Source organism: Anomaloglossus baeobatrachus, chromosome 4, assembly GCF_048569485.1.
Source record: "Anomaloglossus baeobatrachus isolate aAnoBae1 chromosome 4, aAnoBae1.hap1, whole genome shotgun sequence".
In the NCBI taxonomy this organism is placed as follows: Eukaryota; Metazoa; Chordata; class Amphibia; order Anura; family Aromobatidae; genus Anomaloglossus; species Anomaloglossus baeobatrachus.
Window position 1 is genome coordinate 699,982,968 of NC_134356.1, and position 71,547 is coordinate 700,054,514.

Below are 71,547 nucleotides of genomic sequence, written 5' to 3' on the forward strand. Positions count from 1 at the left end.
AGGCCGCTAGTGCTTCGGCGGGATCCATGGCCTGTTCTTACTGTTAGGGCCAGATGGACGGGCAGACCCGGGAGGTGGATCCACTGGGCCGAACTCCCCGAAGAGGGAAAGGAGTCCGGTAGCCGGAGCACTTTAGGTAGCAGGACAGTCCGTGCACTGGAACACAATGGAGAAGTCCCTGGGACCACGAGGTCACTGATGGTGGTCCGGGTGACGGAGCTCAGGTTCGGAAGCCGTGATGATGTCAGGCGGGGTCCGGAACCGTTGGAGCGAGATGACGGGTCACCGCAGGGAACCGAGATGGTACGGACTGTCAGGATGGCAGATGGGCAGCGTTCGGGGTTCGAGATACAGCAGGACCGGATGGCGATGCAGGATCGGCTCTAGAAGACAGAGAGGTAAGTATCTCACAGAACACAAGGAGACCTGACTCCTAGCTTGGGAAAACATGAAGAACAGGCCCCGCTCCCTTGGACATTAACCCCCTTTATACCCTGTACCTGTGTGCATCATTTCCTGTCAGTGGACACTGGCCCTTTAAGAAAGGGTCAGTGACCGCGCGCGCGCCCTAATGCGCATGCGCGCGGCCCGGGTGCCAGAAGCCAGGGCAGGAAGCTGAGAGGAGGACGCAGCAGAGCCGGCCAGGGACTGGGAAGCCGACGGGCGCCGGGAGCGGGGACCAGGAGGCCTGGGAAGCGCGGGCACTGGAGGTTGAAGAGCGGGGAGCGTGGCAGGTGAGCCGGGGAGCGGAGCAGAGGACCCGGGGAGCGGAGCGGAGGACCCGGGGAGCGTGACAGATACCACCGCTGCTGCGTTACCACCTCTCCTTATTTTGGGGATGAGTGCCTGTGGGTTTGTGATGTTGTACCCCTTTAATCCGCCCAAAGTCCAATGGGTGCTTGCTAAAAACCTGCTCGTACTCCCTGACAACCCTGTAGACCCCTTGTTTGTGATGTGGAGGTGTAGAGTCGGTGCCCACATGTAGCTCCTGACACCACTTCTCCACTAGGTCCTGAGGATTAGCCCTGGGGGCCTGGTGGGGCATATCTGGAGAGCCTGTTGCATGGATGTCGTCTGCATTTACTGTAAACAGCTTGGCTATGGTGGCATAGATGGGTAGTGTAACTTCCTCCTCCCCACAGTTGAGTACTCACACGGGCCCTCTCCCCTTCTGGACATCGACTACCCCTCTGGCCGTAAACACGGTAGGCCAATGCTCTGAGGCCAGGGGCTCTACCACTGCCTGGTAATCTTGTCCCCGGGAGCCTAAAGCTGCCCTGCACCAAATTAACATTTCACTCCTTGGGGGTACCACTAGAGGAGCCACATCCATTACCCGTACACCACCTATCTCACCTCCAGAGAGATTTACCTGTTGCAGGAGATCTCACGTTGCAGGACCCTCTGTTGCCCTGCCCCTTCAGTCTCAGACAGCTGTTACAGCAAAAACAACACCTCACCCATGCAATTCTCTATCACATTTGTTCCAAAAATGATCTTCAGGTTCCGATCACTAGGGTCATTTTGGACTACAATAAGGCCTTGTTTGGCTAACTCTACAAGGCCCACTTTAATGGTCACCTCCTTGAACCAAATTTGAGTCACAGGTAACCCGTTGACAGCATAGATAGTCAGGCCATCGTCTGGCGGGGTCAAGTCGTCATCCAACCAGAACTTCTTATATAGTACATAAGGAATGGTTGTTACCTGAGAGCCGGTATCGAGGAGTGCAAAAGTTGGGATCCCATCCAGAGTGATAGAAACAATGGGCCGTCCCCCTACATACCGCTCTCTCCAATCTGCTGGGCCTTGACAATTTATTCCTGGGGATTGGACCTTGGCCCCAGGGGTTGCTCGTTTAAAGGACAGCTTTTTGCGTAGTGGCCGGTCTTGCTGCACTTGTAACAGACAGGTGCGCTGTACCGGTCACTGGTCCGTCCTTTGTATGCTGAGGTCCGCTTCCTCATCCGGGGGACGTCCTCCGGGCAATCGGCCAATTGGATCTCCCTTGACGAGGTGGTCTTGGACTTTAGTTGCATGGCCTCCAGGATCCGGGCGACATGTCTGGTTAGCTGTTGTACTTGGGTAGACAACTCGCTGGTCCCGGCCCCAGACGTTGTTAAAAGGGCTGTTTCAGACAGGGCTAATGCAGGTGTCCTCACTTGTAACGGGGACACATCCACTTGCCGAGCGGGAGTGGGGAGTCAGGAGCCTCTGGGGGCTGCAGGGCCTTAATCGCCCGTTCTTTCAAAGTAGCAAAGTCCAAAGCAGGGTGTTCTAGGGCCCACAGTCGTAGCTGCTTGCGGTCCTCCACTGACTCAAGGCCCTGCAGGAATTGCTCCACTAGCATTCTATTTCCCTGCGGCTCTCCGATGTCGTTGGTCAGTCTCAGTTTCCGCAGCGCTGCCTGTAGCTTTATGGCGTAGTCCCTAATGCTGTCTTGGGGCCGTTGCTTGCAACTGTAAAACCTCATCCGTAGCTCTGCTTCTGTGCGGGTCTCAAACACAGCTCCCAGTCTCTGGAAAATGGCGGTTACTGAGGTCCGATCTGCCTCAGTCCATGTCTCCACTTCTAGCTATGCCGTGCCGGTCAGCTGCCCGAGCACCACCGAGGCCCGCTGCCATCCAATCAGGGCATACATGTCAAGCACATTACAAATCTTCCTCTTAAATCCTTGCAGCGTGTCTGGCCGGCCATCATATTGAGGAAGTCAGGCAGCGCCCGGCACATAGGGCAGAGTTATGGTCATTATGGGCACAACGGCTTCAGGTGCCGGTGCCGCCGCTCTTGCGACCGGTGCGGCATCCGCCGCATCAGCATTACCCTGGTCGGGTGGAGGCAGCGTCGCCACACTCCCGTTATCCGGAGCCGACATCTTCGCACACCCCCTTGGTTTTCTCCCAGCACTCTTTCGCGCGCTGTGGCCCTCTGGGAACTTCCGGTTCCTATTTCAGGCTGAGGACGAAAGGCGGGGCTTCGTCGTTATGCGCTTTCCCGAGGAAGATGGTGAAAAACAGCGGAAAAATGGCGGACGACGCGGGAAAAAGGATTTGGATCCACGGATTTCACTTTTCAAGGCGCACGTCACCCAGGTAAGTGGGTCCTGCTCGCATCCTGTTTGTGACGTCAGGGAATTCGAGGTGTGTCGCCCCCGCGACAGCCGACAGGCTGCTCGGATCTGGATCTGCAGTGGCTCGAGGGGTGTCTGGACCCGAGGCGGGCTCACGTGGCCACTCAATTTGAAAAAAGGGAGGTATTTACAAGGGGTGAACGATATAGTTCGTGACGCCACCCACGGGTAGTGGTAATGTGGGATACCACCGCTGCTGCGTTTGGGGGAGCGCCCAGGAGCGATGGGATGGCAACTTGTGATGTTAACCCCTCCGTGGGCAGGGGTAAGGTATCCCGGGGCTCAGTAGTGGAAGGATGGGGACCCGTCGGGAGGAGAGGGGTACCACGTACTCACACAGTCCAAAAACAACGGTTAAACCAAAGTCCTGAATGTCCTGCAGATGTTGTTGGAGTACGCTGGGTCTGTGCCCTTTTGGCGTTGCTGGTTGGTCTGAAGCCTTGTCCCTTGGTACTGTGTTTACTCTTTGTGGATCCCTTTTGCCTGAAACTACTCGGGTTCCGCTCACCTGCGTGGGTAGCAGGGTGAGCTTGCTCTCAGGGTTCACGCTTGGGATTTTATGGATGGTTTTGGGAAGTCCTATCCCCCTCGTTGCGCTAGTACCCCGATTTTGGAGCGGGTGGAGAACGGCTCGTGAAGACTCCATCCTCGTCGGGTAAATTACTGGGCTGCATGAAGCTACTTCCCAGCCTAGGGTCCGCGTACCCCGTCGTGCCCTGGCCCCTGCCCAGTTGTAGCACAAGGTCGCCGAACTGCCCTCCGTGGCAGTACCGTGCCCCTTGCCACTACCCCCTGCGACCGGGGTTCCAGCTCCTTCCAGGCCAGGCCAACGTCCGGCACCTGGGACGTGTACAGGAGCCCAGCTCCGCAGTGTCACCTTTTACTGTCACTGCTGCACTTGAACTGACTACTGACTGACATTTCTGTCCCTCCTTCTACCATCCCTCCATCTGGGTGGCCCTATTCCCCTCAGGCTGCCCAATGGGTGTCTGGTGGGTGTGGTGCAGAGTGTTCCTCAGGATTTGTGTATACCTGTTCTTAGCAACACCAAAGGGACAGGACCCGTAACAAAGGAGGAGCGGGTACCATGCAAAAGGGCAGGTTGCACAGCACCCTTGTGACGACCTGATAGGCCAGGGCGTCACATGATCTTTAGGGGGCTTTACACGTAACGACATCGCTAACGGGATGTCGTTGAGGCCACGGAATTTGTGACGCACATCTGGCCTCGTTAGCGACGTCGTTGCATGTGACACTGCACGAACGACCGTTAACCATCAAAATTACCTAATCGTTGATCGTTGACACGTCGCTCCTTTCCCGATTATCGTTGCTGTTGCAGGATGCAGGTTGTTCGTCGTTCCTGCGGCAGCACTCATCGCTACGTGTGACACCGCAGGAACGAGGAACCTCACCTTACCTGCGTCCGCCCGCAATGAGGAAGGAAGGAGGTGGGCGGGATGTTCGGCCTGCTCATCTTCCCATCCCCATTATATAGACAGGGGGGCGCCTTTCCAAATCACGTCCTATCAGTGTAATTACACACAGCTGGACCCCAATGAAGGAGGAGAACCATCTCCAGGGGGATCACAAGGAAAGGACAGCATGGGACTTACATATGAGTGTCTGAGCAAAGGGGCTGAATACTTATGACCATGGGATATACTGAGCAAAGGGGCTGAATACTTATCACTGTGTGATATACCGAGCAAAGGGGCTGAATACTTATCACCATGTGATATACTGAGCAAAGGGGTTGAATACTTATCACCATGTGTTATACCGAGCAAAGGGGCTGAATACTTATCACCATGTGATATTTCAGTTTTTCTTGTTTCATAAATTTGCAAAAAATTCTACATTTCTGTTTTTTTCTATCAAGATGGGGGATGGGAAGATGGGGGATGGGAAGATGGGGGATGGGGTGCAGAGTGCACAATAATGAGAAAAAAATGTACCAAATGACTGCAATGAAACAAAGAGTGAAAAATATAAAGGGGTGTGAATACTTTCCATACCCGCTGTATATTATTGACCAATGAGTTGTGATACCCACACATGTCAGATAGCCATCGATTTCGGCTCTCCTATCTGTATGGGCTACCCTGATTCCTCAATGACACATCTGATTGCGCATGTTTGATTTCCACATGCCCGATCTCTCATTCCCACAGGAGATAAGCTGCTGCCATGTAACTGCCGCCATTCTGGGTGATATCGCCATCAGATAGTGTTTAATACCACCCGGAATGTTCTGTTCTCCTCGGAGATTACGCCCTGAACATATTTACTCAATGAGAGAAGACAATACATAATGCTGGAGCGAGAGCAGCTGTGTCCTCCCTTATTACAAGGCTCTGGTGCTTCCGGGCCCCGGTACACCGCCTCCAGGGACGTGGAAGAAACATCAGGACCAGACATTGTATCTGTAAAAGTGGATTTTATTCTTTATTTCGATAACACATTCTTCTTTTTTTTTGCTCTTAACGTTACAGGTAATTTTCCTTCTAGAGAAACAGAAAATCATGATAAAAAAAATCCTGATAAAACTAAACAAAAATATTTCTGTTCAATTTACCAACGGAGAAATTTACCACAGACACAAATATAGATATATTCAGCTAGAAGAATAGAAAAAAGTCAAAAAAACACAAACTTGGGCGAAGACTGAAATATTCAATGGGCGATAAAAATGTAAAAAAAGAAGAAAAAAGATTGAAATTACATTCAGAAGTAACGATTTTCTGCATCGATTCAAGGTGCGTACCAATAAATACATTCATTAAATATAGAGGAAGAAAAACCAGAAAAAAACAAAGTCTCATAACATTAAAGGGAGCAACAAATAAGAAATGTTGTAAATTAAGGAAAAAATGACAATTTCCTCCAATAAACATAGAAAATAAATACAAATACATTGAAATAGCAAAACAATAAATTTGTGAAATAAAGCAAAATAAATAAAAATGGAAATGAACTAAAAAAAGGAAAATAATAAAAAAATTTAATTGAAAATGTTCTACAAAGTAAAAAAAAATAAAATATGGAAGTATTACAAATGCAAATGTGTAAAAAATAAAAATGTGAACTAAATAAAATAAATAAAAATATGAAATATAACAATAAAAATGCAAATATAAAAATAATAAATAAAATTGAATTGAAAATGTTCTACAAAGTAAATAAAAAAATAAAATATGGAAGTATTACAAATGCAAATGTGTAAAAAATAAAAATGTGAAATAAATAAAATAAATAAAAATATGAAATATAATAATAAAAAATGCAAATATAAAAATGCAAAATAAAAATAAATTACATTGGAAATGTTCTACAAAGTAAATAAAAAATAAAACAGAAGTATTACAAATGCAAATGTGTAAAAAATAAATATGTAAAATAAATAAAAATATGAAATATAATAAGAAAAAATGCAAATATAAAAATGCAAAATATAAATAAATTACATTGGAAATGTTCTACAAAGTAAATAAAAACAAAAACAAAAAAAGTAAATAAAAATTAAAACAGAAGTATTACAAATGCAAATGTGTAAAAAATAAAAATGTGTAATAAATAAAAATTAGCTATAAAAATTATTAAATAATAAAAAAAAATGAAAATATAAAATTGCACAATAAAAATAAAATAAAATGGAAATGTTCCAGAAAGTAAATGATAAAAGAAAATATGGAAGTATTGCAAATACAAATGTGTAAAATTAAAATGAAAATGTAGCTGGAAAAAACATATGAAAATAATAAAAAATGCATATGTGTCAAATATAAAAATGCAAAATAAATAAAAACAAATAAAAATGGATATTTCTTACAAAATAAATAAAAAACAAAATATAAAAAATGAAGTGTCAAATGTAAAAAGAAAATTTTGAAATAAAGAAAAACAAATGAAAATTTCACACAAATTAAAAAATGAAAATAATAAAAAATGCAAATATGTCAAAAAGAAAATGAAAAATGTGAAATAAAAAAAATAAATGAAAATAGAACTGAGCAAGAAAAAAACTGAGAATAATAAAAATTACAAATGTGTCAAATATAAAAATGCAAAATAAATATAAAATAAAATGGAAATGTTCTACAAAGTAAATAAAAAATAAAATATGGAAGTAGTACAAATGCAAATATGTATAAAAATAAGTTAAATAAATAGAAATAAATAAAAATTAGCTAGAAAAATTATGAAAATAAATATAAATAATGCAAATGTGTCAAATATAAAAATGCTAAATAAATAAAAAAAAACAGAAAATGAAAAAATGCAAATGTGTCAAATGTAAAAATGCAAACTAAATAAAAACAAACTAAAGTGGAAATTTCCTTTGAAATAAATAAAAAACATAATATATAAATACAAAAAATGAGAATGTGTAAAATCTAAAAAGAAAAAATTGAGATAAACAAATTAAAATGGAAATTTCTTACAAAATAAATAAATGAAGAAAATAAATAAAAATATACAAATGTGTCAAATATAAAAAGAAAAATGTGAAATAAATAAAAACATGAAAATGAATACTTTCATTTTAATACAAAATAAATAAAAAATAAAATATATGAAAATCAAGTTTTAAAAAGTGAAGTAAATAAATGAAACTAAATTAAAATGGGCAATTCTGGTAATTTGTTGCAAATAAAATAAAAAAATAAAGTAATAAATTAACTCTTCTATTAATAAATATATATATAAAAAATAAAAAATAAATTAAAATGGACCTTTTTGCTAATTTCTCAGATAAATTCATTTAAAATATACCATAAATATTCTGTGAAAAATTTGTCTAAAATGTGAAGATCATTCCAATATCAGAACCATGGGCGGTGATAAAATATAAAATAAAAAAAGCTAAAAAAAAATGCCTGAAATTATAAACTTATATGTAGAAATTAATTAGAGGAGGTGATAAAAATACAGAAAAATAAATAGCTCTATAAATAAGTTTATGGCATTTTTTGGGAAAAAATAAAAATAAGTTAAAATAAATAATTTTAGAAATGTAAAACTTATCTCGAAAGAAAATTAAAAAGTCAACGTTTGTTCAAAGAAATGATAAAATCTATCTCAGGGAACAAAAGCAATAAAGCTTGGCACGGACGATAATGCACTTGATTTCCTTTTTTTCAGTGTAAAATGACGTAAACCAAGAAATGGTAAAAATGATGAGAAAAGAAGAGGAGGTGACGAGTGACCACGGGATGACACTGAAGCTACAATCATTACGATCTCTCTGCCTTGCTTTGTCCTCCTATATACAAAAAATGTTTATATACACCAATAAATATCTGAAATTTCATTATTACAGTTCAGAAAAATGACCCTAGAAAGTAAACGCTTCTCATGTGTGGACCGTTGGATTGCCGGCAGAGCCGTCCTAAAAATGGTGGATTTTCTCCGTAAAGATTAACACATATGATTATTATTATTCCCTTCTGGGTTTTTTTGGATTTTTACACTTTTCCCGTTAGTCAGCTGCAGGGGGGGGATAATTGCTCCTACATAAGATCTGTAAACACCCCTATTAGATGAACTTGTGCTCACCCATTTTTTTTAGCTGCCCGTACACAATAGATTCCTTTTGGAAGATCCCATTTTTTTGGGGGGGAGAGGGGGAACCTACCGCTGGATTTCCAGAACTTGACTTTGGTGACATCATGGCACTCTATGACATCACAGAAGCAATGTAACATAATAACCATTGCTTCACCCTGGAGCACATGATATTGTGAGGAAGACCTGGAACGTGAATATGGGAGACTCAGTCGCCGTAAGGAAAAAATTGCCAGACCTGAATAATTTGCGGTTTTGTATAATGAGGGTGGGGAGACTCCATAACCCTGAACGCAGATTATCCCTACCATGATGATCGGAGATAACCGGAGCCAAGCATGTACCCCATCTGTACAGGAAACATTGTGCCAACCGGGCAGGCCGGAGGCCCAAAGAGTAACTCCACCCAAATATGTCATCCCTGTCTGAAGTCAGCCATGTCCAGTGGCGTAGCATGGGTTGCCAGCAACGCTTACAAAGCTAATATTTTGCGCCTCTTAATCCATGGACCTGATATCCTTCCAATATTCAAGTATTGAAATCCTTAACCTCCAAGTATCTGGATTAGGAAATTACTTTTGTCCTCTGACTCTTCATCATTTTCTGTTGAAATTTGACTTTCTATATAAGTAAATAGATGCTCATTGTTATATTTGCAGTTTTTAGACATCTTTGTGTTTCTATACGTAGCTATTATATTACCCAATTCCTAAACCTAATCTAGGCCCTAACCCTACCCTATTTCCAGCCCTAAACCTAACCCTAAATGAAGCTGGCCTCTAACCGTAGCCCTAACAATAAATCAAGCCTGCTCCCTAAATCTAGCCTAAACTTAACTCTAGCCCTAACTCTAGTTCTAGCCCTAGACCTAACTCTAGCTAAACATCTAGCCCTAACTCTAATTCTAGCTCTAACTCAAATTCTAGCTCTAAACCTAATTTTAGCTCTAAACCTAACCCTATCTCCAACTATAAATCTAGCCCTAACCCTAATTCTAGCTCTAAACCTAATTCTAAACCTAATTCTAGCTCTAACCCTAATTCTAACCTGAAACCTAACCCTATCTTTAACTATAAATCTAGCCCTAACTCAAAATCAAGGCTGCCCCTTAACCCTAGCTTGCCCATTAACCCCAGCCTGCCCCTTAACCTCAGCCTGCCCCTTAACCCTAGCCTACCCCTTAACCCTAGCCTGCCCCTTAACCCTAGCTTGCCCATTAACCCCAGCCTGCCCCTTAACCTCAGCCTGCCCATTAACCCTAGCCTGCCCCTTAACCCTAGCCTGCCCCTTAACCCTAGCCTACCCCTTAACCCTAGCCTGCCCCTTAACCCTAGCCTGCCCCTTAACCCTAGCCTGCCCCTTAACTCTAACCCTAACCATAACTCTGACCCTACGTGTACTCCTTCATTTGGCTCTCCCTACAATTTGGCACCCGGGCCACCCACCCATTGGCTGCCCCCACACTACGCCACTGGCTATATAGCTTCAAGATCATGACATCCACCAAGTTCACGTACTGAAATAAGCATATATGATTGGTAACAACCATTCTGAGACGACAGCGTTGTCCCAGCCCTGCCCACATCCATAGCGGTAGATGAATAGATCCTACAGGTTATAGGGCAACCTGTCCCTCGCCCATAGGACGGCAGCTGACTATGGACTTGCCGATTGGATTTGGCTAATTTGCCCTCTGATATGTGTGGGAAGCGGAGCCGTTTCGGCTGGACACGTGGACGGCTCGGCACAGTTCTGCCTGGTTTAGCCCTTGCTGGCGAAATAACTCTACAGCCTGGAGTGACCTTTATGTTCCGGGGAGTGAGGGGACTTCTTCCAACCATTGCCGTGATCGACAAGTACGAGGAGAGGACCCCAGCTCTGGACCATCACTCTCACCACCTTTACTGCCCCCTACTCCCCTCAATCGCTCGTCCAACGTGAAATATTTCTCTGCTCTCATAGGTCCTCTGTCCCACTTTGCTGCAGATGATTGCCCTCTCCATGTCTGCAGACTATCCCTTCCCGCACCCACACACCTCCTCTCCTGCCCACCTGCACCTCAGGGTTTCGGCCAGCGCCCCTGGGTATAGAGAGGGGGTGAGGATTTTCAGATGGCAGTGTCCCACAACACAGCCTGTTGCCGATGGCATGGTGGGGTTCCCCCCTTCCGAACTTCAGACCCCCGCCTCCAGCTGGGCAGGATGGGCAGGCTTTCTTGTTTGCAGAGCCCCCTCTCTGCCCTCGGCTGACGTGACTTGATCTCGTGGCACAGAAATCTCTTCCTCTCGATCACCTCCTGTAATTTCCCGTCACGCTCCCGGCCACCAGAGGGCAGCGTTGGGGTGGGGGACAAAACAGCCTGATGGAAGGAGAGAAAGGAGGTCAGGAGATGTATCCAGAAGCTAAGGGTAATGAGCGGGTATGCATGCGGGAGTGATGCTCTGCAGGACTGTCAGGTCATAGGCATACAGGTGTAATACACTGCAGCATGATTCATTGAAATGCATGCGGAAGGGATGCTCTGCAGGTGGTCATTTGATATGCATGCAGAGGTAATGCTCTGCAGTGTGAAAAACTGATATGCATGCAGTGGTAATGCTCTGCAGTGTGAATAACATATGCATGCAGTGGTAATGATCTGCATGCAGGAGTAATGCTCTGCAGTGTTGCTATGCATGCAGCGGTAATGCTCTGCAGTGTTGCTATGCATGCAGCAGTAATGCTCTGCAGTGTTGATTTGCATGCAGGAGTAATGCTCTGCAGTGTTGCTATGCATGCAGCGGTAATGCTCTGCAGTGTTGCTATGCATGCAGCAGTAATGCTCTGCAGTGTTGATTTGCATGCAGGAATAATGCTCTGCAGTGTTGCTATGCATGCAGCGGTAATGCTCTGCAGTGTTGATTTGCATGCAGGAGTAATGCTCTGCAGGTGGCCATTTGATCTGCATACAGAGGTAATGCTCTGCAGTGTGAATAAATGATCTGCATGCAGGAGTAATGCTCTGCAGTGTGGTCAGCTGATATAAATGCAGGGCAGATTGGTGGGCATGCATGCAGTAATTCCCTGCAGGGATAATAAGAGGGGAGGAGTAATGCTCTGCAGAGTGTTGAGATAATCTGCATGCAGAAATAAAGAGCGGGAGATTGTCCTGAAAGGAAAGAAATGAGTTTAGTGGCGGTGCGAGTGTGGGCATGCTGCGGCCATGCTCTACAGACAGGTGAGATAATCTGCACACATGAGGAAAGGAGAAAACCAGAAAGGAAGAGTAATGCTCTGCAGAAAGGCAGAATGAGTTTTGCTCTGCAGGGAATAAAAGGATCTTAAAGGAAATGAGGTCAGAAAACGGCACAAAGTAATCTGCATGAAGGCGTAGTGCTCTGCGGAGAAAGGAGATGATGCGGTAGTAATGCTCTGCAGAGAGGTGAGTGAGATCCATTTGGAAATAATGTTCTGCAGAGAGAGAGAATGATAAAATGATGTGATGAGTTTTGCACAATGACGAGCTGGGCACATCTGTATGTAGTAGCAATGCTCTGCACAGAGGTGAGCGATCTGCATGCAGGAGTAATGCTCTGATGCGCACAGTACAGCAGCGCTCTGCAGGCCTCAGTGTCTGGCAGAGCATGCGCAGTACCTGATTCTGCCTGTTGGCGGATGTCTGACGAACCCCAGAGGTGGAGGCTGAGCGGCCCAGGCGGTATCCCCCTCCAAAATCTGCAGGAAGGACACAGGAAAACACCATCGTCAGCCTCGCAGTCCTACCACCCACCACTGGGGGCAGCACTGCACAGAAAGGCAATAATTGTCAGATTTATTATGCTAGGGGGCATATGTGACATTATAGAGCTCAGGAAGGACCATAAACAGCCGTGCAATACTATCCGCCCACCACCGGGGGCAGCAGCATCATATGTGACATTACAGAGATCAGGAAGGACCATCAACAGCCATGCAATACTATCCACTCACCACCGGGGGCAGCAGCATCATATGTGACATTACAGAGATCAGGAAGGACCATCAACAGCCGTGCAATACTATCCACCCACCACCGGGGGCAGCAACATCATATGTGACATTATAAAGATCAGGAAGGACCATCAACAGCCGTGCAATACTATCCACCCACCACCGGGGGCAGCAGCATCATATGTGGCATTATAAAGATCAGGAAGGACCATCAACAGCCGTGCAATACTATCCACTCACCACCGGGGGCAGCAGCATCATATGTGACATAACAGAGATCAGGAAGGACCATCAACAGCCGTGCAATACTATCCGCCCACCACCGGGGGCAGCAGCATCATATGTGACATTACAGAGATCAGGAAGGACCATCAACAGCCGTGCAATAATATCCACCCACCACCGGGGGCAGCAGCATAAAATGTGGCATTATAAAGATCAAGAAGGACCATCAACAACCGTGCAATACTATCCACCCACCACCGGGGGCAGCAGCATCATATGTGACATTATAAAGATCAGGAAGGACCATCAACAGCCGTGCAATACTATCCACCCACCACCGGGGGCAGCAACATCATATGTGGCATTATAGAGATCAGGAAGGACCATCAACAGCCGTGCAATACTATCCACCCACCACCAGGGGCAGCAGCATCAAATGTGGCATTATAAAGATCAGAAAGGACCATCAACAACCGTGCAATACTATCCACCCACCACCGGGGGCAGCAGCATCATATGTGACATTATAAAGATCAGGAAGGACCATCAACAGCCGTGCAATACTATCCATCCACCACCGGTGGCAGCAACATCATATGTGGCATTATAGAGATCAGGAAGGACCATCAACAGCCATGCAATACTATCCATCCACCACCGGGGGCAGCAGCATCATATGTGGCATTATAGAGATCAGGAAGGACCATCAACAGCCGTGCAATACTATCCACCCACCACCCGGGGCAGCAGCATCATATGTGGCATTATAGAGATCAGGAAGGACCATCAACAGCCGTGCAATACTATCCACCCACCACCGGGGGCAGCAGCATCATATGTGGCATTATAAAGATCAGGAAGGACCATCAACAGCCGTGCAATACTATCCACCAACCACCGGGGGCAGCAGCATCATATGTGGCATTATAAAGATCAGGAAGGACCATCAACAGCCGTGCAATACTATCCACCCACCACCGGGGGCAGCAGCATCATATGTGACATTATAAAGATCAGGATGGACCATCAACAGCCGTGCAATACTATCCACCCACCACCGGGGGCAGCAGCATCATATGTGGCATTATAGAGATCAGAAAGGACCATCAACAGCCGTGCAATACTATCCACCCACCACCGGGGGCAGCAACATCATATGTGGCATTATAGAGATCAAGAAGGACCATCAACAGCCGTGCAATACTATCCACCCACCTCCGGGGGCAGCAACATCATATGTGGCATTATAGAGATCAGGAAGGACCATCAACAGCCGTGCAATACTATCCACCCACCACCGGGGGCAGCAGCATCATATGTGGCATTATAGAGCTCAGGAAGGACCATCAACAGCCGTGCAATACTATCCACCCACCACCGGGGGCAGCAGCATCATATGTGGCATTATAGCGACCAGAATGTATCATCAACAGCCGTGCAATACTATCCACCCACCACCGGGGGCAGCAACATCATATGTGACATTATAAAGATCAGGAAGGACCATCAACAGCCGTGCAATACTAGCCACCCACCACCGGGGGCAGCAGCATCATATGTGACATTATAAAGATCAGGATGGACCATCAACAGCCGTGCAATACTATCCACCCACCACCGGGGGCAGCAACATCATATGTGGCATTATAGAGATCAGAAAGGACCATCAACAGCCGTGCAATACTATCCACCCACCACCGGGGGCAGCAGCATCATATGTGACATTATAGAGGTCAGGAAGGACCATCAACAGCCATGCAATACTATCCACCCACCACCGGGGGCAGCAACATCATATGTGGCATTATAGAGATCAGGAAGGACCATCAACAGCCGTGCAATACTATCCACCCACCACCGGGGGCAGCAGCATCATATGTGACATTACAGAGATCAGAATGTATCATCAACAGCCATGCAATGCTATCCACCCACCACCGGGGGCAGCAACATCATATGTGGCATTATAGAGATCAAGAAGGACCATCAACAGCCGTGCAATACTATCCACCCACCTCCGGGGGCAGCAACATCATATGTGGCATTATAGAGATCAGGAAGGACCATCAACAGCCGTGCAATACTATCCACCCACCACCGGGGGCAGCAGCATCATATGTGGCATTATAGAGCTCAGGAAGGACCATCAACAGCCGTGCAATACTATCCACCCACCACCGGGGGCAGCAGCATCATATGTGGCATTATAGCGACCAGAATGTATCATCAACAGCCGTGCAATACTATCCACCCACCACCGGGGGCAGCAACATCATATGTGACATTATAAAGATCAGGAAGGACCATCAACAGCCGTGCAATACTATCCACCCACCACCGGGGGCAGCAACATCATATGTGACATTATAGAGCTCAGGAAGGACCATCAATAGCCGTGCAATACTATCCACCCACCACCAGGGGCAGCAACATCATATGTGACATTATAGAGATCAGGAAGGACCATCAACAGCCGTGCAATACTATCCACCCACCACCGGGGGCAGCAACATCATATGTGACATTATAGAGATCAGGAAGGACCATCAACAGCCGTGCAATACTATCCACCCACCACCGGAGGCAGCAGCATCATATGTGACATTATAGAGCTCAGGAAGGACCATCAACAGCCGTGCAATACTATCCACCCACCACCGGGGGCAGCAGCATCATATGTGGCATTATAAAGATCAGGAAGGACTATCAACAGCCATGCAATACTATCCACCCACCACCGGGGGCAGCAGCATCGTATGTGACATTATAGAGATCAGGAAGGACCATCAACAGCCGTGCAATACTAACCACCCACCACCGGGGGCAGCAACATCATATGTGACATTATAGAGATCAGGAAGGACCATCAACAGCAGTGCAATACTATCCACCCACCACCGGGGGCAGCAACATCATATGTGACATTATAGAGATCAGGAAGGACCATCAACAGCAGTGCAATACTATCCACCCACCACCGGGGGCAGCAACATCATATGTGACATTACAGAGATCAGGAAGGACCATCAACAGCCGTGCAATACTATCCAACCACCACCGGGGGCAGCAACATCATATGTGGCATTATAGCGACCAGAATGTATCATCAGCAGCCGTGCAATACTATCCACCCACCACCGGGGGCAGCAGCATCATATGTGACATTATAGAGATCAGGAAGGACCATCAACAGCCATACAATACTATCCACCCACCACCGGGGGCAGCAGCATCATATGTGACATTATAGAGATCAGGAAGAACCATCAACAGCCGTGCAATACTATCCACCCACCACCGGGGGCAGCAGCATCATATGTGGCATTATAGAGATCATGAAGGACCATCAACAGCCGTGCAATACTATCCACCCACCACCGGGGGCAGCAGCATCATATGTGACATTATAGAGATCAGGAAGGACCATCAACAGCCGTGCAATACTATCCACCCACCACCGGGGGCAGCAGCATCATATGTGACATTATAGAGCTCAGGAAGGACCATAAACAGCCGTGCAATACTATCCACCCACCACCGGGGGCAGCAGCATCATATGTGGCATTATAGCGACCAGAATGTATCATCAACAGCCGTGCAATACTATCCACCCACCACCAGGGGTAGCAGCATCATATGTGACATTATAGAGATCAGGAAGGACCATCAACAGCCGTGCAATACTATCCACCCACCACCGGGGGCAGCAGCATCATATGTGACATTATAGAGATCAGGAAGGACCATCAACAGCCGTGCAATACTATCCACCCACCACCGGGGGGCAGCAGCATCATATGTGACATTATAGAGGTCAGGAAGGACCATTAACAGCCGTGCAATACTATCCACCCACCACCGGGGGCAGCAGCATCATATGTGGCATTATAGAGGTCAGGAAGGACCATCAACAGCCGTGCAATACTATCCACCCACCACCGGGGGCAGCAGCATCATATGTGGCATTATAGAGGTCAGGAAGGACCATTAACAGCCGTGCAATACTATCCACCCACCACCGGGGGCAGCAGCATCATATGTGGCATTATAGAGATCAGGAAGGACCATCAACAGCCGTGCAATACTATCCACCCACCACCGGGGGCAGCAGCATCATATGTGACATTATAGAGATCAGGAAGGACCATCAACAGCCGTGCAATACTATCCACCCACCACCGGGGGCAGCAGCATCATATGTGGTATTATAAAGATCAGGAAGGACCATCAACAGCCGTGCAATACTATCCACCCACCACCGGGGGCAGCAGCATCGTATGTGACATTATAGAGCTCAGGAAGGACCATCAACAGCCATGCAATACTATCCACCCACCACCGGGGGCAGCAGCATCATATGTGACATTATAAAGATCAGGAAGGACCATCAACAGCCGTGCAATACTATCCACCCACCACTGGGGGCAGCAGCATCATATGTGGCATTATAGAGCTCAGGAAGGACCATCAACAGCCGTGCAATACTATCCACCCACCACCGGGGGCAGCAACATCATATGTGACATTATAGAGATCAGGAAGGACCATCAACAGCCATGCAATACTATCCACCCACCACCGGGGGCAGCAGCATCATATGTGGCATTATAAAGATCAGGAAGGACCATCAACAGCCATGCAATACTATCCATCCACCACCGGGGGCAGCAGCATCATATGTGGCATTATAGAGATCAGGAAGGACCATCAACAGCCGTGCAATACTATCCACCCACTACCGGGGGCAGCAACATCATATGTGACATTATAGAGCTCAGGAAGGACCATCAACAGCCGTGCAATACTATCCACCCACCACCGGGGGCAGCAACATCATATGTGACATTATAGAGATCAGGAATGACCATCAACAGCCATGCAATACTATCCACCCACCACCGGGGGCAGCAGCATCATATGTGGCATTATAGAGATCAGGAAGGACCATCAACAGCCATGCAATACTATCCACCCACCACCGGGGGCAGCAGCATCATATGTGACATTACAGAGATCAGGAAGGACCATCAACAGCCGTGCAATACTATCCACCCACCACCGGGGTCAGTAGTATCATATGTGGGATTATAGAGATCAGGAATGACCATCAACAGCCGTGCAATACTATCCACCCACCACCGGGGGCAGCAGCATCATATGTGACATTATAGAGATCAGGAATGACCATCAACAGCCATGCAATACTATCCACCCACCACCGGGAGCAGCAGCATCATATGTGGCATTATAGAGCTCAGGAAGGACCATCAACAGCCATGTAATACTATCCACCCACCACCGGGGGCAGCAGCATCATATGTGACATTACAGAGATCAGGAAGGACCATCAACAGCCGTGCAATACTATCCACCCACCACCGGGGGCAGTAGTATCATATGTGGGATTATAGAGATCAGGAAGCACCATCAACAGCCGTGCAATACTATCCACCCACCACCGGGGGCTGCAGCATCATATGTGACATTATAGAGATCAGGAAGGACCATCAACAGCCGTGCAATACTATCCACCCACCACCGGGGGCAGTAGTATCATATGTGGGATTATAGAGATCAGGAAGGACCATCAACAGCCGTGCAATACTATCCACCCACCACCGGGGGCAGCAGCATCAAATGTGGCATTATAGAGACCAGAATGTATCATCAACAGCCGTGCAATACTATTCACCCACCACCGGGGGCAGCAGCATCATATGTGACATTATAGAGCTCAGGAAGGACCATCAACAGCCGTGCAATACTATCCACCCACTACCGGGGGCAGCAGCATCATATGTGACATTATAGAGCTCAGGAAGGACCATCAACAGCCGTGCAATACTATCCACCCACCACCGGGGGCAGCAGCATCATATGTGGCATTATAGAGATCAGGAAGGACCATCAACAGCCGTGCAATACTATCCACCCACCACCGGGGGCAGCAACATCATATGTGGCATTATAGCGATCAGAATGTATCATCAACAGCCGTGCAATACTATCCACCCACCACTGGGGGCAGTAGTATCATATGTGGGATTATAGAGATCAGGAAGCACCATCAACAGCCGTGCAATACTATCCGCCCACCACTGGGGGCAGTAGCATCATATGTGGTATTATAGAGACCAGAATGTATCATCAACAGCCATGCAATACTATCCACCCACCACTGGGGGCAGCAGCATCATATGTGGCATTATAGAGCTCAGGAAGGACCATCAACAGCCGTGCAATACTATCCACCCACCACCGGGGGCATCAGCATCATATGTGACATTATAGAGGTCAGGAAGGACCATCAACAGCCGTGCAATACTATCCACCCACCACCGGGGGCATCAGCATCATATGTGACATTATAGAGGTCAGGAAGGACCATCAACAGCCGTGCAATACTATCCACCCACCACCGGGGGCAGCAGCATCATATGTGGCATTATAGAGATCAGGAAGGACCATCAACAGCCGTGCAATACTATCCACCCACCACGGGGGGCAGCAGCATCATATGTGGCATTATAGAGATCAGGAAGGACCATCAACAGCCGTGCAATACTATCCGCCCACCACCGGGGGCAGCAGCATCATATGTGGCATTATAAAGATCAGGAAGGACCATCAAAAGCCGTGCAATACTATCCACCCACCACCGGGGGCAGCAGCATCATATGTGGCATTATAGCGACCAGAATGTATCATCAACAGCCGTGCAATACTATCCACCCACCACTGGGGGCAGTAGTATCATATGTGGGATTATAGAGATCAGGAAGCACCATCAACAGCCGTGCAATACTATCCGCCCACCACTGGGGGCAGTAGCATCATATGTGGTATTATAGAGACCAGAATGTATCATCAACAGCCATGCAATACTATCCACCCACCACTGGGGGCAGCAGCATCATATGTGGCATTATAGAGCTCAGGAAGGACCATCAACAGCCGTGCAATACTATCCACCCACCACCGGGGGCATCAGCATCATATGTGACATTATAGAGGTCAGGAAGGACCATCAACAGCCGTGCAATACTATCCACCCACCACCGGGGGCATCAACATCATATGTGACATTATAGAGGTCAGGAAGGACCATCAACAGCCGTGCAATACTATCCACCCACCACCGGGGGCAGCAGCATCATATGTGGCATTATAGAGATCAGGAAGGACCATCAACAGCCGTGCAATACTATCCACCCACCACGGGGGGCAGCAGCATCATATGTGGCATTATAGAGATCAGGAAGGACCATCAAGAGCCGTGCAATACTATCCGCCCACCACCGGGGGCAGCAGCATCATATGTGGCATTATAAAGATCAGGAAGGACCATCAACAGCCGTGCAATACTATCCACCCACCACCGGGGGCAGCAGCATCATATGTGGCATTATAGCGACCAGAATGTATCATCAACAGCCGTGCAATACTATCCACCCACCACCAGGGGTAGCAGCATCATATGTGACATTATAGAGGTCAGGAAGGACCATCAACAGCCGTGCAATACTATCCACCCACCACCGGGGGCAGCAGCATCATATGTGGCATTATAGAGATCAGGAAGGACCATCAACAGCCGTGCAATACTATCCACCCTCCACCGGGGGCAGCAGCATCATATGTGACATTATAGAGATCAGGAAGGACCATCAACAGCCGTGCAATACTATCCACCCACCACCGGGGGCAGCAGCATCATATGTGGCATTATAAAGATCAGGAAGGACCATCAACAGCCGTGCAATACTATCCACCCACCACCGGGGGCAGCAGCATCATATGTGACATTATAGAGCTCAGGAAGGACCATCAACAGCCGTGCAATACTATCCACCCACCACCGGGGGCAGCAGCATCATATGTGGCATTATAGCGACCAGAATGTATCATCAACAGCCGTGCAATACTATCCACCCACCACCAGGGGTAGCAGCATCATATGTGACATTATAGAGGTCAGGAAGGACCATCAACAGCCGTGCAATACTATCCACCCACCACCGGGGGCAGCAACATCATATGTGACATTATAGAGATCAGGAAGGACCATCAACAGCCATGCAATACTATCCACCCACCACCGGGGGCAGCAGCATCATATGTGGCATTATAAAGATCAGGAAGGACCATCAACAGCCATGCAATACTATCCACCCACCACCGGGGGCAGCAGCATCATATGTGACATTATAGAGATCAGGAATGACCATCAACAGCCATGCAATACTATCCACCCACCACCGGGGGCAGCAGCATCATATGTGGCATTATAGAGATCAGGAAGGACCATCAACAGCCGTGCAATACTATCCACCCACTACCGGGGGCAGCAACATCATATGTGACATTATAGAGCTCAGGAAGGACCATCAACAGCCGTGCAATACTATCCACCCACCACCGGGGGCAGCAACATCATATGTGACATTATAGAGATCAGGAATGACCATCAACAGCCATGCAATACTATCCACCCACCACCGGGGGCAGCAGCATCATATGTGGCATTATAGAGATCAGGAAGGACCATCAACAGCCATGCAATACTATCCACCCACCACCGGGGGCAGCAGCATCATATGTGACATTACAGAGATCAGGAAGGACCATCAACAGCCGTGCAATACTATCCACCCACCACCGGGGTCAGTAGTATCATATGTGGGATTATAGAGATCAGGAAGGACCATCAACAGCCGTGCAATACTATCCACCCACCACCGGGGGCAGCAGCATCATATGTGACATTATAGAGATCAGGAATGACCATCAACAGCCATGCAATACTATCCACCCACCACCGGGAGCAGCAGCATCATATGTGGCATTATAGAGCTCAGGAAGGACCATCAACAGCCGTGCAATACTATCCACCCACCACCGGGGGCAGTAGTATCATATGTGGGATTATAGAGATCAGGAAGCACCATCAACAGCCGTGCAATACTATCCACCCACCACCGGGGGCTGCAGCATCATATGTGACATTATAGAGATCAGGAAGGACCATCAACAGCCGTGCAATACTATCCACCCACCACCGGGGGCAGTAGTATCATATGTGGGATTATAGAGATCAGGAAGGACCATCAACAGCCGTGCAATACTATCCACCCACCACCGGGGGCAGCAGCATCAAATGTGGCATTATAGAGACCAGAATGTATCATCAACAGCCGTGCAATACTATTCACCCACCACCGGGGGCAGCAGCATCATATGTGACATTATAGAGCTCAGGAAGGACCATCAACAGCCGTGCAATACTATCCACCCACTACCGGGGGCAGCAGCATCATATGTGGCATTATAGAGATCAGGAAGGACCATCAACAGCCGTGCAATACTATCCACCCACCACCGGGGGCAGCAACATCATATGTGGCATTATAGCGATCAGAATGTATCATCAACAGCCGTGCAATACTATCCACCCACCACTGGGGGCAGTAGTATCATATGTGGGATTATAGAGATCAGGAAGCACCATCAACAGCCGTGCAATACTATCCGCCCACCACTGGGGGCAGTAGCATCATATGTGGTATTATAGAGACCAGAATGTATCATCAACAGCCATGCAATACTATCCACCCACCACTGGGGGCAGCAGCATCATATGTGGCATTATAGAGCTCAGGAAGGACCATCAACAGCCGTGCAATACTATCCACCCACCACCGGGGGCATCAGCATCATATGTGACATTATAGAGGTCAGGAAGGACCATCAACAGCCGTGCAATACTATCCACCCACCACCGGGGGCATCAGCATCATATGTGACATTATAGAGGTCAGGAAGGACCATCAACAGCCGTGCAATACTATCCACCCACCACCGGGGGCAGCAGCATCATATGTGGCATTATAGAGATCAGGAAGGACCATCAACAGCCGTGCAATACTATCCACCCACCACGGGGGGCAGCAGCATCATATGTGGCATTATAGAGATCAGGAAGGACCATCAACAGCCGTGCAATACTATCCGCCCACCACCGGGGGCAGCAGCATCATATGTGGCATTATAAAGATCAGGAAGGACCATCAAAAGCCGTGCAATACTATCCACCCACCACCGGGGGCAGCAGCATCATATGTGGCATTATAGCGACCAGAATGTATCATCAACAGCCGTGCAATACTATCCACCCACCACTGGGGGCAGTAGTATCATATGTGGGATTATAGAGATCAGGAAGCACCATCAACAGCCGTGCAATACTATCCGCCCACCACTGGGGGCAGTAGCATCATATGTGGTATTATAGAGACCAGAATGTATCATCAACAGCCATGCAATACTATCCACCCACCACTGGGGGCAGCAGCATCATATGTGGCATTATAGAGCTCAGGAAGGACCATCAACAGCCGTGCAATACTATCCACCCACCACCGGGGGCATCAGCATCATATGTGACATTATAGAGGTCAGGAAGGACCATCAACAGCCGTGCAATACTATCCACCCACCACCGGGGGCATCAGCATCATATGTGACATTATAGAGGTCAGGAAGGACCATCAACAGCCGTGCAATACTATCCACCCACCACCGGGGGCAGCAGCATCATATGTGGCATTATAGAGATCAGGAAGGACCATCAACAGCCGTGCAATACTATCCACCCACCACGGGGGGCAGCAGCATCATATGTGGCATTATAGAGATCAGGAAGGACCATCAAGAGCCGTGCAATACTATCCGCCCACCACCGGGGGCAGCAGCATCATATGTGGCATTATAAAGATCAGGAAGGACCATCAACAGCCGTGCAATACTATCCACCCACCACCGGGGGCAGCAGCATCATATGTGGCATTATAGCGACCAGAATGTATCATCAACAGCCGTGCAATACTATCCACCCACCACCAGGGGTAGCAGCATCATATGTGACATTATAGAGGTCAGGAAGGACCATCAACAGCCGTGCAATACTATCCACCCACCACCGGGGGCAGCAGCATCATATGTGGCATTATAGAGATCAGGAAGGACCATCAACAGCCGTGCAATACTATCCACCCTCCACCGGGGGCAGCAGCATCATATGTGACATTATAGAGATCAGGAAGGACCATCAACAGCCGTGCAATACTATCCACCCACCACCGGGGGCAGCAGCATCATATGTGGCATTATAAAGATCAGGAAGGACCATCAACAGCCGTGCAATACTATCCACCCACCACCGGGGGCAGCAGCATCATATGTGACATTATAGAGCTCAGGAAGGACCATCAACAGCCGTGCAATACTATCCACCCACCACCGGGGGCAGCAGCATCATATGTGGCATTATAGCGACCAGAATGTATCATCAACAGCCGTGCAATACTATCCACCCACCACCAGGGGTAGCAGCATCATATGTGACATTATAGAGGTCAGGAAGGACCATCAACAGCCGTGCAATACTATCCACCCACCACCGGGGGCAGCAGCATCATATGTGGCATTATAGAGGTCAGGAAGGACCATCAACAGCCGTGCAATACTATCCACCCACCACCGGGGGCAGCAGCATCATATGTGGCATTATAGAGATCAGGAAGGACCATCAACAGCCGTGCAATACTATCCACCCACCACCGGGGGCAGCAGCATCATATGTGACATTATAGAGATCAGGAAGGACCATCAACAGCCGTGCAATACTATCCACCCACCACCGGGGGCAGCAGCATCATATGTGGTATTATAAAGATCAGGAAGGACCATCAACAGCCGTGCAATACTATCCACCCACCACCGGGGGCAGCAGCATCATATGTGACATTATAGAGCTCAGGAAGGACCATCAACAGCCGTGCAATACTATCCACCCACCACCGGGGGCAGCAGCATCGTATGTGACATTATAGAGCTCAGGAAGGACCATCAACAGCCATGCAATACTATCCACCCACCACCGGGGGCAGCAGCATCATATGTGTCATTACAAAGATCAGGAAGGACCATCAACAGCCGTGCAATACTATCCACCCACCACTGGAGGCAGCAGCATCATATGTGGCATTATAAAGATCAGGAAGGACCATCAACAGCCATGCAATACTATCCATCCACCACCGGGGGCAGCAGCATCATATGTGGCATTATAGAGATCAGGAAGGACCATCAACAGCCGTGCAATACTATCCACCCACTACCGGGGGCAGCAACATCATATGTGACATTATAGAGCTCAGGAAGGACCATCAACAGCCGTGCAATACTATCCACCCACCACCGGGGGCAGCAGCATCATATGTGGCATTATAGAGATCAGGAAGGACCATCAACAGCCATGCAATACTATCCATCCACCACCGGGGGCAGCAGCATCATATGTGGCATTATAGAGATCAGGAAGGACCATCAACAGCCGTGCAATACTATCCACCCACCACCGGGGTCAGTAGTATCATATGTGGGATTATAGAGATCAGGAAGGACCATCAACAGCCGTGCAATACTATCCACCCACCACCGGGGGCAGCAGCATCATATGTGGCATTATAAAGATCAGGAAGGACCATCAACAGCCATGCAATACTATCCATCCACCACCGGGGGCAGCAGCATCATATGTGGCATTATAGAGATCAGGAAGGACCATCAACAGCCGTGCAATACTATCCACCCACCACCGGGGTCAGTAGTATCATATGTGGGATTATAGAGATCAGGAAGGACCATCAACAGCCGTGCAATACTATCCACCCACCACCGGGGGCAGCAGCATCATATGTGACATTATAGAGATCAGGAATGACCATCAACAGCCATGCAATACTATCCACCCACCACCGGGAGCAGCAGCATCATATGTGGCATTATAGAGCTCAGGAAGGACCATCAACAGCCATGTAATACTATCCACCCACCACCGGGGCCAGCAGCATCATATGTGACATTACAGAGATCAGGAAGGACCATCAACAGCCGTGCAATACTATCCACCCACCACCGGGGGCAGCAGCATCATATGTGACATTATAGAGATCAGGAAGGACCATCAACAGCCGTGCAATACTATCCACCCACCACCGGGGGCTGCAGCATCATATGTGACATTATAGAGATCAGGAAGGACCATCAACAGCCGTGCAATACTATCCACCCACCACCGGGGGCAGTAGTATCATATGTGGGATTATAGAGATCAGGAAGGACCATCAACAGCCGTGCAATACTATCCACCCACCACCGGGGGCAGCAGCATCATATGTGGCATTATAGCGACCAGAATGTATCATCAACAGCCGTGCAATACTATCCACCCACCACCAGGGGTAGCAGCATCATATGTGACATTATAGAGGTCAGGAAGGACCATCAACAGCCGTGCAATACTATCCACCCACCACCGGGGGCAGCAACATCATATGTGACATTATAGAGATCAGGAAGGACCATCAACAGCCATGCAATACTATCCACCCACCACCGGGGGCAGCAGCATCATATGTGGCATTATAAAGATCAGGAAGGACCATCAACAGCCATGCAATACTATCCATCCACCACCGGGGGCAGCAGCATCATATGTGGCATTATAGAGATCAGGAAGGACCATCAACAGCCGTGCAATACTATCCACCCACTACCGGGGGCAGCAACATCATATGTGACATTATAGAGCTCAGGAAGGACCATCAACAGCCGTGCAATACTATCCACCCACCACCGGGGGCAGCAACATCATATGTGACATTATAGAGATCAGGAATGACCATCAACAGCCATGCAATACTATCCACCCACCACCGGGGGCAGCAGCATCATATGTGGCATTATAGAGATCAGGAAGGACCATCAACAGCCATGCAATACTATCCACCCACCACCGGGGGCAGCAGCATCATATGTGACATTACAGAGATCAGGAAGGACCATCAACAGCCGTGCAATACTATCCACCCACCACCGGGGTCAGTAGTATCATATGTGGGATTATAGAGATCAGGAAGGACCATCAACAGCCGTGCAATACTATCCACCCACCACCGGGGGCAGCAGCATCATATGTGACATTATAGAGATCAGGAATGACCATCAACAGCCATGCAATACTATCCACCCACCACCGGGAGCAGCAGCATCATATGTGGCATTATAGAGCTCAGGAAGGACCATCAACAGCCGTGCAATACTATCCACCCACCACCGGGGGCAGTAGTATCATATGTGGGATTATAGAGATCAGGAAGCACCATCAACAGCCGTGCAATACTATCCACCCACCACCGGGGGCTGCAGCATCATATGTGACATTATAGAGATCAGGAAGGACCATCAACAGCCGTGCAATACTATCCACCCACCACCGGGGGCAGTAGTATCATATGTGGGATTATAGAGATCAGGAAGGACCATCAACAGCCGTGCAATACTATCCACCCACCACCGGGGGCAGCAGCATCAAATGTGGCATTATAGAGACCAGAATGTATCATCAACAGCCGTGCAATACTATTCACCCACCACCGGGGGCAGCAGCATCATATGTGACATTATAGAGCTCAGGAAGGACCATCAACAGCCGTGCAATACTATCCACCCACTACCGGGGGCAGCAGCATCATATGTGACATTATAGAGCTCAGGAAGGACCATCAACAGCTGTGCAATACTATCCACCCACCACCGGGGGCAGCAGCATCATATGTGGCATTATAGAGATCAGGAAGGACCATCAACAGCCGTGCAATACTATCCACCCACCACCGGGGGCAGCAACATCATATGTGGCATTATAGCGATCAGAATGTATCATCAACAGCCGTGCAATACTATCCACCCACCACTGGGGGCAGTAGTATCATATGTGGGATTATAGAGATCAGGAAGCACCATCAACAGCCGTGCAATACTATCCGCCCACCACTGGGGGCAGTAGCATCATATGTGGTATTATAGAGACCAGAATGTATCATCAACAGCCATGCAATACTATCCACCCACCACTGGGGGCAGCAGCATCATATGTGGCATTATAGAGCTCAGGAAGGACCATCAACAGCCGTGCAATACTATCCACCCACCACCGGGGGCATCAGCATCATATGTGACATTATAGAGGTCAGGAAGGACCATCAACAGCCGTGCAATACTATCCACCCACCACCGGGGGCATCAGCATCATATGTGACATTATAGAGGTCAGGAAGGACCATCAACAGCCGTGCAATACTATCCACCCACCACCGGGGGCAGCAGCATCATATGTGGCATTATAGAGATCAGGAAGGACCATCAACAGCCGTGCAATACTATCCACCCACCACGGGGGGCAGCAGCATCATATGTGGCATTATAGAGATCAGGAAGGACCATCAACAGCCGTGCAATACTATCCGCCCACCACCGGGGGCAGCAGCATCATATGTGGCATTATAAAGATCAGGAAGGACCATCAAAAGCCGTGCAATACTATCCACCCACCACCGGGGGCAGCAGCATCATATGTGGCATTATAGCGACCAGAATGTATCATCAACAGCCGTGCAATACTATCCACCCACCACTGGGGGCAGTAGTATCATATGTGGGATTATAGAGATCAGGAAGCACCATCAACAGCCGTGCAATACTATCCGCCCACCACTGGGGGCAGTAGCATCATATGTGGTATTATAGAGACCAGAATGTATCATCAACAGCCATGCAATACTATCCACCCACCACTGGGGGCAGCAGCATCATATGTGGCATTATAGAGCTCAGGAAGGACCATCAACAGCCGTGCAATACTATCCACCCACCACCGGGGGCATCAGCATCATATGTGACATTATAGAGGTCAGGAAGGACCATCAACAGCCGTGCAATACTATCCACCCACCACCGGGGGCATCAGCATCATATGTGACATTATAGAGGTCAGGAAGGACCATCAACAGCCGTGCAATACTATCCACCCACCACCGGGGGCAGCAGCATCATATGTGGCATTATAGAGATCAGGAAGGACCATCAACAGCCGTGCAATACTATCCACCCACCACGGGGGGCAGCAGCATCATATGTGGCATTATAGAGATCAGGAAGGACCATCAAGAGCCGTGCAATACTATCCGCCCACCACCGGGGGCAGCAGCATCATATGTGGCATTATAAAGATCAGGAAGGACCATCAACAGCCGTGCAATACTATCCACCCACCACCGGGGGCAGCAGCATCATATGTGGCATTATAGCGACCAGAATGTATCATCAACAGCCGTGCAATACTATCCACCCACCACCAGGGGTAGCAGCATCATATGTGACATTATAGAGGTCAGGAAGGACCATCAACAGCCGTGCAATACTATCCACCCACCACCGGGGGCAGCAGCATCATATGTGGCATTATAGAGATCAGGAAGGACCATCAACAGCCGTGCAATACTATCCACCCTCCACCGGGGGCAGCAGCATCATATGTGACATTATAGAGATCAGGAAGGACCATCAACAGCCGTGCAATACTATCCACCCACCACCGGGGGCAGCAGCATCATATGTGGCATTATAAAGATCAGGAAGGACCATCAACAGCCGTGCAATACTATCCACCCACCACCGGGGGCAGCAGCATCATATGTGACATTATAGAGCTCAGGAAGGACCATCAACAGCCGTGCAATACTATCCACCCACCACCGGGGGCAGCAGCATCATATGTGGCATTATAGCGACCAGAATGTATCATCAACAGCCGTGCAATACTATCCACCCACCACCAGGGGTAGCAGCATCATATGTGACATTATAGAGGTCAGGAAGGACCATCAACAGCCGTGCAATACTATCCACCCACCACCGGGGGCAGCAGCATCATATGTGGCATTATAGAGGTCAGGAAGGACCATCAACAGCCGTGCAATACTATCCACCCACCACCGGGGGCAGCAGCATCATATGTGGCATTATAGAGATCAGGAAGGACCATCAACAGCCGTGCAATACTATCCACCCACCACCGGGGGCAGCAGCATCATATGTGACATTATAGAGATCAGGAAGGACCATCAACAGCCGTGCAATACTATCCACCCACCACCGGGGGCAGCAGCATCATATGTGGTATTATAAAGATCAGGAAGGACCATCAACAGCCGTGCAATACTATCCACCCACCACCGGGGGCAGCAGCATCATATGTGACATTATAGAGCTCAGGAAGGACCATCAACAGCCGTGCAATACTATCCACCCACCACCGGGGGCAGCAGCATCGTATGTGACATTATAGAGCTCAGGAAGGACCATCAACAGCCATGCAATACTATCCACCCACCACCGGGGGCAGCAGCATCATATGTGTCATTACAAAGATCAGGAAGGACCATCAACAGCCGTGCAATACTATCCACCCACCACTGGAGGCAGCAGCATCATATGTGGCATTATAAAGATCAGGAAGGACCATCAACAGCCATGCAATACTATCCATCCACCACCGGGGGCAGCAGCATCATATGTGGCATTATAGAGATCAGGAAGGACCATCAACAGCCGTGCAATACTATCCACCCACTACCGGGGGCAGCAACATCATATGTGACATTATAGAGCTCAGGAAGGACCATCAACAGCCGTGCAATACTATCCACCCACCACCGGGGCCAGCAACATCATATGTGACATTACAGAGATCAGGAATGACCATCAACAGCCATGCAATACTATCCACCCACCACCGGGGGCAGCAGCATCATATGTGGCATTATAGAGATCAGGAAGGACCATCAACAGCCATGCAATACTATCCATCCACCACCGGGGGCAGCAGCATCATATGTGGCATTATAGAGATCAGGAAGGACCATCAACAGCCGTGCAATACTATCCACCCACCACCGGGGTCAGTAGTATCATATGTGGGATTATAGAGATCAGGAAGGACCATCAACAGCCGTGCAATACTATCCACCCACCACCGGGGGCAGCAGCATCATATGTGACATTATAGAGATCAGGAATGACCATCAACAGCCATGCAATACTATCCACCCACCACCGGGAGCAGCAGCATCATATGTGGCATTATAGAGCTCAGGAAGGACCATCAACAGCCATGTAATACTATCCACCCACCACCGGGGCCAGCAGCATCATATGTGACATTACAGAGATCAGGAAGGACCATCAACAGCCGTGCAATACTATCCACCCACCACCAGGGGTAGCAGCATCATATGTGGCATTATAGAGATCAAGAAGGACCATCAACAGCCGTGCAATACTATCCACCCACCACCGGGGGCAGCAACATCATATGTGACATTATAGAGGTCAGGAAGGACCATCAACAGCCGTGCAATACTATCCACCCACCACCGGGGGCTGCAGCATCATATGTGACATTATAGAGATCAGGAAGGACCATCAACAGCCGTGCAATACTATCCACCCACCACCGGGGGCAGTAGTATCATATGTGGGATTATAGAGATCAGGAAGGACCATCAACAGCCGTGCAATACTATCCACCCACCACCGGGGGCAGCAGCATCAAATGTGGCATTATAGAGACCAGAATATATCATCAACAGCCGTGCAATACTATTCACCCACCACCGGGGGCAGCAGCATCATATGTGACATTATAGAGCTCAGGAAGGACCATCAACAGCCATGCAATATTATCCACCCACCACCGGGGGCAGCAGCATCATATGTGGCATTATAGAGATCAGGAAGGACCATCAACAGCCGTGCAATACTATCCACCCACCACCGGGGGCAGCAACATCATATGTGGCATTATAGCGATCAGAATGTATCATCAACAGCCGTGCAATACTATCCACCCACCACTGGGGGCAGTAGTATCATATGTGGGATTATAGAGATCAGGAAGCACCATCAACAGCCGTGCAATACTATCCGCCCACCACTGGGGGCAGTAGCATCATATGTGGTATTATAGAGACCAGAATGTATCATCAACAGCCATTCAATACTATCCACCCACCACTGGGGGCAGCAGAATCATATGTGGCATTATGGAGCTCAGGAAGGACCATCAACAGCCGTGCAATACTATCCACCCACCACCGGGGGCATCAGCATCATATGTGACATTATAGAGGTCAGGAAGGACCATCAACAGCCGTGCAATACTATCCACCCACCACCGGGGGCATCAGCATCATATGTGACATTATAGAGGTCAGGAAGGACCATCAACAGCCGTGCAATACTATCCACCCACCACCGGGGGCAGCAGCATCATATGTGGCATTATAGAGATCAGGAAGGACCATCAACAGCCGTGCAATACTATCCACCCACCACCGGGGGCAGCAGCATCATATGTGGCATTATAGAGATCAGGAAGGACCATCAACAGCCGTGCAATACTATCCGCCCACCACCGGGGCAGCAGCATCATATGTGGCATTATAAAGATCAGGAAGGACCATCAACAGCCGTGCAATACTATCCACCCACCACCGGGGGCAGCAGAATCATATGTGGCATTATAGAGCTCAGGAAGGACCATCAACAGCCGTGCAATACTATCCACCCACCACCGGGGGCAGCAGCATCATATGTGGCATTATAGCGACCAGAATGTATCATCAACAGCCGTGCAATACTATCCACCCACCACCAGGGGTAGCAGCATCATATGTGACATTATAGAGGTCAGGAAGGACCATCAACAGCCGTGCAATACTATCCACCCACCACCGGGGGCAGCAGCATCATATGTGGCATTATAGAGATCAGGAAGGACCATCAACAGCCGTGCAATACTATCCGCCCACCACCGGGGGCAGCAGCATCATATGTGGCATTATAAAGATCAGGAAGGACCATCAACAGCCGTGCAATACTATCCACCCACCACCGGGGGCAGCAGCATCATATGTGACATTATAGAGCTCAGGAAGGACCATCAACAGCTGTGCAATACTATCCACCCAACACCGGGGGCAGCAGCATCATATGTGGCATTATAGCGACCAGAATGTATCATCAACAGCCGTGCAATACTATCCACCCACCACCAGGGGTAGCAGCATCATATGTGACATTATAGAGGTCAGGAAGGACCATCAACAGCCGTGCAATACTATCCACCCACCACCGGGGGCAGCAGCATCATATGTGGCATTATAGAGGTCAGGAAGGACCATTAACAGCCGTGCAATACTATCCACCCACCACCGGGGGCAGCAGCATCATATGTGGTATTATAGAGATCAGGAAGGACCATCAACAGCCGTGCAATACTATCCACCCACCACCGGGGGCAGCAGCATCATATGTGACATTATAGAGATCAGGAAGGACCATCAACAGCCGTGCAATACTATCCACCCACCACCGGGGGCAGCAGCATCATATGTGGTATTATAAAGATCAGGAAGGACCATCAACAGCCGTGCAATACTATCCACCCACCACCGGGGGCAGCAGCATCGTATGTGACATTATAGAGCTCAGGAAGGACCATCAACAGCCGTGCAATACTATCCACCCACCACCGGGGGCAGCAGCATCATATGTGACATTATAAAGATCAGGAAGGACCATCAACAGCCGTGCAATACTATCCACCCACCACTGGGGGCAGCAGCATCATATGTGGCATTATAGAGCTCAGGAAGGACCATCAACAGCCGTGCAATACTATCTACCCACCACCGGGGGCAGCAACATCATATGTGACATTATAGAGATCAGGAAGGACCATCAACAGCCATGCAATACTATCCACCCACCACCGGGGGCAGCAACATCATATGTGACATTATAGAGATCAGGAAGGACCATCAACAGCCATGCAATACTATCCACCCACCACCGGGGGCAGCAGCATCATATGTGGCATTATAAAGATCAGGAAGGACCATCAACAGCCATGCAATACTATCCATCCACCACCGGGGGCAGCAGCATCATATGTGGCATTATAGAGATCAGGAAGGACCATCAACAGCCGTGCAATACTATCCACCCACCACCGGGGGCAGCAACATCATATGTGACATTATAGAGATCAGGAATGACCATCAACAGCCATGCAATACTATCCACCCACCACCGGGGGCAGCAGCATCATATGTGGCATTATAGAGATCAGGAAGGACCATCAACAGCCATGCAATACTATCCACCCACTACCGGGGGCAGCAACATCATATGTGACATTATAGAGCTCAGGAAGGACCATCAACAGCCGTGCAATACTATCCACCCACCACCGGGGGCAGCAACATCATATGTGACATTATAGAGATCAGGAATGACCATCAACAGCCATGCAATACTATCCACCCACCACCGGGGGCAGCAGCATCATATGTGGCATTATAGAGATCAGGAAGGACCATCAACAGCCATGCAATACTATCCACCCACCACCGGGGGCAGCAGCATCATATGTGACATTACAGAGATCAGGAAGGACCATCAACAGCCGTGCAATACTATCCACCCACCACCGGGGTCAGTAGTATCATATGTGGGATTATAGAGATCAGGAAGGACCATCAACAGCCGTGCAATACTATCCACCCACCACCGGGGGCAGCAGCATCATATGTGACATTATAGAGATCAGGAATGACCATCAACAGCCATGCACTACTATCCACCCACCACCGGGAGCAGCAGCATCATATGTGGCATTATAGAGCTCAGGAAGGACCATCAATAGCCATGTAATACTATCCACCCACCACCGGGGGCAGCAGCATCATATGTGGCATTATAAAGATCAGGAAGGACCATCAACAGCCGTGCAATACTATCCACCAACCACCGGGGGCAGCAGCATCATATGTGACATTACAGAGATCAGGAAGGACCATCAACAGCCGTGCAATACTATCCACCCACCACCGGGGGCAGTAGTATCATATGTGGCATTATAGAGATCAGGAAGCACCATCAACAGCCGTGCAATACTATCCACCCACCACCGGGGGCAGCAGCATCATATGTGACATTATAGAGATCAGGAAGGACCATCAACAGCAGTGCAATACTATCCACCCACCACCGGGGGCAGCAACATCATATGTGACATTATAGAGATCAGGAAGGACCATCAACAGCCGTGCAATACTATCCACCCACCACCGGGGGCAGTAGTATCATATGTGGGATTATAGAGATCAGGAAGGACCATCAACAGCCGTGCAATACTATCCACCCACCACCGGGGGCAGCAGCATCAAATGTGGCATTATAGAGACCAGAATGTATCATCAACAGCCGTGCAATACTATTCACCCACCACCGGGGGCAGCAGCATCATATGTGACATTATAGAGCTCAGGAAGGACCATCAACAGCCATGCAATACTATCCACCCACCACCGGGGGCAGCAGCATCATATGTGGCATTATAGAGATCAGGAAGGACCATCAACAGCTGTGCAATACTATCCACCCACCACCGGGGGCAGCAGCATCATATGTGGCATTATAGAGATCAGGAAGGACCATCAACAGCCATGCAATACTATCCACCCACCACCGGGGGCAGTAGTATCATATGTGGGATTATAGAGATCAGGAAGCACCATCAACAGCCGTGCAATACTATCCGCCCACCACCGGGGGCAGTAGCATCATATGTGGTATTATAGAGACCAGAATGTATCATCAACAGCCATTCAATACTATCCACCCACCACTGGGGGCAGCAGAATCATATGTGGCATTATAGAGCTCAGGAAGGACCATCAACAGCCGTGCAATACTATCCGCCCACCACTGGGGGCAGCAGCATCATATGTGGCATTATAAAGATCAGGAAGGACCATCAACAGCCGTGCAATACTATCCACCCACCACCGGGGGCAGCAGCATCATATGTGGTATTATAGAGACCAGAATGTATCATCAACAGCAGTGCAATACTATCCACCCACCACTGGGGGCAGCAGCATCATATGTGGCATTATAGAGCTCAGGAAGGACCATCAACAGCCGTGCAATACTATCCACCCACCACCGGGGGCATCAGCTTCATATGTGACATTATAGAGGTCAGGAAGGACCATCAACAGCCGTGCAATACTATCCACCCACCACCGGGGGCATCAGCATCATATGTGACATTATAGAGGTCAGGAAGGACCATCAACAGCCGTGCAATACTATCCACCCACCACCGGGGGCAGCAGCATCATATGTGGCATTATAGAGATCAGGAAGGACCATCAACAGCCGTGCAATACTATCCACCCACCACCGGGGGCAGCAGCGTCATATGTGGCATTATAGAGATCAGGAAGGACCATCAACAGCCGTGCAATACTATACGCCCACCACCGGGGGCAGCAGAGCACAGGATGGTCATGATCAGAGATTGATTGGCCCAAATATCATCATCTATTATACTAGAGGTGATATGTGGCGTTGTGGAGACAGGAAATTCCATCACAATGCACTTCTATCCTCCCACCACTGGAGGCAGCAGTGCACAGGATGGTCATGATCAGGGACAAGATCGACCCGATTATCATCAGATTTATTATACTAGGGGTCATGGGGCGTTGTGGAGACAGGAAATACCATCATATTAACCCTCTCCTATACGAGACGCCAAGTGTGGAGGTGCCATGCTAATAGCTGTATCTTCAGTATATAATCTGAGAGTTTGGGGATTTACCTGTACTCCTATGACATGCTGGAAATGTTTGACATGGCACTGGAAGACCGGTCCGTCCCACCCCACGGGCGAGGGCACTATCCAAGCTTTGTTGGCTTCGTACAGGGATCCCGGACACAGCTGTTCCATGGCTGGTCTTTTCTGCTCTTCCTGGATTCCCATTCCAAGCACGGGGCACGTCGGTCAATGCTGAGAATAGACAGAAAATTACAATGACATTCGTTGTGTCTATGGTGGCAAGTAACATATACACTGGCACAGAGCATATAAATATGGCAGATAGACAATGGCACAAAGGTTGGCTTACGTTCCCCGAGTTGGCTTCGTCGGCCACATGACATCCTTCTTTGTAATTCCCATACAGACCCTGGCCTCTCCTCTTCTGCTGCACCTGCCCCACCGCCAACACGATTATCGGATGCCAGAACGATTGGTGTTCTTGAGCCCTTTATGCTGGTCTCGTATGCTGGTGGTTTCTTGCCCGTAGGGTACGTCCAGACGGCAGGAGAAGCCTGCTCCCCTTGGACCTGATGGAGATGTGCTGAAGGAGGTCGATTTGGGAGTTGTGTGCCTGCCACGCGGGATGCTGGGCAGATAAGACCAGCCAAGACTGATATCTCCCTCTCCGTTTTCTCCTCAACCTGTGAGGCTGGTAAGAGAGAATGTGTCACCTTGACGGAAGAGTACACCATGGTATAAGAAAGCGCTTTGTCCCGATTATGTCCATGAGGAATTGGTAACATTGATGCCCCTTTTTCCTGTGAACATGTTGACCCTCTTGGGGTTTCAGATTCTGGTCTGCGCTGGGCAGAGGTCTGTGGGGGCAATGGTGTTGAGTGACTGCGGGCACGACCAGACGGAGGAAGATGAACTGACGATGAGGAGGCCGCGCTTGGCATCTCCTTATGAGGAACCGGCAGCTTAGATGATGAGGCCGGCTGTGAAGGCTTTGTGACTTTTTGGCCCTTTCCAGATGGTGCCCCAAGAAGAGGTGGTCGATGTTGTAGGAGGTTAGGAAAAGGTGGAGGAATGTCAACCTCCGGAGTTCTAGGTGGCGGAAGTCGGCGACGTTGAGGATGCCGTAGATGGGATGGATGCTCTTCATGAAGAGGGTATTTCATTTCCTCATAAATTGCCTCTTCTTCACCATCTGACTCTTCCTCTGTTGGGGCTGGGGTGGGCGGGGGTGGGGGCCTTCGAGATGCATTTCCTACCATCTCAATGTATACAGGTTCCTCTGGAGAGGGTGAAGATGCACGGGTGCTGGAAGTGAGAATGGCAGATGTTGAGGCAGGTCGGTTCGCATAGGCTTCATCAAAAGAGGCAGAAAGATGCGTATGGGGGCTTCGTTGTGGCTTCTGTGGGGGCATCCGGCGAGAGTCAGAGGCACTTTTTAGGGACCCTATAAAACAAAAATAAGAGATTGGCCATTAGGTGATGTGAAAGATGGACTGGGTTATGCCTATGACAAATAGTTTGGGTCTCATAGTACCCTTCTTACCTTCCTTCCTGATCCTACGTTCCTCTGCTGTCCTTCCCTCTCCACCAAGGCTGAGTTTTGTGCTGGGGTTTCTCTTAGGTTTAGCAGGGGGTCTCCTTCCCGGAGGACCTCCTTCATTTCCACTATCTTCTGGTGCACTGCCTACTGAGTGACAGGAAAGAGACCGAGGAGCCATAGCACTAGCACATGGGAGAGGGGCCCGCTCCTGAGAGGCTGGCATCGTCATGAAACCCATACGGAAGTGGCGACGGAACGAAGCCATGTCCCGAACTTTTCCCGAACTACAAACAAGAGATTTCAACAATACAGGAATGCCTGAGATATCATGTGAAGACAGTATATTGCTTCCCCCCATATTACTATACTGAGGGTGTCTAAATTCTTGTAACATTACAGGTAAGAGCAGAGCCCTGCCTGGTATCTGCGGGACTACCTGATGTTTCCATGATTGTGGTTGATTAATCATCAGATGGAAACTACATAACTATCCATTTATAACTAAAAAAAAGTCCAACATGTCTGACCTCATGTCTAGTGAAGATCAGTCCGACATTATCAGCAACCACCAAGCAACCATCAGCAGATCTGGGCTCAATTAACATGTGAGTCAGCGTAATGTCCCAGCCTGCGCCCGTTACCTTGTCCACCCTCCACACCACATCTCTACCTTTTCTTAGGTTCTTCCTCCTTTTGTCTCCACTCCACCCGACTCTTCCTGTACAGCAGATTCATGGCTCCAGCCTTTTCTGTCCCAAGATATGTCACAGTGTCAGAGGAGCTTGGGGTCATCTTCTGGAGACCGACCTTTAGACCCTGCTGAGGGTGGAGACTGTGTGAGACAATGTAGAACATGTCACTATGAGGAAAACATGAAGCAAAAGAGAGAAGCCATGACCAGCTCATGGGTGGTTTGTGATGTGTAAGAGTGTTGACCACATTTTGGGCCTAGAGTTTGAACTGGGACCTCTTGCCTCTAAAGATGTTTACTTATCTACAAAGTCAGGTGAGCAGGTTGTCTATGAATTCAACATGTCCCATCATATACACACTGAGCTCATATTCCTTAATGATGAGAGGGGAAAAATCTGCTGCCAGGTCCCTCAGTCCCCTCCTCTGTACTCGTCTATCTCCTCCAGAATTTTCATTTTCATCTGCATTCCACTACATTCCTGTGTCCTCCAGATCCCCCTTTCTCTTCTAGACTTTTCAATCCCCTACTCCAAACTCATCCACCCTCTTTTATCCTCTCCGGACATTTACAGATTCCTCCAGACTCCTCTGTCTTCCTCCATACCATTCTATCCCTTCCAGGATTTTCAGTCCCCTCCTCTATACTCCTATGTCCCCTCCAGACTTCCCAAAATCCACTTTCTCCTTCACTCTCCTCCAAAATATGTCCTCTTGCAGACTTCGCTGTCCTTCAAATTTCTATTTCCTATAGACCCCTCTGTCCAGGCCAGATCTCTCTCTATCCCCCTCCAGACCTCTCAATACCACTCCAGACCACTCTGTCTTTCTCCAGACATCTCTATACCCATTCAAGCTACTTTGTTTTCCCCCCAGACCACTCTTTATCCCTCCCCAGTCCACTCCTCCATGCAACTTTGTTTTCCTTCAGGCCAATCTGTCTCCCTCCAGAATTCTCTATCCCCTTCCAGTCCACTATTTTCTGCTCCAGACCACTGTTTCCACTCCAGGCCAATCTCTGCCACATGGGACCACTCTGTTCCCCTCAAGTCCACTCTTTCCCTTTCAGAATACTCTGTTCCCCACAGGCCATTCTGTTCCCCTCCAAGCCACTTTGTTCCTCTGCAGACCACTCTGTTCCCTGTAGCCCACTCTCTTACCCTTTAGGCCACTCTGTCTGCCTGCAAACTTCTTTATTTCCTTTGAGGCCACTCTGGTCCCCTCCAGCCACTCTGTCTCCTTTGAGACTTCTATATCCCTTTCCAAGACACTGTTCTCCTCCAGACCACTCTGTTCCACGCAGGGCAATCTGTTACCCTCCAGACCACTGTGTTCTCCTCCCGAGCACTCTGTTCACCTCTAAGCCACTCTGTCTCCTCCACACTTCTTTATCTCCTTCTCTATCCCCTCTATATCTAGCTGTGCTACTCTGTTCCGAGCCACTATTTTCCCTCATGGCCACTATTTTCCTTCCCAGGCCACTCTGGTCTCCTCTGGGCAACTTTTTTTTTTGCTCTAGGCCACTCTGTCTTTCTCCAGACATCGCTATACCCTGCCACACTACTCTGTTCCCCTACAGGCCAATCTGCCTCCCTCCAGACCACTCTGTTCCTTGCAGACCACTATGTTCTTCTCCAAGCCACACTGTCTCCCTCCAGACCTCTCTATGCCCTTCTAGGCAATTATGTGCCCCTCCAAGCGACTCTTTCCTCTCAAGCTCACTCTAATCCCCCCCAGGCCACTCTGTCCCCCTCCAGACCACTCTATACCCATAGTCCACTCTGTCTCCATGCACACTTCTCTATCTCCTTCCAGATCTCTCTATTTCCCTTCAGACCACTCTGTTCCTCGCAAGCCACTATTCCCATCTAAACCACTCTGTTGCCCTCATGGTCATTCTGTTCCCTTCCAGCCCACTCAGTACCACGCAGGCTACTCTTTTCCCATCCAGGTCGCTGCCTCCCTCAAGACTTCTCTACCCACTCTGTCTCCCTCCAGACTTCTCTATCCCCTTCTAGGCTATTCTGTTACCCTCCAAGCCACTCTTTCAACTGAAGGTCACTCTGATCCCCTTCAGACCATTCTGTTCTCCGTTGGCTACTATTTCCATCCAGGCCTTTCTGTTCTCCTCACGCTCATTGTGTTCCCCTAACTTCCCCTCCAAGCCACTCTTTCCCCTCCAGACACTTTGTTCCCTGCAGATCACTCTATTTGCATCCAGACCACTATGTTCCCCTCACGGTCACTCTGTTCTCCTTCAGACAACTCTGTCCCACTATAGACCACTCTATACCCACAGACCAATCTGTTCCCCTCCAGGTTATTATGTATCCCTCCTGAACTCTCAACCCCCTTCAGGCCACTCTTTTTCCCTCCAGGGCACTCTGTTCCTTTCCAAGGCACTGTATACTCCTCCAGGGCACACTACTCCCCTCCAGGGCATTCTTTCTCCCTCTAAGCCAATCCGTCTGTTTCCAGACTTCTCAATTCCCTTCCAGTCCTCTCTATCCCCATGTTGGCTTTGCTGTTCCCATCCAGAACACTCTGTTTCTCTTCAGACCATTCTGTCTTCCTCTAGGCCACTCAGTCTCCTTACATTCTCTATCCTCTTCCAGGCCACTCTGTTCCCTTCCAAGCCACTGCTTCCCCTTCTAGCTAATCTGTTCGCTTCCAGATCACTCTTTCTCCTACAGGTCACTCTAATCTCCTCCAGGCCACTCTATTCTCCTCCAGGCCACTCTATTCTCCTCCAGGCCACTTTGTTCTCCTCCAGACCACTCTGTTCTCCTCCAGGCCACTCTGTTCTCCTCCAGACCACTCTGTTCTCCTCCAGGCCACTCTGTTCTCCTCCAGGCCACTCTGTTCTCCTCCAGGGCACTCTCTTCTCCTCCAGGGCACTCTGTTCTCCTCCAGGCCACTCTGTTCTCCTCCAGGCCACTCTGTTTCCCTCTAGGCCACTCTGCTCTCCTCCAGACCACTCTGTTCTCCTCCAGGCCACTCTGTTCCCCTCCAGGGCACTCTGTTCTCCTCCAGGCCACTCTGTCCCCCTCTAGGCCACTGTGTTCTCCTCCAGGGCACTCTGTTCTCCTCCAGGTCACTCTGTTCTCCCCCAGGCCATCTTTTCCCCTCATGGCTACTCTGTACCCCTCTAGTTAACTCTATTCCCCTCCAGGCCACTCTGTCTCCCTTCAGATTTCTTTATCCCCTTCTTGCCCACTCTGTTCTCTGCAAGCCACTTCTGTCCCATCAAAACTCTTTTGTCCTCTTCCAGATGTCCCTCTCCCCTGAGTTTGCATATCTCCATGCACATTAGTTGGTTGGCCATTCTCACTGAAATCCATAGCCTCTGCTGATGGTAATGTCATATTACTGGTCATCTATAGTCTATGAGCTTTAGCCTTCCCTTCCACCTTCAGGAGCTGAAGCAATGGCATAAAATATTTCTATGACCAATGATGCCACAATTTTAGGAGTTAAAAGGGCTGTCCATTTAAAAAAAAGCTAATGTGTTTATCATATGTAAATGTAGACAACCAACATCTTGTATTAAAAACGGTCCTACGTGCCACCAATGTGTCTCACAGCTCCACTTCTGGCTTGTTTTTGAGAGTTTCTTGTTTTGGTGCATCATATGTGCTGTGTGTTTAGGGGTCTAGGAGACTGACTGACTTCAAGAGGTAAGTCAGCTCCCTTCTCTGTGTCCTCGAATAGTCTAGGAATCGGCAGTGACAGAAAAGGTGTCTAACTTAGCACCTGAAATGAGTCTGTCAGCCAGCCCCCTCTGCACACAGCTCTGATGATGGGCTTTATCTAGTGTCAATCAAAAGTCAGAGGTGGAACTGGCGCTATTATCTTGAGACTGAGGCACCGTTTTTAATTTCTTCTAATGAGATTAGACGCCTTAGAAATTGACGCCATGCTTTGTATACCCTACCTTGGGGTGTCTCACTTTGGTAAGTTCATCCCACAGCCATGTCTCTCGATCTTTCATGTGGGTCAAGTTACATAAACTGACCTCACGTCTACAATGACTGTCTAGAGACGACCATGCGGGAACCCGCTCCTGTCCCAATTCAGGAATCAATCCATAAAGTCTGTTCTGAAAACTTCTTCAGAAACGTTTCGAGCCTCCGTCCTACATTTCACAGTTAGTGCGGGGAAGCTTCCTCTTCCTATGAAGACATCACCAGTTTCACATGAATATGAAAGTTGACCATATGGAGACGTTATTTGGCATGCATCTCCTCCACTCCAACTCTGTCTTCAAGGACGGAGGCAAAACTTAATCTGCAGGTAGAGAAATAGCTACACTGGAAGATGGTCCATCGGCAAAAGTCATCTAAAAAACCTCCAACATGATTTGACCACAAAAAAGATTATGCAAAGGACAATTACCAGCAATTTTACAATAAATACAAGAATATGTACAGAGCATAAATCTACAGGTCAGTGTGTACGTCTTGTCCTTGGAATGAGGAAGAACTCTCTCCTGACACAAGTCAGTGGTGGAGGATATCTTGGCCGCCAGAGGTACGCTGATGAACAGCCCATACGGAGGTCACACAAACTGCGTCAACAGAGAGAAGACATCGTGAACGCGCGGCTGCCTCCACAGTTTCCCATAGTAAAGTCATCACAAAAACAACTGGAGTCAATATTTTTCCTCATAGAAGATGGAGACTGGAAGACATCTTCATATATAGTTCTCTGCAAGAAAACAGAAAAAGAAGCCATGGGGCATCAAGATCCTACCATTGGCTTATAGATTCTACCAGAGTATGCTTCCACAAATCAAAAGGCTTCATTATAGGGTAAATGTAGTTATTTTTATATATAAAAATAGCTTAAAGAGAGAAAGGCAGTAACAGAGAAGATGTAATAACAGAGCACAAGTAGGAAAAGACAAGATATAACAGCACAAGTAGGAAAAGAGAAGATATAAAAGAGAGCACAAGTAGGAAAAGAGAAGATATAAAAGAGAGCACAAGTAGTAAAAGAGAAGATATAAAAGAGAGCACAAGTAGGAAAGGAGAAGATATAAAACAGACCACAAGTAGGAAAGGAGAGGATATAAAACAGAGCACAAGTAGGAAAAGAGAAGATATAAAAGAGAGCACAAGTAGGAAAAGAGAAGACATAAAAGAGAGCACAAGTAGGAAAGGAGAGGATAAAAAAAAAGAGCACAAGTAGGAAAAGAGAAGATGTAAAAGAGAGCACAAGTAGGAAAAGAGAAGCTATAAAAGAGAGCACAAGTAGGAAAGGAGAAGATATAAAACAGAGCACAAGTAGGAAAAGAGAAGATATAAAAGAAAGAACAAGTAGTAAAAGAGAAGATGTAATAGACAGCACAAGTAGGAAAAGAGAAGATATAAAAGAAAGAACAAGTAGGAAAAGAGAAGATATAACAGAGATCACAAGTAGGAAAAGAGAAGATGTAACAGAGCACAAAAAGGAAAAGAGAAGCTATAAAAGAGAGCACAAGTAGGAAAAGAGAAGATATAAAAGAAAGCACAAGTAGGAAAAGAGAATATATAAAAGAGAGCAGAAGTAGGAAAAGAGAAGACATAAAAGAAAGCACAAGTAGGAAAAGAGAAGATTTAAAAGAGAGCAGAAGTAGGAAAAGAGAAGACATAAAAGAGAGCACAAGTAGGAAAAGAGAAGATATAAAAGAAAGCACAAGTAGGAAAAGAGAAGATTTAAAAGAGAGCACAAGTAGGAAAAGAGAAGATATAAAAGAGAGCACAAGTAGGAAAAGAGAAGATTTAAAAGAGAACACAAGTAGGAAAAGAGAAGATGTAACAGAGAGCACATGTAGTAAAAGAGAAGATATAAAAGAGAGCACAAGTAGGAAAAGAGAAGTTATAAAAGAGAGCACAAGTAGGAAAAGAGAAGATATAAAAGAAAGCACAAGTAAGAAAAGAGAAGATATAAAAGAGAGCACAAGTAGGAAAAGAGAAGATATAAAAGAGAGCACAAGTAGTAAAAGAGGAGATATAAAAGAGAGCACAAGTAGGAAAAGAGAAGATATAAAAGAGAGCACAAGTAGGAAAAGAGAAGATATAAAAGAGAGCACAAGTAGTAAAAGAGAAGATATAAAAGAGAGCACAAGTAGTAAAAGAGAAGATATAAAAGAGAGCACAAGTAGAAAAAGAGAAGATATAAAAAAGAGCACAAGTAGGAAAAGAGAAGATTTAAAAGAGAGCACAAGTAGTAACAGAGAAAGATAGGTATACAAAAGATGTAGTAACAGAGAGGATTAACAGCAAAGATGTAGCAACCGAGAGAAGAGTTAGTAACAGAGAAGATGTAACAGAGAGCACAAGTCGGAAAAGAGAAGATATAAAAGAGATCACAAGTAGGAAAAGAGAAGATGTAACAGAGAGCACAAGTAGTAAAAGAGAAGATATAAAAGAGAGCACAAGTAGTAAAAGAGAAGATATAAAAGAGAGCACAAGTAGTAAAAGAGAAGATATAAAAGAGAGCACAAGTAGAAAAAGAGAAGATATAAAAAAGAGCACAAGTAGGAAAAGAGAAGATTTAAAAGAGAGCACAAGTAGTAACAGAGAAAGATAGGTATACAAAAGATGTAGTAACAGAGAGGATTAACAGCAAAGATGTAGCAACCGAGAGAAGAGTTAGTAACAGAGAAGATGTAACAGAGAGCACAAGTAGGAAAAGAGAAGATATAAAAGAGAGCACAAGTAGGAAAAGAGAAGATATAAAAGAGAGCACAAGTAGTAAAAGAGAAGATATAAAAGAGAGCACAAGTAGTAAAAGAGAAGATATAAAAGAGAGCACAAGTAGAAAAAGAGAAGATATAAAAAAGAGCACAAGTAGGAAAAGAGAAGATTTAAAAGAGAGCACAAGTAGTAACAGAGAAAGATAGGTATACAAAAGATGTAGTAACAGAGAGGATTAACAGCAAAGATGTAGCAACCGAGAGAAGAGTTAGTAACAGAGAAGATGTAACAGAGAGCACAAGTCGGAAAAGAGAAGATATAAAAGAGATCACAAGTAGGAAAAGAGAAGATGTAACAGAGAGCACAAGTAGTAAAAGAGAAGATATAAAAGAGAGCACAAGTAGTAAAAGAGAAGATATAAAAGAGAGCACAAGTAGTAAAAGAGAAGATATAAAAGAGAGCACAAGTAGAAAAAGAGAAGATATAAAAAAGAGCACAAGTAGGAAAAGAGAAGATTTAAAAGAGAGCACAAGTAGTAACAGAGAAAGATAGGTATACAAAAGATGTAGTAACAGAGAGGATTAACAGCAAAGATGTAGCAACCGAGAGAAGAGTTAGTAACAGAGAAGATGTAACAGAGAGCACAAGTAGGAAAAGAGAAGATATAAAAGAGAGCACAAGTAGGAAAAGAGAAGATATAAAAGAGAGCACAAGTAGGAAAAGAGAAGATATAAAAGAGAGCACAAGTAGTAAAAGAGAAGATATAAAAGAGAGCACAAGTAGTAAAAGAGAAGATATAAAAAAGAGCACAAGTAGGAAAAGAGAAGATTTAAAAGAGAGCACAAGTAGTAACAGAGAAAGATAGGTATACAAAAGATGTAGTAACAGAGAGGATTAACAGCAAAGATGTAGCAACCGAGAGAAGAGTTAGTAACAGAGAAGATGTAACAGAGAGCACAAGTCGGAAAAGAGAAGATATAAAAGAGATCACAAGTAGGAAAAGAGAAGATGTAACAGAGAGCACAAGTAGTAAAAGAGAAGATATAAAAGAGAGCACAAGTAGTAAAAGAGAAGATATAAAAGAGAGCACAAGTAGTAAAAGAGAAGATATAAAAGAGAGCACAAGTAGAAAAAGAGAAGATATAAAAAAGAGCACAAGTAGGAAAAGAGAAGATTTAAAAGAGAGCACAAGTAGTAACAGAGAAAGATAGGTATACAAAAGATGTAGTAACAGAGAGGATTAACAGCAAAGATGTAGCAACCGAGAGAAGAGTTAGTAACAGAGAAGATGTAACAGAGAGCACAAGTAGGAAAAGAGAAGATATAAAAGAGAGCACAAGTAGGAAAAGAGAAGATATAAAAGAGAGCACAAGTAGGAAAAGAGAAGATATAAAAGAGAGCACAAGTAGGAAAGAGAAGATGTAACAGAGAGGATTAACAGTAAAGATGTAGTAACCGAGGGAACAGAGCACATAGGTAGTAACTGTGAAGAGGTAGTGACAGAGAACACAGGTAGAAACGCTGAGGTGAGAGAGCAATAGAGAAGATGTAAAACCAGAGTGCACAGGTAGAAACAGAGAAAGGTAGTAATAGAAATGATATAGTAACACAGAGCAGAGGTAGTAACACAGAACAAAAGTGAAAACAGAGAGGAGAGTTAATAACAGTAGGAGATAGCAACAGAAGAAAAGATGCAGCAACAGAGGATAGATGTAGTAATAACAGAGGATAGATGAAGGAGCAGAAAGACGAGGCAATAGCAGAGACATGAGGAATCAACAGAGACATGAGGTATTAACAGAGAAGATATAACAGAGCGTAACAGAGAGTGTATATAGTATATAGTAAGTGAGGGCAGAGGCTAATGACCCTTGGCTCAGAATCTGCTGCGAGCGTGATCCGAGTGTCATCTACTTAAATACAATCCTACGATCAGATCACAGGTGCGGAGAACAGAGCGAGATTAATTTCTCCATCTTCTCCCCTGCCCGTCTCTGCGGATATCGCACTGCACTCGGATGTTTCACACGCACCCATAGACTTGTATGTGATCAGATAGACGCTGCCAAATGCTGCAATATTTTTTTCATGCCACTTCGGCATGAGGAAAAAAATTTCAGGTGAACACTGCCTAAGGGTGGCTTTACATGCTGCAATATCCGGCCCGATATCGCTGGCATGCGACCCACCCCCATCGTTTGTGCGAAACGGGCATATCGCTGCCCGTCGCGCACAAAATCTGGCACCCCTGTCACACATACTTACCTGCATAGCGACGTCACTGTGACCGGCGTACCGCCTCCTTTCTAAGGGGGCGGTCCGTTCAGCGTCACAGCGACGTCACTAAGCGACCGCCCAATGAAAGCGGAGGGGCTGAGATGAGTGGGACGTAACATCCCGCCCACCTCCTTCCCTCCGCATTGTGGCCGGAGGCAGGTAAGGTGAGGTTCCTCGTTCCTGCGGCGTCACATGTAGCGATGTGCATTGCCGCAACGAGGAACAACTTCGCCCCTGCGACAGCAGCGATAACTGGCAGCGGACCCCCATGTCAACGAGGAGCGATTTTGAACGTTTTTGCAACGATCCAAAATTGCTCCTAGGAGTCACACGCTACGACATCGCTACAGCGGCCGGATGTGTGTCAGAAAATCCGTGACCCCAACGAGATCGCTGTAGCGAAATCGTAGCGTGTAAAGCCCGCTTAAGTGTTTAACATTGGGGCGAGTGCTATCCAATGTTTTATCAGCCTGCCATCAAATGCACGTGGGAGCAAAGCCTAATAAAGAGAAGAGGTAGTAACAGAGATAGGAGAGATCGGAAAAGGTCGGGGAGATAGGAACAAGACGGAGACCTAGGAACAGAGGAGAGCTAGGAACAGAGGAGAGCTAGGAACAGAGGAGACCTAGGAACAGAGGAGAGCTAGGAACAGAGGAGAGCTAGGAACAGAGGAGAGCTAGGAACAGAGGAGAGCTAGGAACAGAGGAGGGCTAGGAACAGAGGAGAGCTAGGAACAGAGGAGAGCTAGGAACAGAGGAGAGCTAGGAACAGAGGAGAGCTAGGAACAGAGGAGAGCTAGGAACAGAGGAGAGCTAGGAACAGAAGAGAGCTAGGAACAGAGGAGAGATAGGAACAGAAGAGAGCTATTAACAGAGGAGAGCTAGGAACAGAGGAGACCTAGGAACAGAGGAGAGCTAGGAACAGAGGAGAGCTAGGAACAGAGGAGAGATAGGAACAGAAGAGAGCTAGGAACAGAGGAGAGATAGGAACAGAAGAGAGCTAGGAACAGAGGAGAGCTAGGAACAGAGGAGGGCTAGGAACAGAGGAGGGCTAGGAACAGAGGAGAGCTAGGAACAGAGGAGAGGTAGTAACAAGGAGGAGATCTAGTAACAGGGGAGAGATAGGAACAGAGGAGAGATAGGAAGAGAAGAGAGCTAGGAACAGAGGAGAGCTAGGAACAGAGGAGAGGTAGTAACAAGGAGGAGATCTAGGAACAGAGGAGAGCTAGGAACAGAGGAGAGCTAGGAACAGAAGAGAGGTAGTAACAAGGAGGAGATCTAGGAACAGGGGAGAGATAGGAACAGAGGAGAGATAGGAACAGAGGAGAGCTAGGAACAGAAGAGAGCTAGGAACAGAGGAGAGCTAGGAACAGAAGAGAGGTAGTAACAAGGAGGAGATCTAGGAACAGAAGAGAGCTAGGAACAGAGGAGAGCTAGGAACAGAAGAGAGCTAGGAACAGAGGAGAGCTAGGAACAGAGAAGAGCTAGGAACAGAGGAGAGCTAGGAACAGAGGAGAGATAGGAACAGAGGAGAGCTAGGAACAGAGGAGAGATAGGAACAGAGGAGAGCTATGAACAGAGGAGAGGTAGGAACAGAGGAGAGGTAGTAACAGAGGAGAGGTAGTAACAGAGGAGAGATAGGAACAGAGGAGAGATAGTAACAGAGGAGAGATAGTAACAGAGGAGAAATAGGAACAAAGGAGAACTAGGAACAGAGGAGGACTAGGAACAGAGGAGAGCTAGGAACAGAGGAGAGCTAGGAACAGAGGAGAGCTAGGAAAGGGGAAGGCTAGGAACAGAGGAGAGCTAGGAACAGAGGAGAGCTAGGAACAGAGGAGAGATAGGAACAGAGGAGAGCTAGGAACAGAGGAGAGCTAGGAACAGAGGAGAGGTAGTAACAAGGAGGAGATCTAGTAACAGGGGAGAGATAGGAACAGAGGAGAGATAGGAACAGAAGAGAGCTAGGAACAGAGGAGAGCTAGGAACAGAAGAGAGCTATTAACAGAGGAGAGCTAGGAACAGAGGAGACCTAGGAACAGAGGAGAGCTAGGAACAGAGGAGAGCTAGGAACAGAGGAGAGCTAGGAACAGAGGAGAGCTAGGAACAGAGGAGAGATAGGAACAGAAGAGAGCTAGGAACAGAGGAGAGCTAGGAACAGAGGAGAGCTAGGAACAGAGGAGAGCTAGGAACAGAGGAGGGCTAGGAACAGAGGAGGGCTAGGAACAGAGGAGAGCTAGGAACAGAGGAGAGGTAGTAACAAGGAGGAGATCTAGTAACAGGGGAGAGATAGGAACAGAGGAGAGCTAGGAACAGAGGAGAGGTAGTAACAAGGAGGAGATCTAGGAACAGAGGAGATCTAGGAACAGAGGAGAGCTAGGAACAGAAGAGAGGTAGTAACAAGGAGGAGATCTAGGAACAGGGGAGAGATAGGAACAGAGGAGAGATAGGAACAGAGGAGAGCTAGGAACAGAAGAGAGCTAGGAACAGAGGAGAGCTAGGAACAGAAGAGAGGTAGTAACAAGGAGGAGATCTAGGAACAGAAGAGAGCTAGGAACAGAGGAGAGCTAGGAACAGAAGAGAGCTAGGAACAGAGGAGAGCTAGGAACAGAGAAGAGCTAGGAACAGAGGAGAGCTAGGAACAGAGGAGAGATAGGAACAGAGGAGAGCTATGAACAGAGGAGAGGTAGGAACAGAGGAGAGGTAGTAACAGAGGAGAGGTAGTAACAGAGGAGAGATAGGAACAGAGGAGAGATAGTAACAGAGGAGAGATAGTAACAGAGGAGAGATAGGAACAAAGGAGAACTAGGAACAGAGGAGGACTAGGAACAGAGGAGAGCTAGGAACAGAGGAGAGCTAGAAACAGAGGAGAGCTAGGAACAGAGGAGAGATAGGAACAGAGGAGAGATAGGAACAGAGGAGAAGAAAGAACAGAGGAGAGGTAGTAACAAGGAGGAGATCTAGGAACAGAAGAGAGCTAGGAACAGAGGAGAGCTAGGAACAGAGGAGAGCTAGGCACAGAGGAGGGCTAGGAACAGAGGAGAGCTAAGAACAGAGGAGAGCTAGGAACAGAGGAGGACTAGGAACAGAGGAGAGGTAGGAACAGAGGAGAGGTAGGAACAGAGGAGAGGTAGTAACAGAGGAGAGGTAGGAACAGAGGAGAGATAGGAATAAAGGAGAGCTAGTAACAGAGGAGAGATAGGAATAGAGTAACAGAGGACAGGTAGGAACAGAGGAGAGATAGGAACAGAGGAGAGATAGGAACAGAGGAGAGAGAGTAACAGAGGAGAAGTAGGAACAGAGGAGAGGTAGGAAAAGAGGAGAGATAGTAACAGAGGAGAGATAGTAACAGAGGAGAGATAGTAACAGAGGAGAGGTAGTAACAGAGGAGAGAAAGGAACAGAGGAGAGAAAGGAACAGAGGAGAGATAGTAACAGAGGAGAGATAGTAACAGAGGAGAGATAGTAACAGAGGAGAGGTAGTAACAGAGGAGAGATACGAACATAGGAGTGGTAGTAACAGAGGAGAGCTAGGAACAGAGGAGAGCTAGGAACAGAGGAGAGATAGGAACAGAGGAGAGATAGGAACAGAGGAGAGGTAGGAACAGAGGAGAGGTAGGAACAGAGGAGGGATAGGAACAGAGGAGAGAGAGTAACAGAGGAGAAGTAGGAACAGAGGAGATGTTGCAACAGAGGAGAGATAGGAACAGAGGAGAGGTAGGAACAGAGGAGAGGTAGGAACAGAGGAGAGGTGGGAACAGAGGAGAGATATGAACAGAGGAGAGATAAGAACAGAGGAGAGGTAGGAACAGAGGAGAGGTAGGAACAGAGGAGAGAAAGGAACAGAGGAGAGGTAGGAACAGAGAAGAGGTAGGAACAGAGGAGAGCTAGGAACAGAGGAGAGGTAGAAACAGAGGAGAGGTAGAAACAGAGGAGAGATAGGAACAGAGGAGAGATAGGAACAGAGGAGAGATAGGAACAGAGGAGAGGTAGGAACAGAGGAGAGCTAGGAACAGAGGAGAGCTAGGAACAGAGGAGAGATGGGAACAGAGGAGAGATAGGAATAAAGGAGAGCTAGTAACAGAGGAGAGATAGGAATAGAGGAGAGATAGGAACAGAGGAGAGTTAGGAACAGAGGAGAGATAGGAACAGAGGAGAGGTAGGAACAGAGGAGAGCTAGGAACAGAGGAGAGCTAGGAACAGAGGAGAGATGGGAACAGAGGAGAGATAGGAATAAAGGAGAGCTAGTAACAGAGGAGAGATGGGAACAGAGGAGAGATAGGAATAAAGGAGAGCTAGTAACAGAGGAGAGATAGGAACAGAGGAGAGATAGTAACAGAGGAGAGATGGGAACAGAGGAGAGATAGGAACAGAGGAGAGGTAGGAACAGAGGAGAGGTAGAATCAGAGGAGAGACAGGAACAGAGGAGAGATGGGAACAGAGGAGAGGTAGGAACAGAGGAGAGATAGGAACAGAGGAGAGCTAGGAACAGAGGAGAGCTAGGAACAGAGGATAACTAGGAACAGAGGAGAGCTAGGAACAGAGGAGAGCTAGGAACAGAGGTGAGCTAGGAACAGAGGAGAGCTAGTAACAGAGGAGAGGTAGGAATAGAGGAGAGATAGGAACAGAGGAGAGTTAGGAACAGAGGAGCGATAGGAACAGAGGACAGGTAGGAACAGAGGAGAGATAGGAACAGAGGACAGGTAGGAACAGAGGAGAGATAGGAACAGAGGAGAGAGAGTAACAAAGGAGAAGTAGGAACAGAGGAGAGGTAGGAAAAGAGGAGAGGTAGGAACAGAGGAGAGATAGGAACAGAGGAGAGAGAGTAACAGAGAAGAAGTAGGAACAGAGGAGAGGTAGGAACAGAGGAGAGGTAGGAAAAGAGGAGAGATAGTAACAGAGGAGAGATAGTAACAGAGGAGAGATAGTAACAGAGGAGAGGTAGTAACACAGGAGAGAAAGGAACAGAGGAGAGAAAGGAACAGAGGAGAGATAGTAACAGAGGAGAGATAGTAACAGAGGAGAGATAGTAACAGAGGAGAGGTAGTAACAGAGGAGAGATACGAACATAGGAGTGGTAGTAACAGAGGAGAGCTAGGAACAGAGGAGAGCTAGGAACAGAGGAGAGATAGCAACAGAGGAGAGATAGGAACAGAGGAGAGGTAGGAACAGAGGAGAGGTAGGAACAGAGGAGGGATAGGAACAGAGGAGAGAGAGTAACAGAGGAGAAGTAGGAACAGAGGAGATGTTGCAACAGAGGAGAGATAGGAACAGAGGAGAGGTAGGAACAGAGGAGAGGTAGGAACAGAGGAGAGGTGGGAACAGAGGAGAGATATGAACAGAGGAGAGATAAGAACAGAGGAGAGGTAGGAACAGAGGAGAGGTAGGAACAGAGGAGAGAAAGGAACAGAGGAGAGGTAGGAACAGAGAAGAGGTAGGAACAGAGGAGAGGTAGAAACAGAGGAGAGGTAGAAACAGAGGAGAGGTAGAAACAGAGGAGAGATAGGAACAGAGGAGAGATAGGAACAGAGGAGAGATAGGAACAGAGGAGAGGTAGGAACAGAGGAGAGCTAGGAACAGAGGAGAGCTAGGAACAGAGGAGAGATGGGAACAGAGGAGAGATAGGAATAAAGGAGAGCTAGTAACAGAGGAGAGATAGGAATAGAGGAGAGATAGGAACAGAGGAGAGTTAGGAACAGAGGAGAGATAGGAACAGAGGAGAGGTAGGAACAGAGGAGAGCTAGGAACAGAGGAGAGCTAGGAACAGAGGAGAGATGGGAACAGAGGAGAGATAGGAATAAAGGAGAGCTAGTAACAGAGGAGAGATAGGAACAGAGGAGAGATAGTAACAGAGGAGAGATGGGAACAGAGGAGAGATAGGAACAGAGGAGAGGTAGGAACAGAGGAGAGGTAGAATCAGAGGAGAGATAGGAACAGAGGAGAGATGGGAACAGAGGAGAGGTAGGAACAGAGGAGAGATAGGAACAGAGGAGAGCTAGGAACAGAGGAGAGCTAGGAACAGAGGATAACTAGGAACAGAGGAGAGCTAGGAACAGAGGAGAGCTAGGAACAGAGGTGAGCTAGGAACAGAGGAGAGCTAGTAACAGAGGAGAGGTAGGAATAGAGGAGAGATAGGAACAGAGGAGAGTTAGGAACAGAGGAGAGATAGGAACAGAGGAGAGATAGGAACAGAGGACAGGTAGGAACAGAGGAGAGATAGGAACAGAGGAGAGAGAGTAACAAAGGAGAAGTAGGAACAGAGGAGAGGTAGGAAAAGAGGAGAGGTAGGAACAGAGGAGAGATAGGAACAGAGGAGAGAGAGTAACAGAGAAGAAGTAGGAACAGAGGAGAGGTAGGAACAGAGGAGAGATAGTAACAGAGGAGAGATAGTAACAGAGGAGAGATAGTAACAGAGGAGAGATAGTAACAGAGGAGAGATACGAACATAGGAGTGGTAGTAACAGAGGAGAGGTAGGAACAGAGGAGAGGTAGGAACAGAGGAAAGATAGGAACAGAGGAGAGATAGGAACAGAGGAGAGATAGGAACAGAGGAGAGGTAGGAACAGAGGAGAGGTGGGAACAGAGGAGAGATAGGAACAGAGGAGAGATAGGAACAGAGGAGAGCTAGGAACAGAAAAGAGCTAGGAACAGAGGAGAGGTAGGAACAGAGGAGAGGTAGGAACAGAGGAGAGGTAGGAACAGAGGAGAGGTAGGAACAGAGGAGAGGTAGGAACAGAGGAGAGGTAGGAACAGAGGAGAGGTAGGAACAGAGGAGAGGTAGGAACAGAGGAGAGGTAGAAACAGAGGAGAGGTAGAAACAGAGGAGAGATAGGAACAGAGGAGAGATAGGAACAGAGGAGAGGTAGAAACAGAGGAGAGGTAGGAACAGAGGAGAGATAGGAACAGAGGAGAGATAGGAACAGAGGAGAGGTAGGAACAGAGGAGAGGTAGGAACAGAGGAGAGGTAGAAACAGAGGAGAGGTAGAAACAGAGGAGAGGTAGAAACAGAGGAGAGATAGGAACAGAGGAGAGATAGGAACAGAGGAGAGGTAGGAACAGAGGAGAGATAGTAACAGAGGAGAGATGGGAACAGAGGAGAGATAGGAACAGAGGAGAGATAGGAACAGAGGAGAGGTAGAAACAAAGGAGAGATAGGAACAGAGGAGAGCTAGTAACAGAGGAGAGATGGGAACAGAGGAGAGGTAGGAACAGAGGAGAGGTAGAATCAGAGGAGAGATAGGAACAGAGGAGAGATGGGAACAGAGGAGAGGTAGGAACATAGGAGAGGTAGAAACAAAGGTGAGATAGGAACAGAGGAGAGCTAGGAACAGAAGATAACTAGGAACAGAGGAGAGCTAGGAACAGAGGAGAGCTAGGAACAGAGGAGAGATAGGAACAGAGGAGAGCTAGGAACAGAGGAGAGCTAGGAACAGAGGAGAGCTAGGAACAGAGGAGAGGTAGGAACAGAGGAGAGATGGGAACAGAGGAGAGGTAGGAACAGATGAGAGGTAGGAACAGAGGAGAGGTAGAAACAGAGGAGAGGTAGAAACAGAGGAGAGATAGGAACAGAGGAGAGATAGGAACATTTGAGAGGTAGGAACAGAGGAGAGATATTAACAGAGGAGAGATGGGAACAGAGGAGAGATAGGAACAGAGGAGAGATAGGAACAGAGGAGAGGTAGAAACAAAGGAGAGATAGGAACAGAGGAGAGCTAGTAACAGAGGAGAGATGGGAACAGAGGAGAGGTAGGAACAGAGGAGAGGTAGAATCAGAGGAGAGATAGGAACAGAGGAGAGATGGGAACAGAGGAGAGGTAGGAACAGAGGAGAGGTAGAAACAAAGGAGAGATAGGAACAGAGGAGAGCTAGGAACAGAAGATAACTAGGAACAGAGGAGAGCTAGGAACAGAGGAGAGCTAGGAACAGAGGAGAGATAGGAACAGAGGAGAGCTAGGAACAGAGGAGAGCTAGGAACAGAGGAGAGCTAGGAACAGAGGAGAGGTAGGAACAGAGGAGAGATGGGAACAGAGGAGAGATAGGAACAGAGGAGAGCTAGGAACAGAGGAGAGCTAGGAACAGAGGAGAGATAGTAACAGAGGAGAGATAGAAACAGAGGAGAGCTAGGAACAGAGGAGAGCTAGGAACAGAGGAGAGCTAGGAACAGAGGAGAGCTAGGAACAGAAGAGAGCTAGGAACAGAGGAGAGCTAGGAACAGAGGAGAGCTAGGAACAGAGGAGAGCTAGGAACAGATGAGAGATAGTAACAGAAGAGAGATAGTAACACATGTGAGATAGGAACAGAGGAGGGCTAGAAACAGAGGAGAGCTAGGAACAGAGGAGAGCTAGGAACAGAGGAGAGCTAAGAACAGAAGAGAGTTAGGAACAGAGGAGAGCTAAGAACAGAGGAGAGGTAGGAACAGAGGAGAGCTAGGAACAGAGGAGAGATAGGAACAGAGGAGAGCTAGGAACAGAGGAGAGCTAGGAACAGAGGAGAGGTAGGAACAGAGGAGAGGTAGGAACAGAGGAGAGATAGGAACAGAAGAGAGCTAGGAACAGAGGAGAGCTAGGAACAGAGGAGAGGTAGGAACAGAAGAGAGCTAGGAACAGAGGAGAGGTAGGAACAGAGGAGAGTTAGGAACAGAGGAGAGTTAGGAACAGAGGAGAGCTAGGAACAGAGGAGAGCTAGGAACAGAGGAGAGGTAGGAACAGAAGAGAGCTAGGAACAGAGGAGAGGTAGGAACAGAGGAGAGTTAGGAACAGAGGAGAGTTAGGAACAGAGGAGAGGTAGGAACAGAGGAGAGGTAGGAACAGAGGAGAGTTAGGAACAGAAGAGAGCTAGGAACAGAGGAGAGATAGGAACAGAAGAGAGCTAGGAACAGAGGAGAGCTAGGAACAGAGGAGAGATAGAAACAGAGGAGAGATAGGAACAGAGGAGAGATAGGAACAGAGGAGAGATAGGAACAGAAGAGAGCTAGGAACAGAGGAGAGATATGAACAGAGGAGAGATGGGAACAGAGGAGAGATAGGAACAGAGGAGAGCTAGGAACAGAGTAGAGCTAGGAACAGAGGAGAGCTAGGAACAGAGGAGAGCTAGGAACAGAGGAGAGTTAGGAACAGAGGAGAGTTAGGAACAGAGGAGAGCTAGGAACAGAGGAGAGCTAGGAACAGAGGAGAGATGGGAACAGAGGAGAGATAGGAACAGAGGAGAGGTAGGAACAGAGGAGAGATAGGAACAGAGGAGAGCTAGGAACAGAGGAGAGCTAGGAACAGAGGAGAGCTAGGAACAGAGGAGAGCTAGGAACAGAGGAGAGTTAGGAACAGAGGAGAGATAGTAACAGAGGAGAGATGGGAACAGAGGAGAGTTAGGAACAGAGGAGAGTTAGGAACAGAGGAGAGATAGGAACAGAGGAGAGGTAGGAATAAAGGAGAGCTAGTAACAGAGGACAGGTAGAAACAGAGGAGAGATGGGAACAGAGGAGAGGTAGGAACAGAGGAAGAAATATAGAAGAGCGGAAGTAAGGTAAGAAAGAAATCATAAGGAAGTGTCGATGGGGAATTGGAAGAAATAGAAAGGAGAATGATCTTAAAAAGAAATATAGAAGTGTAGAAGGAAGAGAGGAAGAAAAAAAGAGGAGTGAAATTAACAGGTAACAGCGGGTGGCTGGAATCTATGCATACGCTACATACGTAATGTCTGACATCTGTGCTCTCACTTCATTACATATGATGGGTGTTTATCACGTCTAAAGCCTGCTTTACACGGTACGATCTATCGTACAATTTCATGATCGATTGTTCCCGCCCCCGTCGTTTGTGCGTGACGGGCAATTAGTTGCCCGTGGCGCACAAAGTCGTTAACCCCAGTCACATGTACTTACCTGCTGAGCGACCTCGCTGTGTGCGGCGAACATCCTCTTCCTGGAGTGTGAGGGACGTTCGGCGTCACAGCGACGTCAGAGAGCGGCCGCCCAATAGATGCGGAGGGGTGGAGATGAGCGGGAAGTAAACATCCCGCCCACCTCCTTCCTTCCGCATAGCTGGCGGGTGCCGCGGGATGGATGTAAGCTGCTGTTCATCGTTCCCGGGGTGTCACACGGAGCGGCGTGTCCTGCCCCGGGAACGATGAGCAACCGGCGCCATTTTAATTAAACGAGATTATGAAACCGAAAGACGAGTACACGACTTACGATTTGTGAGCGATACTGCGTCGCTCGGAGGTGTCACACAGCCCGACGTCACAAGCGATGCCGGATGTGCGTCACAAAAACCGTGACCCGACGATCTATCGCACCATAGATCGTCTCGTGTAAAGCAGCCTTAAGGCCTATAATATCCCAATGTCAGGCGCTCCAGGCACTGAGCTTCAGCAATGAATTGTGACTATAAATGACTGACGAACTGAAACCCTGAGCAGCCGACACCCCTGACTGTAAGCCCGCAGCAGACTGAACCCCCAATACTTATTGTCATAATAAGGGTCAATAAGGCAAAAAATAAATGTGTAATCAAGCTAATATGTATGTATGTATGTATGTGTTTCCATGTATGCACACATGCAACGCCCTGTATGTGTGCGCGCATGGAAATATCTGTATGTGTATATGTGTATTTAAGTATGTGCATGTGTATGTACATATATGTATGTCTTTGCATGTGTATACATATGTGAGTACATGTGTATATATATATATGTGTGTGTGTGTGTGTGTGTTTGTACATAAGTATATATATATATATATATATATATATATATGTGTGTGTGTGTGCATGTGTATATATATGTACACTTCTCTGTGCATGTGTATGCATATGTGTGCATGTGTATGTGTGTAAATGTGTATACATATGTGTTTCCATGTGAATGTGTGTACACAAGAGTGTGAATGTGTTTGTGTGTACATAATTGTTTCCATGTGTATGTGTAACGCCTGCCTGGCTCCACACACTCAGATGGGATGTAATGGACAGGCTAGAGGGAAGCCCCTCATCAAGCAGGACCCCCAGAAACCTGAAACCCTTTAACCCCTATACAGGGATTTGAGATTACACAGGGCCCTGGAGATCACTACCTGTGGAAGGCTGCAGTCCGATGAGAGTAGTCGTCAGGCAGGGTCAAACTAGGAAATGCAAAACAGGGAAATGCAAATCACGCAGGCAAGGACGTAATCAGAAAACGAAGCAGAGGTCAAATCCGGATCGGGCAGCGAGGTACATAAACAGCAGCAGAAGGGTAGTCAGAAAACACGCAGAAGTCAGAACACAGGAATCACCAAACAGAACAGAGCGGGACAGGAACAAGGAAATCAGAACTATCTCTGGCAGTGGTCAGCAGACAGGAGGGGAATAAGAAGGGTGTGGTGTCTTCCCATTGGCTGTAGCTGAACGCTGGCAACTTCAGCTGGAAGACACACGCCACCCACAGTCAGCCAGTGGTACTGCAGATCCCAAGGAAACCCAGCCCAGTGGATGAGCGGAGTGTGCGGCCACCAGCACCGCTGGCATCAACTCCTCTCCCATCACCAGCACCATCCACAGCGGGAACAGGGCGTCGCCTGGCGATCGGAGCAGAAGTCGCAGGAGCGGACTCCGGTGGTGACGTAACAGTATGTGTGCACATTTCTGTTTCCATGTGTATGTGTGTACATCTGTGTTTCCATGTGTATGTGTGTACATATGTGTGTGCATGTGTATGTATGGATATAAGTATTTCCATGTGTGTGTACATCTGTGTTTCAAGGTGTGTGTGCATACATAAGTGTGTCCATGTGTATGTGTGTACATCTGTGTTTCCATGTGTATGTGTATACATCTGTGTGTGCATGTGTATGTATGTACATCTGTGTTTCCATGTGTATGTGTATACATCTGTGTTTCCATGTGTATGTGTATACATCTGTGTTTCCATGTGTATACATCTGTGTTTCCAGGTGTGTGTGTATACATAAGTGTGTCCATGTGTATGTCTGTATATCTGTGTGTGCATGTGTATGTGTGTATACATAAGTGTGTCCATGTGTATGTCTGTATATCTGTGTGTGCATGTGTATGTGTGTATATATGTGTGTGCATGTGTGTATGCATAAGTGTGTCCATGTGTATGTCTGTACATCTGTGTTTCCATGTGTGTGTGTATACATCTGTGTTTCCATGTGTATGTGTATACATCTGTGTTCCCAGGTGTGTGTGTGTATACATAAGTGTGTCCATGTGTATGTCCGTACATATGTGTGTGCATGTGTATGTGTGTATATATGTGTGTGCATGTGTGTGTTCATCTGTGTTTCCATGTGTATGTCTGTACATATGTGTGTGCATGTGTATGTGTATACATCTGTGTTTCCATGTGTATGTCTGTACATATGTGTGTGCATGTGTATGTGTATACATCTGTGTTTCCATGTGTATGTCTGTACATATGTGTGTGCATGTGTATGTACATATGTGTGCCCGTGTGCCCGTGTGTACATATACACCTCTGTAGTGATACATACATCTCTGTGTGTGGCTGTGAGCGCAGCACATACACCATATACGACACCAGACATGGCACCGGCACAGTCTGCACAGACGCACGGTACCGTAGCTGTGCACACACGCAGACAGGCAGGCACATGTCCATATTACGCACATAATCTGTAGAATGATCCGGCAGCAGTGATATGACACACAGGCGGCGGTGGCGGGCAGCGTACGGTGTGGTCTGCACACAGATGTATACGGCAGGTGACCTCTCCGCCATCTGTATACATGGATGCTGCTGTGGTGTAATATAATAATCCACCCGGTGATGACCGCAGAGTGATGACAGCACAGGCCTGACACCGGTGTATACACCTATACGTGTGTGACTATGGAGCGCAGCCCTGCAATATAGGGTCCCCACTGACGCCCCCTGTGTCCCTGCTGCCCCCCTCCCCATCCCCCCTCTCTCCCATTATTTGGTGTGTGCCCCCCCTCTTACCTCCGTTACCGGCAGGCGGAGAGATGGAAGCAGGGCTGAGGGGATGGGAGGGGGTCTGTGTGATGGGGAGGGGAGGAGAGGAGAGAGGAGAGGGAGGAGAGACAACAGCACACTGCGGCTGTCTGATCTCCACGCGTGCTGTGTGCGTATCAGGACGTATGTGTGCAGGTGCGGGGCGATGTCTGCGCCCCAATCCCAGCCTGACCCCAGAACCGCTGCTGACAATCAGCATCCAAATCAGATTGTGAGCTCTGCGGTTTCTGGGGGAAAGTACAGAGGTCTAGGGGTGATGGCGGAGACAGAGCGGACGTATATATCCCCCAACAACCTCATATATACAGGCGTAATATCACACGTGTAATACAGACTCCACCGTGTAATATCACACGTGTAATACAGACACTCCCCCGTGTAATATCACACGTGTAATACAGACACTCCCCCGTGTAATATCACACGTGTAATACAGGCACTCCCCCGTGTAATATCACACGTGTAATACAGACACTCCCCCGTGTAATATCACACGTGTAATACAGACACTCCACCCGTGTAATATCACACGTGTAATACAGACACTCCCCCGTGTAATATCACATGTGTAATACAGACACTCCACCGTGTAATATCACACGTGTAATACAGACACTCCCCCGTGTAATATATCATGTGTAATACAGACACTCCCCCTGTGTAATATCACACGTGTAATACAGACACTCCCCCGTGTAATATCACACGTGTAATACAGACACTCCACCCGTGTAATATCACACGTGTAATACAGACACTCCCCCGTGTAATATCACATGTGTAATACAGACACTCCACCGTGTAATATCACACGTGTAATACAGACACTCCCCCGTGTAATATATCATGTGTAATACAGACACTCCCCCTGTGTAATATCACACGTGTAATACAGACACTCCCCCGTGTAATATCACACGTGTAATACAGACACTCCCCCCGTGTAATGTATCATGTGTAATACAGACACTCCCCCGTGTAATATCACACGTGTAATACAGACACTCTCCCCCGTGTAATATCACACGTGTAATACAGACACTCCCCCGTGTAATATCACACGTGTAATACAGACACTCCCCCGTGTAATATCACACGTGTAATACAGACACTCCCCCCGTGTAATATCACACGTGTAATACAGACACTCCCCCGTGTAATATATCATGTGTAATACAGACTCCACCGTGTAATATCACACGTGTAATACAGACACTCCCCCGTGTAATATCACACGTGTAATACAGACACTCCTCCGTGTAATATCACACATGTAATACAGACACTCCCCCCGTGTAATATCACACGTGTAATACAGACACTCCTCCGTGTAATATCACACGTGTAATACAGACTCCACCGTGTAATATCACACGTGTAATACAGACACTCCCCCGTGTAATATCACACGTGTAATACAGACTCCACCGTGTAATATCACACGTGTAATACAGACACTCCCCCGTGTAATATCACACGTGTAATACAGACACTCCCCCGTGTAATATCACACGTGTAATACAGACTCCACCGTGTAATATCACACGTGTAATACAGACACTCCCCCGTGTAATATCACACGTGTAATACCGAGGCTCCCCCGTGTAATATCACACATGTAATACAGACACTCCCCCGTGTAATATCACACGTGTAATACAGACGCTCCCCCGTGTAATATCACACATGTAATACAGACACTCCCCCGTGTAATATCACACGTGTAATACAGACACTCCCCCGTATAATATCACACGTGTAATACAGACACTCCCGCGCGTGATATCACACGTGTAATACAGACACTCCCCCGTGTAATATCGCATGTGTAATACAGACACTCTCCCGTGTAATATCACACGTGTAATACAGACACTCCCCCGTGTAATATCACACGTGTAATACAGACGCTCCCCCGTGTAATATCACATGTGTAATACAGACAATCCCCCGTGTAATATCACACGTGTAATACAGACACTCCCCCGTGTAATATCACACGTGTAATAGACACTCCGCGTGCAATATCACACGTGTAATACAGACACTCCCTCGTGTAATATCACACGTGTAATACAGACACTCCCCCGTGTAATATCACACGTGTAATACAGGCACTCCCCCGTGTAATATCAGACGTGTAATACAGACACTCCCCCCGTGATATCACACATGTAATACAGACACTCCCTCGTGTAATATCACACGTGTAATACAGACACTCCCTCGTGTAATATCACACGTGTAATACAGACACTCCCTCGTGTAATATCACACGTGTAATACATACACTCCCCCGTGTAATATCACACGTGTAATACAGACACTCCCCCGTGTAATATCACACGTGTAATACAGACACTCCCCCGTGTAATATCACACGTGTAATACAGACACTCCCCCGTGTAATATCACACGTGTAATACAGACACTCCCCCGTGTAATATCACACGTGTAATACAGACACTCCCCCGTATAATATCACACGTGTAATACAGACACTCCCCCGTGTAATATCACACGTGTAATACAGACACTCCCCCGTGTAATATCACACGTGTAATACAGACACTCCCCCCGTGTAATATCACACGTGTAATACAGACACTCCCCCGTGTAATATCACACGTGTAATACAGACACTCCCCCGTGTAATATCACACGAGTAATACAGACACTCCCCCGTGTAATATCAAACGTGTAATACAGACACTCCCCCGTGTAATATCACACGTGTAATACAGACGCTCCCCCGTGTAATATCAAACGTGTAATACAGACACTCCCCCGTGTAATATCACACGTGTAATACAGACACTCACCCGTGTAATATCACACGTGTAATACAGACACTCCCCCGTGAAATATCACACGTGTAATACAGACACTCCCCCGTGTAATATCACACGTGTAATACAGACACTCCCCCGTGTAATATCACACGTGTAATACAGACACTCCCCCGTGTAATATCACACGTGTAATACAGACACTCCCTCGTGTAATATCACACGAGTAATACAGACACTCCCCCGTGTAATATCACAAGTGTAATACAGTCACTCCCCCGTGTAACATCACACGTGTAATACAGGCACTCCCCCGTGTAATATCACACGTGTAATACAGACACTCCCCCGTGTAATATCACACGTGTAATACAGACACTCCCCCGTGTAATATCACACGTGTAATACAGACACTCCCCCGTGTAATATCACACGTGTAATACAGACACTCCCCCCATAATATCACACGTGAAATACAGACACTCCCCCCGTGTAATATCACACGTGTAATACAGACACTCCCTCGTGTAATATCACACGTGTAATACAGACACTCCCCCGTGTAATATCAAACGTGTAATACAGACACTCCCCCGTGTAATATCACACGTGTAATACAGACACTCACCCGTGTAATATCACACGTGTAATACAGACACTCCCCCGTGAAATATCACACGTGTAATACAGACACTCCCCCGTGTAATATCACACGTGTAATACAGACACTCCCCCGTGTAATATCACACGTGTAATACAGACACTCCCCCGTGTAATATCACACGTGTAATACAGACACTCCCTCGTGTAATATCACACGAGTAATACAGACACTCCCCGTGTAATATCACACGTGTAATACAGACACTCCCCTGTGTAATATCACAAGTGTAATACAGTCACTCCCCCGTGTAACATCACACGTGTAATACAGGCACTCCCCCGTGTAATATCACACGTGTAATACAGACACTCCCCCGTGTAATATCACACGTGTAATACAGACACTCCCCCGTGTAATATCACACGTGTAATACAGACACTCCCCCGTGTAATATCACAAGTGTAATACAGACACTCCCCCCATAATATCACACGTGAAATACAGACACTCCCCCTGTGTAATATCACACGTGTAATACAGACACTCCCTCGTGTAATATCACACGTGTAATACAGACACTCTCCCGTGTAATATCACACGTGTAATACAGACACTCCCTCGTGTAATATCACACGTGTAATACAGACACTCCCCCCGTGTAATATCACACGTGTAATACAGACGCTCCCCCTGTGTAATATCACACGTGTAATACAGACACTCCCCCCGTGTAATATCACACATGTAATACAGATGCTCCCCCGTGTAATATCACACATGTAATACAGACACTCCCCCGTGTAATATCACACATGTAATACAGACACTCCCCCGTGTAATATCACACGTGTAATACAGACACTCCCCCGTGTAATATCACACGTGTAATACAGACACTCCCCCGTGTAATATCACACGTGTAATACAGACACTCCCCCGTGTAATATCAAACGTGTAATACAGACACTCCCCCGTGTAATATCACACGTGTAATACAGACGCTCCCCCGTGTAATATCAAACGTGTAATAAAGACACTCCCCCGTGTAATATCACACGTGTAATACAGACACTCACCCGTGTAATATCACACGTGTAATACAGACACTCCCCCGTGAAATATCACACGTGTAATACAGACACTCCCCCGTGTAATATCACACGTGTAATACAGACACTCCCCCATGTAATATCACACGTGTAATACAGACACTCCCCCGTGTAATATCACACGTGTAATACAGACACTCCCCCCGTGTAATATCACACGTGTAATACAGACACTCCCTCGTGTAATATCACACGAGTAATACAGACACTCCCCCGTGTAATATCACAAGTGTAATACAGTCACTCCCCCGTGTAACATCACACGTGTAATACAGGCACTCCCCCGTGTAATATCACACGTGTAATACAGACACTCCCTCGTGTAATATCACACGTGTAATACAGACACTCCCCCGTGTAATATCACACGTGTAATACAGACACTCTCCCGTGTAATATCACACATGTAATACAGACACTCCCCCGTGTAATATCACAAGTGTAATACAGTCACTCCCCCGTGTAATATTACACGTGTAATACAGACACTCCCCCGTGTAATATCACACGTGTAATACAGACACTCCCCCGTGTAATATCACACGTGTAATACAGACACTCCCCCCGTGATATCACACATGTAATACAGACACTCCCTCGTGTAATATCACACGTGTAATACAGACACTCCCCCGTGTAATATCACACGTGTAATACAGACACTCCCCCGTGTAATATCACACGTGTAATACAGACACTCCCTCGTGTAATATCACACGTGTAATACAGACACTCCCTCGTGTAATATCACACGTGTAATACATACACTCCCCCGTGTAATATCACACGTGTAATACAGACACTCCCCCGTGTAATATCACACGTGTAATACAGACACTCCCCCGTGTAATATCACACGTGTAATACAGACACTCCCCCGTGTAATATCACACGTGTAATACAGGCACTCCCCCGTGTAATATCACACGTGTAATACAGACACTCCCCCCGTGATATCACACATGTAATACAGACACTCCCTCGTGTAATATCACACGTGTAATACAGACACTCCCCTGTGTAATCTCACACGTGTAATACAGACACTCCCCCGTGTAATATCACACGTGTAATACAGACACTCCCCCGTGTAATATCACACATGTAATATAGACACTCCCTCGTGTAATATCACACGTGTAATACAGACACTCCCTCGTGTAATATCACACGTGTAATACATACACTCCCCCGTGTAATATCACACGTGTAATAGAGACACTCCCCCGTGTAATATCACACGTGTAATACAGACACTCCCCCGTGTAATATCACACGTGTAATACAGACACTCCCCCGTGTAATATCACACGTGTAATACAGACACTCCCCCCATAATATCACACGTGAAATACAGACGCTCCCCCCGTGTAATATCACACGTGTAATACAGACACTCCCCCAGTGTAATATCACACATGTAATACAGATGCTCCCCCGTGTAATATCACACATGTAATACAGACACTCCCCCGTGTAATATTACACATGTAATACAGACCCTCCCCCGTGTACTATCACACGTGTAATACAGACACTCCCCCGTGTAATATCACACGTGTAATACAGACACTCCCCCGTGTAATATCACACGTGTAATACAGACACTCCCCCCGTGTAATATCACACGTGTAATACATACACTCCCCCGTGTAATATCACACGTGTAATACAGACACTCCCCCCGTGTAATATCACACGTGTAATACAGACACTCCCTCGTGTAATATCACACGTGTAATACAGGCACTCCCCCGCGTAATATCACACGTGTAATACAGACACTCCCCCCGTGTAATATCACACGTGTAATACAGACACTCCCTCGTGTAATATCACACGTGTAATACAGACACTCCCCCGTGTAATATCACACGTGTAATACAGACGCTCCCCCGTGTAATATCACACGTATAATACAGACACTCCCCCGTATATCACACGTGTAATACAGACACTCCCCCGTGTAATATCACACGTGTAATACAGACACTCCCCCGTGTAATATCACACGTGTAATACAGACACTCCTCCGTGTAATATCACACGTGTAATACAGACACTGCCCCGTGTAATATCACACGTGTAATACAGACACTCCCCCGTGTAATATCACACATGTAATACAGACACTCCCCCGTGTAATATCACACATGTAATACAGACACTCCTCCGTGTAATATCACACATGTAATACAGACACTCCCCCCGTGTAATATCACACGTGTAATACAGACACTCCTCCGTGTAATATCACACGTGTAATACAGACTCCACCGTGTAATATCACACGTGTAATACAGACACTCCCCCGTGTAATATCACACGTGTAATACAGACTCCACCGTGTAATATCACACGTGTAATACAGACACTCCCCCGTGTAATATCACACGTGTAATACAGACACTCCCCCGTGTAATATCACACGTGTAATACAGACTCCACCGTGTAATATCACACGTGTAATACAGACACTCCCCCGTGTAATATCACACGTGTAATACCGAGGCTCCCCCGTGTAATATCACACATGTAATACAGACACTCCCCCGTGTAATATCACACGTGTAATACAGACACTCCCCCGTGTAATATCACACATGTAATACAGACACTCCCCCGTGTAATATCACACGTGTAATACAGACACTCCCCCGTATAATATCACACGTGTAATACAGACACTCCCACGCGTGATATCACACGTGTAATACAGACACTCCCCCGTGTAATATCGCATGTGTAATACAGACACTCTCCCGTGTAATATCACACGTGTAATACAGACACTCCCCCGTGTAATATCACACGTGTAATACAGACGCTCCCCCGTGTAATATCACATGTGTAATACAGACAATCCCCCGTGTAATATCACACGTGTAATACAGACACTCCCCCGTGTAATATCACACGTGTAATAGACACTCCGCGTGCAATATCACACGTGTAATACAGACACTCCCTCGTGTAATATCACACGTGTAATACAGACACTCCCCCGTGTAATATCACACGTGTAATACAGGCACTCCCCCGTGTAATATCAGACGTGTAATACAGACACTCCCCCCGTGATATCACACATGTAATACAGACACTCCCTCGTGTAATATCACACGTGTAATACAGACACTCCCTCGTGTAATATCACACGTGTAATACAGACACTCCCTCGTGTAATATCACACGTGTAATACATACACTCCCCCGTGTAATATCACTCGTGTAATACAGACACTCCCCCGTGTAATATCACACGTGTAATACAGACACTCCCCCGTGTAATATCACACGTGTAATACAGACACTCCCCCGTGTAATATCACACGTGTAATACAGACACTCCCAAGTGTAATATCACACGTGTAATACAGACACTCCCCCGTATAATATCACACGTGTAATACAGACACTCCCCCGTGTAATATCACACGTGTAATACAGACACTCCCCCGTGTAATATCACACGTGTAATACAGACACTCCCCCCATAATATCACACGTGTAATACAGACACTCCCCCCATAATATCACACGTGAAATACAGACACTCCCCCCGTGTAATATCACACGTGTAATACAGACACTCCCCCGTGTAATATCACACGTGTAATACAGACACTCCCTCGTGTAATATCACACGTGTAATACAGACACTCCCCCCGTGTAATATCACACGTGTAATACAGACACTCCCCCGTGTAATATCACACGTGTAATACAGACACTCCCCCGTGTAATATCACACGTGTAATACAGACACTCCCCCGTGTAATATCACACGAGTAATACAGACACTCCCCCGTGTAATATCAAACGTGTAATACAGACACTCCCCCGTGTAATATCACACGTGTAATACAGACGCTCCCCCGTGTAATATCAAACGTGTAATACAGACACTCCCCCGTGTAATATCACACGTGTAATACAGACACTCACCCGTGTAATATCACACGTGTAATACAGACACTCCCCCGTGAAATATCACACGTGTAATACAGACACTCCCCCGTGTAATATCACACGTGTAATACAGACACTCCCCCGTGTAATATCACACGTGTAATACAGACACTCCCCCGTGTAATATCACACGTGTAATACAGACACTCCCTCGTGTAATATCACACGAGTAATACAGACACTCCCCCGTGTAATATCACAAGTGTAATACAGTCACTCCCCCGTGTAACATCACACGTGTAATACAGGCACTCCCCCGTGTAATATCACACGTGTAATACAGACACTCCCCCGTGTAATATCACACGTGTAATACAGACACTCCCCCGTGTAATATCACACGTGTAATACAGACACTCCCCCGTGTAATATCACACGTGTAATACAGACACTCCCCCCGTGTAATATCACACGTGTAATACAGACACTCCCTCGTGTAATATCACACGTGTAATACAGACACTCCCCCGTGTAATATCAAACGTGTAATACAGACACTCCCCCGTGTAATATCACACGTGTAATACAGACACTCACCCGTGTAATATCACACGTGTAATACAGACACTCCCCCGTGAAATATCACACGTGTAATACAGACACTCCCCCGTGTAATATCACACGTGTAATACAGACACTCCCCCGTGTAATATCACACGTGTAATACAGACACTCCCCCGTGTAATATCACACGTGTAATACAGACACTCCCTCGTGTAATATCACACGAGTAATACAGACACTCCCCTGTGTAATATCACAAGTGTAATACAGTCACTCCCCCGTGTAACATCACACATGTAATACAGGCACTCCCCCGTGTAATATCACACGTGTAATACAGACACTCCCCCGTGTAATATCACACGTGTAATACAGACACTCCCCCGTGTAATATCACACGTGTAATACAGACACTCCCCCGTGTAATATCACAAGTGTAATACAGACACTCCCCCCATAATATCACACGTGAAATACAAACACTCCCCCCGTGTAATATCACACGTGTAATACAGACACTCCCTCGTGTAATATCACACGTGTAATACAGACACTCTCCCGTGTAATATCACACGTGTAATACAGACACTCCCTCGTGTAATATCACACGTGTAATACAGACACTCCCCCCGTGTAATATCACACGTGTAATACAGACGCTCCCCCTGTGTAATATCACACGTGTAATACAGACACTCCCCCCGTGTAATATCACACATGTAATACAGATGCTCCCCCGTGTAATATCACACATGTAATACAGACACTCCCCCGTGTAATATCACACATGTAATACAGACAATCCCCCGTGTAATATCACACGTGTAATACACACACTCCCCCGTGTAATATCACACGTGTAATACAGACACTCCCCCGTGTAATATCACACGTGTAATACAGACACTCCCCCGTGTAATATCAAACGTGTAATACAGACACTCCCCCGTGTAATATCACACGTGTAATACAGACGCTCCCCCGTGTAATATCAAACGTGTAATACAGACACTCCCCCGTGTAATATCACACGTGTAATACAGACACTCACCCGTGTAATATCACACGTGTAATACAGACACTCCCCCGTGAAATATCACACGTGTAATACAGACACTCCCCCGTGTAATATCACACGTGTAATACAGACACTCCCCCGTGTAACATCACACGTGTAATACAGACACTCCCCCCGTGTAATATCACACGTGTAATACAGACACTCCCTCGTGTAATATCACACGAGTAATACAGACACTCCCCCGTGTAATATCACAAGTGTAATACAGTCACTCCCCCGTGTAACATCACACGTGTAATACAGGCACTCCCCCGTGTAATATCACACGTGTAATACAGACACTCCCTCGTGTAATATCACACGTGTAATACAGACACTCCCCCGTGTAATATCACACGTGTAATACAGACACTCTCCCGTGTAATATCACACATGTAATACAGACACTCCCCCGTGTAATATCACAAGTGTAATACAGTCACTCCCCCGTGTAATATCACACGTGTAATACAGACACTCCCCCGTGTAATATCACACGTGTAATACAGACACTCCCCCGTGTAATATCACACGTGTAATACAGACACTCCCCCCGTGATATCACACATGTAATACAGACACTCCCTCGTGTAATATCACACGTGTAATACAGACACTCCCCCGTGTAATATCACACGTGTAATACAGACACTCCCCCGTGTAATATCACACTTGTAATACAGACACTCCCTCGTGTAATATCACACGTGTAATACAGACACTCCCTCGTGTAATATCACACGTGTAATACATACACTCCCCCGTGTAATATCACACGTGTAATACAGACACTCCCCCGTGTAATATCACACGTGTAATACAGACACTCCCCCGTGTAATATCACA

At 47.4% G+C, this 71,547-nt stretch overlaps 1 protein-coding gene across 2 annotated transcripts; it reads right to left on the minus strand.

Moving 5' to 3' along the window:
- Window positions 1-10,072: 10,072 nt before the first annotated feature.
- NYAP1 (neuronal tyrosine phosphorylated phosphoinositide-3-kinase adaptor 1) lies at window positions 10,073-60,685 on the minus strand. Of its 2 annotated transcripts, none has more exons than XM_075343275.1 (8): window positions 60,631-60,685; window positions 42,653-43,425; window positions 38,699-38,847; window positions 38,032-38,312; window positions 36,838-37,932; window positions 36,531-36,719; window positions 12,333-12,412; window positions 10,073-11,057 (listed from the first exon to the last, which is right to left on the minus strand). In XM_075343275.1, the coding sequence occupies exons 2-8, from the start codon at window positions 42,707-42,709 to the stop codon at window positions 10,806-10,808; spliced, it is 2,103 nt and encodes a 700-aa protein (XP_075199390.1). In that variant the 5' UTR covers window positions 42,710-43,425; window positions 60,631-60,685; the 3' UTR covers window positions 10,073-10,805. The 2 variants fall into 2 exon arrangements, with proteins under 2 accessions (XP_075199390.1, XP_075199391.1); XM_075343276.1 differs by lacking the exon at window positions 10,073-11,057 and adding an exon at window positions 11,837-12,148.
- Window positions 60,686-71,547: the final 10,862 nt, after the last annotated feature.

Coding starts and splice junctions, on each gene's coding strand:
- NYAP1 (XM_075343275.1), bottom strand. CDS start 42,709: ATGAAAGATCGAGAGACATGGCTGTGGGATGAACTTACCAAAGTGAGA. Junction 38,848..42,652: donor CCAAAGTGAGACACCCCAAG/GTAGGGTATACA, acceptor CTCCACCCTCAG/CAGGGTCTAAAGGTCGGTCT. Junction 38,313..38,698: donor GAGGAAGAACCTAAGAAAAG/GTAGAGATGTGG, acceptor TCTTGTTTGTAG/TTCGGGAAAAGTTCGGGACA.